The 72089-nt window shown below is 42.8% G+C and overlaps 1 protein-coding gene across 3 annotated transcripts; it reads left to right on the forward strand.

Annotated features, from left to right (window-relative positions):
* The first annotated feature begins 702 nt into the window (after positions 1 to 702).
* adamts9 (ADAM metallopeptidase with thrombospondin type 1 motif, 9) lies at positions 703 to 42388 on the forward strand. 3 transcript variants are annotated; one of them, XM_079265368.1, is made up of 40 exons: positions 703 to 920; positions 1233 to 1624; positions 3164 to 3326; positions 5299 to 5633; positions 6315 to 6398; positions 6504 to 6628; positions 6897 to 6937; positions 7079 to 7184; positions 8239 to 8385; positions 9126 to 9267; positions 9739 to 9843; positions 10738 to 10883; positions 11244 to 11425; positions 11569 to 11705; positions 12555 to 12672; positions 12805 to 12900; positions 13914 to 14080; positions 14330 to 14459; positions 16070 to 16196; positions 16309 to 16519; positions 16645 to 16809; positions 17665 to 17826; positions 19010 to 19129; positions 20471 to 20578; positions 20661 to 20828; positions 22018 to 22266; positions 23432 to 23593; positions 23823 to 23999; positions 30210 to 30380; positions 32384 to 32560; positions 36824 to 36994; positions 37211 to 37405; positions 37685 to 37814; positions 38341 to 38435; positions 38859 to 38953; positions 39107 to 39240; positions 39633 to 39724; positions 40112 to 40216; positions 41345 to 41453; positions 41857 to 42388. In XM_079265368.1, exons 1-39 carry the CDS (start codon positions 824 to 826, stop codon positions 41432 to 41434), a joined length of 5817 nt encoding a protein of 1938 aa, XP_079121494.1. In that variant the 5' UTR covers positions 703 to 823; the 3' UTR covers positions 41435 to 41453; positions 41857 to 42388. The 3 variants fall into 3 exon arrangements, with proteins under 3 accessions (XP_079121494.1, XP_079121495.1, XP_079121496.1); XM_079265369.1 differs by lacking the exons at positions 32384 to 32560; positions 36824 to 36994; positions 37211 to 37405; ... (6 more) ...; positions 41345 to 41453; positions 41857 to 42388 and having other exon boundaries at positions 30210 to 30455; XM_079265370.1 differs by lacking the exons at positions 30210 to 30380; positions 32384 to 32560; positions 36824 to 36994; ... (7 more) ...; positions 41345 to 41453; positions 41857 to 42388 and having other exon boundaries at positions 23823 to 25028.
* The last annotated feature ends 29701 nt before the right edge of the window (positions 42389 to 72089 follow it).

Raw genomic sequence — 72089 nt, forward strand, 5'->3', positions numbered from 1 at the left:
GATGTAATGGTGACACTGTTACTAAACTATCTCAAACTTATTTCTGGCATTTCTGTCCTGTTACTTATCGGATGACATATGCAGTGATGCCAATATATCTGTGATGAGCTCATATGCTTATGTCTAGCCGAAAAAAACATCATGAACAGTTAGCAGAACAAGTTTTGTGTTCTGTCATATAGCTGTGTGTGTATATATGGGGGGGTTCGCATGAATGGGGCAGGAGGCAGACTGGATGCTCCAGTCTTTGATCCTCCACAAAACAAAGGCGCCTACAAAGACAGCACACATTTGCAATTGAATCACCCCACACATGTATGCACTTCATTAAGCCAGTTAATTGAGTTGCTTTATGGTCACTGGGGGCCCTGAGCAAGGCTCCTATAGGCTGGTTTTAACTTCCAATTGGATGCAACAGCCCAAAAAGTATCAAACAATCCAGTCACTGAACATATCACATCATCTATCTATGTGACCACTTTGGTCACTACAGTGTGTAACGGGAGTGGCTTCACTGCAGCACCAGTGTACCTTGGCTGGCTGATCCCGCCCCTATAGCTGGTGCACGGCTTGCAGCTGAGCCCATCGCAGTTGACTGTGTGAGCAGCCCACCCCTCTGCAGTATGCACGTTCGCCAGGGAATGCGCGAAGCGCTCACGTCCCAGCAGTGTACTTCACCGGCCAGAGACCATCTACTAAAGAGTCGAGGATAATAAAATTGGATGTGGCAGGCGGACCGGAGGCGGAAAGCCCGGAGTGACTGGAGGAATACAGTATTACGACAGGAATACAGGCTGCCGCTCTCCTCTGAACGTGGACAATCATGCATGTGCTCTTCTGGGGCTTGGGGTTCCTACTATTCCCTGATTTCTTGAATGTAGTCGCATCTACGGGGAAGTTGCTTTTGAATTCAAGCACAGGTAAAGTATGGCGCTCTGACGAACCCCCGCATTTTCCCTCATGGAGTTACTTTCTAACACTGAGTGCAGAGAATGAATGAGTTTTGAACGAAGCCAAGCACATGACTTGCAGCGCTTTCTAGAGAACTGAAGTTCACTGAATGCCTGCCATTTGCTTGCAATGCTGTAAAAACAACAGATTTTTCCAAAAAAAAAGTCCAATACATTCGATATGTTGATCACGATCTATCTATTAACACATCTGGGCTCTGTGATTTGTACTGATGCTGATCCTTAATTGCGTTGCTTTCCCCCTGCCTTTACTTCCCCCAGTAAAACAGGAGATCGGCTCTTATGAGATTGTAACACCAGTGCGAGTGAATGAAGCTGGTGACAAGTTTCCAACCAGTGTGCACTTTAAGAGGAAAAGACGAAGTTTGGACGAGAGCGCCGGGAATACTACGGATCACTGGGCCTCGCCAAATATCCACTACAGGATATCTGCTTTCGGACAGCATTACCACCTCAACCTCACGCTGGAATCTGGATTTATCGCACCTCTCTACACTGTGGCAGTGCTCGGAGTGCCCCGAGGAGATAACGTAACGGATTTTGCAACAGATGGGGAGGAGGAGGAGGACACGGAGTTCAGGCACTGCTTCTACAAAGGACTTGTAAATGCACAAGCGGAACACGCCGCGGTCATCAGTTTGTGCTCCGGACTGGTGAGTTGTTTTACGCACGGTTAGATTCGTCGTGCATGTGATGACTTTACCACCGGGTGTTTTACTGTTCCACCATGGGTATTTCGAGGCAATTGTTGCCGATACAAGACTTGTAAAGCTGCCTCGCCATTGCCTCAAAAAAAAAGTAAACACATCGCCAGTGCAAACTGTGATGTGCAAATATCGAACGTAAGCATCTCTGTATGTCTGTATTTCGGAAATAATTGAATGTTGCTCATATCCCAGTAACAATGAAATGAAGTTGAAGCTGATTTAAAACTCATTAGGAAAAAGTACTTTGAGCCTGTATGACTTGTTAAGCTTATATTTGTAGTTGTTTATTTCTGGGGCACTCTGCTCTGCATCTTCCATGGCTGTCTCTGGTCTCCCGGTTGTCGGTGACGTCTTTACGCACGCTAGTAGAGCGGGAGTACGGGTGGTACCGACGTCATCATAAATTGGTCCCTCTCCCAGGCATGTGTTTTGGAGTGGAGCAAAAGTACATCCTGCATTCAAACATAAAAGCCACAGTGAAGTCATAGTTATGAGTGAAGATTAAGAAGGGGTCAATTTCCTCCCAAATGACAAATCAAATCAATAAAAAATGCTCTGAGCTTTACATTTATGTATTTCGATATTTATATTTTAGATCCCTGAAGGGACATTTGTTTTAAAACAGGTGATACTGCTGATGGCCATCAGTTCTGTACAATCTAAAATAATGTGAGTTGTTTTCTTGCAAGGGAACTTGGAGGGAGATTCTCTCTTTCCTTGCCAGCTCCCCGGGTCACTCAAAGTGCAGGTCCTAGTGGAGTAATGGAAATAGTGTCTTGCAGTGTCTTTGCTTAAGAACAATCCTCCCTGCTACATGTACAAGCAGGATCATTTCATGGTTTTATACATTTTTGTCATACTTTATTATCAGTGATTACAAATATGAGTTGTGGCAAATGTAATTGCGCAACACTTGCATCAGCTGCCGTGCTCATTCTCCACAGCCGACGACCAACAAGCTCAATGTGCTTGGGTTGGCATGTACCTTATCTGGAACATCATAGACCTCCAAGTTAGGCAGTCACACTAATTGGCCATGTGAAATACATATAACAAGGCTTTCAGCAAGCTTGCCAAGAACACACAATCTCACTGCTTTGCTGATAGGCATCACAGGTCTCACTATTATGCATTTACTCCTGTTTTGAGAACATTCTTACATGCGTGCAAATTCACTTATTTCACCTTTTTATGAAAGCATTGCTTACTTTCTCTAATGAATCGTAAACGAGTCACATTCCACTGTTGCTTGCCATACATACAGTATTTTCTAAGTGAAACATACATTGCAATCCAAGTTTAGTGGCAGCTCGCTGATTTGCAAAAATATCCTTGAACCATATACTCCCCTTGGTCCTCTCTGTAGATTCAGCAAGTTCTCCCCATGTTTGCGTATGTTGTTGCTGTGGAGGAATGAGCGTTTACAGAAAATGGATGGATGGAGACTAACTGGGATGCTTCTTTTTTTTTCCCTCTGCCATCCAGCTTGGCACTTTCAGGTCTCCAGAAGGGGAGCATTTTGTGGAGCCCCTTCACAGCTCTCAAGGAGAACACTATGAAGAGGAACACACAAAACCTCATATTGTATACAGGAAGCGTGCATCCAAGAAACAGACATCTGAGGAGAACTCTGCTTGTGACACTTCAGGTATGGTGTATTACATGATGGGTACTCATGCATGCAATTTACACAGACAAGGTCGTCACAAATTTGCACATTCTAGACAACACAAACACCCTTTAACTGTAATGCCGCTACGCATTAGCGAACAAACATGCATAATGCACAGCTACTGTAGGTGCAACTTGCGTTGATTCAGACCTGGCCAATCAGCTGACTTGAATATCTTCTCCAGTCAACCTTCACGCAGTGTCCCCTCTTTAGTTGACCAGCACACGACTGCTCCTGAGCATGGACCTCCCAAGGGCTGTATGTAAAACAGTGTGTATGTGGCCGGTTCATGTGCTTGCGAGTGTTTTCACCGGATACCTTTCGATTGCAAGTATAAGTTTCCATTTGTTATGTCTGCATGCGCATGCATTATGTGACCCTTTTTAATTGGTTCCCACAGACGTAAGCAGACATAATCATTCCGGTGCCCCCCAAAGTCTCTGCAATCAGTTGTAACAGGAACTGATTATGTAACAGCAACTGAGATTATTGAGCTATTACTGTTGTAGCATGGCACGGTAGAATCACACGTAGCTGATCTGGTGAAAACGAGGGAAAGCTTTGAGTGCGTCTGTTTATTGAGGTCGATTTTTGAAAGGCAAAGATTAAAAAGAAGAAAATGGCTCTGCAGAGCGGGATAACGATAATGATAACAATAATGCTATCTATTGTGATATGACAATACAATATCAGTCTGTCATTTGCACATTTCCTCATGAGTAGACGACAAATAGAAGTGTACGATGCAATTTCAGTGAAAGTGTGGTGTGAATCTGTGTCGGCGGCCATATCGTGTCTTAGCCTGCACGGTGGAGCGCCGACAGCTGCAGCACAGTTGTGAGCAAGCTTTCCAACTCTCGCACAGGAAAAGTCATTTGGAAGTTCACCCTGGTATCATTCTATCTCACATTACTGGCTTCACTTCCTGTTGACTCTTGTACTTCCTCTTCCTCTTTGATAAGAGAGTTGAGCAGACCCGCTGCCTTCAATGTGCAGTGTAAATTGTCCGGTCGGAAAGCCATGCCGCTTGAAACTGTTAAATGATCGAACAAAACTAAAATAAATCTGGAGAGATTTGCTCTTTGTGCTGGACGTCTTTCTGCAGACGTTTGGTTTCACTGTGTATGTAAATGGTTGTGTGTGTGTGTGTGTGTGTGTTCTTGTGCTTTGTATTTTTGGTTCGTTCTCTAATACAATATTTGTGTGATATCTTCGGCTGGAGGAGCATACATTTGACCAAGAGCTATTTTCATCCTTAGACAAAGTTCCATTGTTACCCCAGAAGTGTTGAAGAAGATCACATTTTAGTTTTTGTTTTATTCATGAAATCATGTGCACTGAAAGCCGATCCGCTAATATGATGTGCTGCAGCTCACTGTTATTTAGGTGTTGGTGCATTGCTGGTGGTCCAGAAAGGGGGATCTGCATGTGATGGGAAAACAAAAAAAGACTGGCATTCAGCAGTTTTGTTGCCGTGTCATGATTCAAATCAGAATGAATTCACAACAGCGTTAAGAGTTTTTGCTGCCAAGTTGTTGAACTGTCTTCTTTTGGTGTTTGCACTGCAGTATGCGCTCCCTTTCTTCTTATGGCTGGGTGCCAGGTTTACCTAGTCTGAACTCTTTGCCCTTTTCTCTCCCCTCTTCTGAAAGAGGGAGAGAGAAAAAAAGGCATTCCAGGCAGTGTTCATTTGTCAACCCACTCTTTTGAGCAACAATAAACAAAAGAGAGAAAGAGGCAGCAACATATTTGAACAATACCAACTACCAGACCGCCATTTTACCTCATTTATCTCCACCTTTAAAGACATAAACCAGCACTCCAGCCTAACCGTAAACACATGGAGTCATACCTTGTCTGTTTTTCTGACTGAATGTATTTCCCATTATCCCTCCATCTTTGTATATTCACACATGCTTCATTCCTCCTGGCCTCTCTCTCTCTCTAGGACACAGATATAAGAGACACAAGCTGAAGAAAAGGCCAGTGGCTGGGTTGACCACCGTCTCCAATGCAGCCCCGGTGGTCAGCGCTGGTATATTCAATGACGTGGAGTCACTGAGTGCCGGCCTGGCCAGCGGTGCTTCTTTGCTCAGATCGGAGAGCGGCAGTGCCGGCACCAGACCGTCAAATGATAGCAGCGGCGACTCAGGACCTCACAGGAGATCAAAGCGCTTCCTCTCCTACCCGCGCTTCGTTGAAGTCATGCTGGTGGCCGACAACAAAATGGTGGAGCATCACGGCAGCAACCTGCAGCACTACATACTCACATTAATGTCCATAGTAAGTTCTGCTATGTCTCCATGGCTGCTCGTAGAGAATGTTTGCACGGTGGAGGTGGTTGGCTGGGACACGGAAGTTGTTTATGTGTCTGTATACTGTGCACATGTATGGCCAGAAAGTAGCTACACGTGCGGATATTTGTGTACGAAATGTATGTACCTGTTCGGCAAGTCAGTCAGTCGGCCCTTGGAGGGGGGCCATGGGAGGGGAAAGGGCAGCCTAGGGCAGGGGCAAACATCACTTTCAAACGGTCACGGGGAAGAGAGGGCAGCTTGAGGTAGAGCCTGCCTGACAGTTTGATGAATGTTAAAAATAAGCTCAGGTATGTCACATAGACCGCATACTCTCGGCCACTTCAAATACCAACTTCCGCAGGCGTCTGGGGCCGACAGTCCGCAGGGGGAGGCTGAGTTGACCTATATTCTGTTCTTGGCAAAGCTGGTCTTCTCCACAGGGGCTCAGGCCATTATCAACTTGATCTTCCGATCAAACTAATTTCCCAGTGCTTGCTCGAAACTACAGGAGGGTAGCCCATGATAGAGCTACCAGTAAATGAACATCTCACCTGGGTTAAGTTAATGAGGGTATTGTAACGGTATTAATCCTAATAATAAAACTGGTCATATCTTGAAAATGTTTTTATTGACCGGATTGAGCTGATGTTTTGTCTCCTTTATTCAGGTCTCTTCCATCTACAAAGACCCCAGCATTGGCAATCTGATTAACATTGTGATTGTAAAGTTGGTCATGATAAACAACGAGCTGGTAAGACCGCTAAATTAGTATTAATCTCCAAACACTTACAAGTATATGGTGTACTACTTCTCAAGGAAATGATACCTCTGATTTTTCGTCATTGTATGTTCTCAGGATGGTCCAGTCATTTCATTCAATGCACAGACCACTTTAAAGAACTTCTGCATTTGGCAGCAGAGCCAGAACATCCTGGATGATAACCACCAATCCCATCACGACACTGCCATCCTGATCACCAGGTGCAAAAAAACAAACACGCTATCATATTTATTTGAACAGGTTTTTAGGTCTTTCAAACAACCAAATGCCCCATGAATCAAACAGCATTGTAACAAGTAGAAATCTGCTTCCTCAAAGCCAGAGATCAAATGGGTCCCAGATGCCCGATGAATAGAACTGCTGTTTAAAAATGTACTGAAACAAGGAGGACCCGATCAAGGTTGGGGAATTGTCCGTCTTTTGTACCGTGCCACTGACCTCGACCCATTGTCTGTGTCTTCACCACAGGCAGGACATCTGTAGAGCAAGGGATAAGTGTGACACCTTAGGTGAGTGGTTTAGTTTCGTTTTTTTTTTAATGTGCTGATAGGCTCACGGCCATGAAATCATTTCTACTGTACTTCACGGTGTCGTTGGCTGGCATGACCATGAAGGAAAAACTGAAAACGGAAGTCTGTCTTGTTGTTAAGGACTTGCAGAGTTGGGGACGGTGTGTGATCCATACAGGAGTTGCAGTATCAGCGAGGACAATGGACTCAGCACTGCATTCACCATCGCCCATGAACTTGGCCATGTGTAAGCACAGCGTGTTTCCACTGATTGTTTTCCTCGAGCACTGTCATCCCTCCGAGTTAATGAAAGGTTTGGCTTCAGTAAGATGTTGGTCGAACTTCAAAAGTCTTTCTAGGAATCCACATGCATGCCTTACCAGCAGATGGGGATCAAGGAATCTTGCATATATGGACAACATCTTACAATTGGTGCTTTGGTGTGTTTCTGATCATATCCCCTCATTTTTTGCCTGCCTTTTATTCTGACAAGAAAGAGAAAAAATCGTCTGTAAATTGGATTCCCCGACTTTAAGTCATACCTGCCCTTCAGCAAACTCTGTTGTCAAACGTCCTGAGTCAGCCAGATCTGGGGGGTGGCTGGGTTAGCCTCCTAGAGTGGAGACTGTTACGGACCTTAACGGCCCTCGGCATCTCTAACAAATGCTCCCTCTAACCACGAAACAAAAGGTGGGATTGTTCAATTCCACGTTTATCCGCATCAAGCGGTGACAACATGCTTGTCGACCGCTGAGCCCCAGAGCTCAGTGTTATTTGGTACCTGTCAGGTGGGGAGCTGAGTAGCTCGGAGGGAGGGCTGTGGGCAGTGTGCTGCTGTACCTGGCCACCACCAACGGGGATCATATTTGTTCTCCCTGCAGGAGCTCGATTGCTTCTCTTATACTCACTGTGCCTCTGCCATGTCTGTCGCCCAGTGTTCATATCGTTCGATTTACTGGTTTACTTCCAAACTCCCCACCAGCACGAAATACAAACGCTCTGTGTTATATTCAGCTGCTGCTGTGAATAGGTTCCCCAAAGCCAATATCACTGTGACATCGCTAATATAGAATCCATGTTTACATTTAAAACATGTGTGCGAACAAATGAAAAACACAAAAAAAGTCAAAGTCCCAGTCAGGAGCAACATAGAGACGTTCATCAGCATTAAACTGGCTTTCTTAGCATTTCTCCGAGCCAAACAGTGGTCTTACAGAGCTCTGCATCTGCATGATGTAAAATCAAATATTGTAAAATGTTTTATGATGTTTGAACATGTGTTTCCCTTTTCTCTCTGCCAGGTTCAACATGCCTCATGATGACAGTAACAAGTGTAAGGAAGATGGCGTTAAGATTCAGCAGCATGTGATGGCTCCCACACTCAACTACAACACCAACCCTTGGATGTGGTCCAAGTGTAGCAGGAAGTACATCACAGAGTTCCTTGAGTATGTCATACTCTTTTCTTCAGGATTGTTCCAAACATGCACAGGGATTAGATTCGGTACATGTTGTTTTTCTACTGACTCTGAACTACTCAAACAGGACATGCAAAGTTCTACTTGCGAGAAGAAATTGTTGTATTTTTTTAATTCATTTTTTATTATAAAGCTCTGACCAAATACTCTTTAAAGATACTGTATTTATAAACGGTATCACAGAGATTTCACAACATTTTTACCTGAAACACACACACACACACACACAATATACACAGAGTGCAGTGTATTGCATGCGGTATGGAAGTTTTTTTTCACTTTTGGCAGCAACAGCCAAATTTCTCGACTAAAATGCAAATAAACTGTCATAATATTTCAGGGTTGCTGCAGCCTCTAGTCTCTTCTCTTCCAAAGGCTCCTCAGCTTTCTGAGTAAGACCAGGGAACTCCTAGGAAAGAGTAAATGCGGTTGTGTCTGGCAACTCTCCAAAATCCCTTTCCATACCCCCAACTATTCAAAGTTCTCTCTGCATCCCCAACTCTTGAGATCCCAACCACTTTCTACATATTGACTGAATATGAACAGAAACCATGTCGAGATACTGAGCAAGTTGTGTGTACAGTAGTGGTTCTTTATACAGTATATGTATGTACAAAATGACTGGCTGTACTGAGTGTGTTTTCTGTCTGTTTGTGTCTTTTGTTTTTCCCTTTTTTCTTTTAAGTCATTTCATTTTTATTTCTCAATAGCACAGGATATGGTGAGTGCTTACTCGACGAGCCTGCTTCGAGGCCGTACAGTCTCTCGCAGCAGCTGGCTGGACGGATATACAGTGTCAATAAACAGTGTGAATTGATATTTGGGCAGGGAACGCAGGTGTGCCCTTATATGGTGAGTGGAGTCGGCGTGCAAATATAAACATGTTGCACATGTGGTGTCTCTGAGGGGAAGCCTCTTGTGTTCTGATCATGTGCTGCAGATGTTTGCAGCTGAACTTGAATCATGTTGAGTTGTATTCAACAGTATGCTGATTGCTCTTTCTGAGATACAAGCAAACGAAACCAAACGGGATATCTCACCACTTATGAATTCTGTTAATAACTCCTTAAAACACCAATATGAGGAAAGGTGGAATCAGGCTTGAATCATCACATCAAACCATCCAGATACGATTTATGTGTCTTGTTGAATTTAAAATGAATACCGCAGAAATGTTTCCATAATAGTTGTGACACCCTGAGGCTAAGAAACACCTGGTAAATGAGATGGCTGATGCATTCAACTGGCATGTTTTACAATGTGCGATAAATCTGTTTCTGTGAAGATATTCAAGAATGTATTTTCTGTGTGTGTGTTTCTCAGACCCAGTGTCGGAGGTTGTGGTGCACCAGCCTCGAGGGAGCCCAGCGGGGCTGCAGGACCCAGCACATGCCGTGGGCAGATGGCACCGACTGCTCTCCTGGGAAGGTAAGTGTCGTGTGGAAATGTCAGGAGCAAGATGTAAGAAATTCAACTGCCTTTTTAATCAAGCAAAAGTTTGGGGTGAGCGATGGGATTGACACATTTTTGTATACATATTACGTTGTGGTTTAACACACGTGGTTCTCTTTTATGACGTGACAATCCTCACAGCATTTCCTTTTGTTTTTTCCAGTGACACATGACTATAAAATGGTTGACAGGCGTTTTTTAATTTAGAGTGCAAAATGATAAAAGAAAACATGTTGTCAAACACTTGAAAAAACAAATGTACTTGCCATAGACACACATGTTAACGCTAGTAATTGAACATGACTGGCACGTAAGTAGGTGGCGTGAAGTTGTAAATGATGGAGGACTGTCTTAGTTTTTAATTCGGACTTTCTTACGAACCCCTCGCTTCCTGCCGCTACGGTTGAGAGAACATGAAAGCGACACATTTACGCCAACCTTTCATCCCATGTCATGCAGTACACCAGACTACACACTTAAGATGGAGACTGTTTGTTGCACAGTGTAAGATTATCCTCCTGTTATGAGCTGAGACATATTTATTGACTATGTGCGTGTCGTTTTCTTGTCTTCTGTCCAGCCAGACCCTGCCGTGAAATGTCTCTTTCAGTTCTTGTTCTTTCCATTTGCGTTGCTGTGTAATTCCTCCCAGATCAGCATCAAAGCGCGGGAGAGAAGATAGATGTGTTGCCAGTTCCATGGATGACATTTCATGTGCTCACTCTTGTCTGTCTCTCTCCCTTTTTGACTCTTTCTCTGTCTTGCTCTTATTTTTCCTTCGCTGGTTTACCTCCTCCTCTCCCCCTGCTTCTATTCTTGCTCGCTTAATTCATCCGACTTCTATTTTTTCTCGTTTCTCTCTCATTGCAGCACTGCAAACACGGCGTGTGTACAGCAAAAGAGCATGACGCCATACCTGTGGAGGGGGCTTGGGGAGTATGGAGCCCTTTTGGTACCTGTTCGCGGACATGCGGCGGGGGCATCAAGATCGCCGTGCGCGAATGCAACCGACCCGTGTGAGCACTCCTTCTCTTTGTAGTCACGCATGCCTAGTGGACCTTGTCTCCATCGCAGCTGCCAAAGCCAGTGTTCCATAGATCAATCCTCCTCAAGGGAATTCTTTTCATAGCGTGTGTTCATCAAGAAATGCCCTCTGATGGCAGAGCTTACAGGGTTGTTTGGGATTCGGGCATGATGAGAATGAGTTTGAACCTGAAAACGATGCCAATGGCATCGTCAGGGTATGTGATGGTGAGCAACATGTTGAAAAGGAGAATGGAAAAATGTTTGAATTTGTGGGGGGGGGGGGAAATGCTTACTAAAGCATGAACTTAAAACAAAGATTGGTCCATTCACTTCCTCAATTTTGCTTCCAGGCCCAGGAACGGAGGAATGTATTGTGTGGGTCGCCGAATGAAGTTTCGTTCCTGTAATTCTGAGCCCTGCTCCAAGCAGAAGAAGGACTTCAGGGAGGAGCAATGTGCGGCTTTCGATGGCAGGCACTTCAACATCAACGGTCTACCTCCGAATGTCCGCTGGGTGCCCAAGTACAGCGGAAGTGAGAATACTTTCATTTTTTCAGTCACTGGCATCCTGCTTGCTCTTTTTGTCAACTTTGTTTCACTGGTGCATAATAGACACAATGTAAGTTTGCCATTGACGTATATTAAGTGTTTATCTCTGTCTTGCTTCCTTTGTCAGTTCTGATGAAGGACAGGTGTAAGTTGTTCTGCAGGGTGGCGGGCAGCACAGCCTACTATCAGCTCAGGGACAGGGTCACTGATGGCACGCCGTGCGGACCCGATACCAACGACATCTGTGTCCAGGGCCTGTGCAGGGTGAGGTCCCGAACGCTTAGTAACTTAACAACACTCAGCTGCATGGTACAATGACATATGAACATCTAACACAACTATCGGTGACCATTCTTGCACATTTACCGTATGCAGTGGATATAATTCTTTCCATATCTTTGCAGCAAATATTTTCAAAAAGCATCTCGGTCCTTTGCCGAACCACTGTGTTTATTGCCACCTGTGACAGATAGAGTTTGTCGTTAAAGGCTTGATTACTAACACACCATACACATCAATGTGCTTTTGGAAAGAAGCAGTGGGTTGGTCTGTGTACGCGCTAAACCACACACAGTGTTTGGTTAGATTGTGGTTCAGGAAGTTGCCTTCCTGGCCTTGGCAAGTGGATTTTGATGCTATGGAACATAAGCTCAGCTCTTCATCCTTTTTATAGAAAATCCAAAATGTATCTTGCAAAAACCAAGGACAAGCAGAGCTCATGCCATTTCTAGTGTGGTGTTTGAAAGTACATTTATTACAGATGGGTGTCAGCAATATAGCTATAACTCAATAACTTCATATGTAACTAATTTAAGGGTCACTGGGTTTGATTTGCTCTTTCATGATCAGTATTTCATCAAGAAATAGAGAAACAATGGCCAAGCTGAAGTCTATTAATTATGTTAATATTGTAGTGTTGAACTTTTGCCAATCAACTGGAATTAAAGAGAAAGTTGTCATATGATACCCCTTTATCCTCCATCTGATCTTCTCTCCTGCTCTTCAACCTTCCCCTCTTTTTGTCCCTTTCCTACGAGCACCATTGATATGACTCCTGGCACTTTCTCATTTCATCTTTCATAAATTCCTCCCTTCTTCCTTTTCACTGAGCAGCAAGCGGGCTGTGACCATGTATTGAACTCTAAAGCCAGGAGGGACAAGTGTGGCGTGTGCGGAGGTGACAACTCTTCCTGCAAAACTGTAGCAGGCACCTTCAACATCGTCCACTATGGTGAGCTATAGCCTCTTTTATTACACCATCATTTCACCTCCGGCAAGTTTAAAAGACAGCAGCTCTTGTTATATTGCTTTAAAACATTTTTTACATGTACTTAGTTTGAGTTAATACTTATGCTATTTGCAGGCTATAATGAAGTGGTGCGAATACCCAGTGGTGCTACAAATATAGATGTGCGTCAACACAGCTACTCAGGGAAACCAGAGGATGACAACTACCTCGGTAAGACATCCAACGTTTTCAGCAAAAGAAACCACTTTCGTTGTGTTTCCCACATTTCCATGAATGTTGTCTCCAGCCATTTCTAAAGCAATGTGCGGTTGAACGCCTGCATGTTCAGCTTTTAGTGTAAAGTCGTGTCCTGTAAACCCGTTGGAGTTGGCATATAGCGTGCATGCTAACACGTCAATAAGACAGAACTAGCTTTCTAGCAAGGTCAGTTGGTTTCGTTGGGATTGTTTTGTGTGTGTGTGCGCGTTCGAAGTTGCGTGTTTTCTTTGGTTCTGTAAATGTATGTCTCTCTGTACCTGTTGTCTGTCTGTCAGGATATGGCTGCTTTGTCAGCCATTAACATGTCTTGTTGGCAAGAGCATGCAAATACTGGAGCTCAGATTGCCCTCTGGGCTACCATTCCATTCAGGTCAATTCAGGTGTGTGTGTGTATATGTCAGTGCATATTGCAGTTTTCTTTTATTCCGTGTGTGTGTGTGTGTGTGTATTTATATGTGTTTGTGTATGGGCACATTCATTAAGGGCCCAAAGTGGAGATGATTTTGCCGGAATGAGGGCCGCTCTCCACAGTCATATTAGTGTCATGTGTGAAATGACGAGGAAAGTAAAGGCAGGAAATTAGCTCCATAATCGCATTAGGGTGAATGAGTGCAGCAGACTGGCCATTGAACTGAACAGGATGCCCATGGATGGGACCTCTCCAGGAACAGAGGATTATATTACCCCAATAAGACTTAACTGCTGCCTGCTGCATGTGCCTTACTGTAAATGAAAACGCTAAGCTGCCGCGTCACGTAAAAACACAAGCTGTTGTTTTCTTTACTTTAGCTCGTTAGTGTCACGAGAACCATAATTCTCACAAAACATTTTACATTTCTTCAGTTTCTTCTGCGGTTTTTGTGCCAATCATGCAAAGATAATTCGGTTTTGCCTCAAATGCTGCTCAATCTGGCTCTCTGTCACAGTGGCATCAAGCACAGTAAGTGTTTTTTCTCTCTCTGCAGCCATATCAAATAGCCGTGGAGAGTTCCTGCTTAATGGAGAGTTTGTGGTCAGTATGTTCAAAAGGGAAATCAAAGTAGGAAATGTCGTCATTGAATACAGTGGCTCTGACAATGTCATTGAGAGGATCAACTGCACTGACCGCATCGAGGAGGAGACCATTGTCCAGGTAAATTGTCCTTATCCTGTTATCTTGGTAAGCCATGCAGGAGATGTAGAGCGAAACTGATGTAGAAGCAGTGGCATGAGTACAGTTTATGCAGGAACTTAAACACTTTTACAGGCTTGACCTCCAAAATGATTACTTCTACTTTGGAAGATGTGCACAATCTATGATGATTCACAGATAGATTATGTGATAACATGTAATAATCTTACTGTATTTTAATGCATGTCACATTGCCTGCGTTTTACTCAGGTGCTGTCTGTGGGAAACCTTTACAACCCAGATGTCAGATACTCCTTTAACATCCCAATAGAAGACAAACCTCAGCAGTTCTTCTGGGATGTGTATGGGCCCTGGCAGGAGTGCAGCCGTCTGTGCCAAGGTGAGGGGGAGGCACAAGGGGTTGGCACAGTGAGATGATGGGAGTGGTCAAAGATAAATGGTGTGGTGAGAGTAAAGATGAGATGCAACAAAGAGGGGAGACGTGGGAACCACTAAGCCAGAGGCGTAGGAGAGGTAGAGATTGTCTGGCTAAACTTGACAACTCCATGCTATAGACATATATGTTCGGAGCAAGTGATTAAAGTCAGATTACCTTCTTTGAAATGACCCTGGATGTGTCAAGAGTGTGTCGGCGTGCAGAGGCGGATCGCAGGTAAACTCGAAAACCTGTTATGTGTTATGACTCGAACACTTTGTCTGAGAATTTCTTTCTCCACTTTTTGACACTGCCTTGATTGAACAACCAACGGTAAATTCCAAAGAGAAACCAAGGAGTTCACACAGCTGGAAAAACGGCTAACACGTAATGCCCTCTGCACCTTTTTTGATTTTCCGATTTATCCGGCTTTCCTGGCAGTCTGCAGGCACACAGAGCTCTCATCGCACTGAGCTGCAAAACTTGGTAACATGAGGTACTGATGGAGAATCTATTTCCTGCAGCCACATGAGGTTTAAATCTCTCTCCCCATGCACAGTTGGTGCTCTTTGATTCAGTGCAGCGATGTCAACACAAGAGCCAAGGTGAAGCACACTGCTGCTGGTAGTCGTTGCAACCCTATGATGGTCTGTATTGCACTTGAGCAAGCTGTTGCGACGACTCAGACAGCCACATGCAGGATCATACAGAAGCTGAGGTCAGGCAGTGGAAGGTAGCGGAGTTTTAGTTGAGGATGAAACTATGAAACCCTAGATTGCAACTCTTAGTCATTCCTTTTTGCATATTCCTCTGTGTCTTTCTCATCAAAGAACAACATACAAAGGGGGCAAAATAAGCCTCAATATAAAACAACAAATACTGTTATGAGTGCAGCATTTCCATGTTTGCTTGGTGCTTAAAGGGAAAATTCAGCCCCTTTTAATGTGGATGCCCAATCAGTGTTGATGGTGCAACGAAGCAATACATTCCTCAGTGCCTGCTATATTGACCGAGAAAGATTTGTCTTGCTTGCAGAGCTGTACCTGCTGTACCTGCAGTACCTGCATGTACACCAGGATGCATTAAGTGCAAACCACTGTTGCCCAGCCAAAACATAGTGTAGCCAAGTTGCACCTATACTTATGCGGGTAATGAAATAAAAACACGGAGGCTCCATAGTCCCAACCAGCGTCAACCAAGGCTGCAACAACTCTTAATTATTTTCCACATTGTCGACATTTTATTTACACAATGGAACTTTCTCTCAGCGGCATCGAGCGCGCGGGCCCCCGTGCTGGGGATTTAAGCTGAAGTAGTTTGTAGTTCTTCCTTGCCTCCAGCTACATCACTGGATGCAGGAAGTACAACTGATTTTGCAGCAGGAGAGCTTCGCTTTCTCTGTCTAAACAGCATGCACTTTGGAATTTATTGCCTAAATCGACTACATTCACCATCAACACTGATTGGACATCCACATTAAAAAAAGTGACACATTTCTCTTTTAAGAATTATAAGAGAAACTTTATACATTTTGAATTGACCTGCTGTAAACGTGCGTCATTATTTCGTCACAGGAGAGCGCAAACAGAAGATTCTCTGTAGCAGAGAGTCAGACAGGGTGGTGGTGTCAGACCAGAGGTGTCACGGTACAGCTAGACCCGCTGTCATCACCGAGTCCTGTAACACCGAATGTGAACTCAGGTTTGTATTACCAACCGGCCTTAAGTGGCTTTTATGAACCATTCGATCATTATTTTGTCACTTGTTCATCAACGAATACTGACAAGGATGTTCTCCATCGCCCTTGATGCAGGTGGCATGTGGCTCGTAAGAGCGAGTGCTCAGCTCAGTGCGGCCTGGGATATCGTACCCTGGAAATATACTGTGCCAAAATCAGCCGTGCAGATGGTAAAACCCAGAAGGTTGACGACCGCTACTGTAGCGGCCAGCGCAAGCCTGATGACAAGGAAGGATGCCATGGAGACTGTAACCCGGGTGGCTGGGAGTACTCTCCTTGGTCAGAGGTAAGATTGTCGTAGGAAGCGTGGGGGTTTTGTGTGCGTGAGCATAATCCAGATGTTTGTCAAAGTTTATCATGGGTTGTGTGTGTGTATGTGTTTACGCTAAGTTCAAACGTTTTGTACCGCAGTGCTCCAAAAGCTGTGGTGGGGGCACCCGCCGCCGAGGGGCAGTGTGTCGAAAGGCAGCCGAGGCTGGCGGCGATGACGGCAAATGCAGTCAAAGGGACAAGACGACGGTCCAGCCCTGCAATGAATTCCTCTGTCCACAATGGAAGACTGGCGAGTGGTCTGAGGTCAGTTCAGCTCTTATTCTGTTTGCCCTTAGAAGAAGGTCTGGTCACATTGAGTAGATTGAGGCGATGATGGCATATTAACGGCAGGGTTGATGTTCTCAATCAAATCCTCTGACGAAATAAAAGTGTAAAATCGGCATCTGTGGCTGAGGCTGGACTGGAACAGGCTTGTGTAATCATATCATTCGGCCCAGGTGTAATGATTGGTCTTTTGACCTGCCTGCCTGTGCTTATTCTGCACTCATTGATCTTCAGCTCAGTCTTCCACAAGCTGCTAGCTTGACAGCTGTGAGTATCTTGAGAGGAAGAATGTCATTTGTGAGTTTCTGTCAAGGCATACTGTTTCATAAGGCCTGTGCGTATACATTTGTCGTGAGGAAGAATTCACGGGGTCCATGAAGCTGTGTTCAGTCGATATAAAGAGAAACAGGGTAAATACTGTCGTTTTCAGCCAGCAGTGATTTGGGTCAAATGTAAATTCCCAGTGCTGATTGTGCATGTCTCAGCTTTGGCAGAGTTACTTCCCTCCTTCCACTGTAGTGAGTGTTGGGAAATCACTGATTGCAGGGTAAGATTGTACTTAACCGCTGTACAGTTTACACATTGCAGAGCAAGGAGCTTGCAAAGCTTTGGGTCGCATTCCAGGAAATACAAACACCTACACTGCACTGTTTACACATGCACTGTACTCACACATACATAGACACTCTGGCAATCCTGCGTTCCACACCACCAACTGCTCTTCCTCTGTCATGAACTGAGTTCCAGCAGGCTCAGCGACTGGTAACGACCACTGTCCACTGTTATAAAGTGCATACATATCTAGCTCTACAACTTGAAATATTTTCCTTTCAGTGCCTTGTGACGTGCGGGAAAGGCTATAAGCACCGTCAGACGTGGTGTCAGTTTGGTGAGGATCATTTAGATGACCGCTTTTGTGGCTCATCTAAGCCGGAGTCGGTGCAGACGTGCCAGCAGCAGGAGTGTGCCTCTTGGCAGGTCGGACCTTGGGGACAGGTGAGTGTTAACAGTGGTGTTACTGTTTTTTGTCCAAGGATGTCAAAAGATTGATCATCAAAGATGGTATGTGCTGATGCAGGGCTACAACTGATGGACACATCCAGGGGTATACCTCCTTAATGTGTCACGTTAGATAATTCAATTTGTATTCCAGAACAGGTGATACAGCAGATCACTCTGTTTGGCCTATGATTGTGATTTGTACTGTAAGTCTTAAAGATAAATTCGGTGTTCTTTCCCAAGATTGGCCCATTGACCTCATGAAACATAATAATCTGAATGTGGTACATCTGTGCTCGATATGTTTTTTTTCCAAGGCAATGAAGATGCTATTCCAGATATCCTGATCCACAGTTCATATATAGGTAACATAGAAGTCTAATCAGTTGACGAGAAGCACCACAGAGGCTGACGTTAACTGTTACTGTTGCTTCTCTGGCGAGTTCTCCCCAGATGTAAACCAAGGGGAAGACGTGGATAAGCTAAGCTCATCATATAGCACTGTACCCTTTCTCTCGCCTGTTTAGACACAGAGCACATCCTGCCAAGATAAATATACAGAAGCTACGGTTGATGTGGGTTGGCGCGTACTTCTACAAAAGCGTTATATATGGTAATGCACACAGGGTATAATGTCTGTGTTTGCAGGCTCATTCTCATTTGTGTGTGTGCACATTGAACTGAACACCCAAATATGTGAGATATTTGCGTGCCCCCCCAGCGGAGGATGTGCGCACGTTAAGGTATATTTGAAGTTGTTTAATGGAGCGTTGTCAAATGGTAGTTGAAGGTGCCGCCACACAAGTTTGACCCTGTTTCATTGGAGGCAGTGAGGCAGAAGAGAGTGGGGTAGGACCCTATCTGACTTGGCTACAGTGGAAAAAAGACACGTGCAATGTATATTAGCAAAGGTTCCTTGTGTATTTGATCTTTGAAACTTATCTGGTTGAAACTTGGATTCAAGGATGTTTGTCAGGGAAGTGGAGGGGGGAAATAGTTTTTTTCTTTTATTTGCTTAGCCTGGTTTACGGTTCTTTTTTATTTGTTTGTGTGTGGGAGTGTTTTGCCTCAGTTGAACTGTCAGATCTTTGCTTGCCTTCGTCGTCCATTTCTCCTTTTTCTATTTGGCTCACTCTTGCTAATGTTCCCCCACCCTCTTTTTTTCACTCCTTGAACCCAGTGCACTACCTCATGTGGGCCAGGCTACCAGATGCGAGCTGTGAAGTGTGTAGTTGGCTCTTATGGTGCTGTCATGGATGACACTGATTGTAATGCTGCCACCCGACCCACTGACACCCAGGTAAGGAGGTCATTACCTTCCTTCTTTCCTTGCAGCTTTCTTTTACTTCTCACAACTGCACACAATCTGTTTCTCTTCCTCGCTGTGCGAGCGACAGTTGTTCCACGGTTGAGTGTCAAACTGACTCATACTGTGAGGAGAGAAGGAAGAAAGTCAACACGCACAAACACACACATTTCATTTCCACCTGGTCTCAATAAAGCGATGTTGTCTGATCTAGTCCAGAGGCAAAGACAGAGGGGGAGGTTATACAGGCCTCACTATCCCCAAATAGAGACACACAACTCTCAGACAATATCCCCAGAAGAAAGCCAAATTGTTTCAGGACAGTGTTATTCTTCAGAATACTCGTATCTTCACGATTTAAGTGACATTAAAGTCACTACCCACTGGCAATGCATGCAGAGAAAGAGCTCAGGTTAACATGTGGAATTGCTTTTGTTGTCTAAATCTGTTTGTGCGTCTCTTTAAGTGCTCCCCACGCACAAAAAGACACGGAAACACCAAAAGAAACCTATTTTGAGCTGAATTAGAGTTTTGTTTGGTCAGCGTGGGGCGTAAACCCATGTCAGAGGGCTGAGCATGCAGGCTCAGTATGGGGGCCCCCCCCCCTGTAGTCGCAGCGGCTCTTAATTCCGGTGCCTGGGCCGACAGAGCCAGTGACCCTGAAGCAGTCGCCCAAACTCGTTGTGATTCTAACCAGCCAGCCATGCTTTTTCTGCTTTCACATAAATTGGATACAGGCTGATATATAATAGCATATCATTTATAAAAGCCCTAAAGCGGTAATATAGACACATACACACAAACTCACTTGATCACTCCAAATCATATTTGATCAGTTTATAATTGTAGATTGTGAGTGTGACAGGAAGTGTGCGTAGAGCTACTTTAAGCGCTGCCATGAGGACTGTTTGTCTACGTCAGGAGGAGCAGTGCGGAATGTGGAGCCTGCTCAGGGTCTGTGCAACCTGACTAAGGCCCTCATTCCTGGAGATTTGGGGTCAGAGGGCACCCTGAATACCGCTCCACTATGACCTGTTATGACAGGGATCAGGGCTTTATGCTGAGTGGCTTACTGCCACAATCCATAGTTTTAACTGACAGGGCGGACCCTGTTAATGTTGTTTTGTTAAGGTGAGAGGAAAGGGTTGATGGGAAACACAACTACTCTCAAACGTAGAGCTGAAGGAAGACTGTTAATTCATGACTGTTCCATCCCATGTCAGAGGAGCTATCTCTGATATTCATGGTATTTTGTGGTCGGGGACAGATGTTGTTACAGTATATTCACTTTGTTAATCACTGCATGAATGGGTGTATGTGTCCCCCCTTCCACAGGACTGTGAACTGGCCCAGTGTCCCAGCAGCCACCCTGTTCCCCCAGGGACTAAAGTCCCTTCCCACCAGGCCCACAAAACCCAGTGGAGGTTTGGTTCTTGGACCCAGGTTGGTGGTTCTGTCATAAATCTTCAATTTCGTTCTTTTTGTTGGTTTCCAGCTTCTTAAACCTTTCTCCTCTCCACAACAGTGTAGTGCCAGCTGTGGCAAAGGGACACACATGCGCTACGTGAGTTGTCGTGACAACCAGGGTGGTGTGGCAGAGGAGGCGGCGTGCGCCCACCTACCGAAACCCCCTGCCAGAGAAGTGTGCTCAGTAGTGGCATGTGGACAGTGGAAGGTGCTGGAATGGACAGTGGTAAGAAAACCAACTGTCGTCATTTATTCAGTTCTATCTTATAGTTATAGTTATAGAGTATCTCAAAATCACAATCACATGTTCAATCACAAAACATTTCCTGCCAGATCTGCATATTGTTCCACTGACAAGCAGCCCTGTTGATTAACCTAAATTGTGTGCTGTCATCATTGCCATCCAGATGTTTTTTCCTCCTGTTTCAATGTATTTTTTCAACCACACTGACAATCAGTGTCTGCACACGCTATGTAGATGTTTGTGTGAGCAAAGATGTGGAGACAGGGCGGCAGCTGTAAGTGTGTATCCTAGATAAGGTGTGAGAGAGAGAGAGAGAGAGAGAGAGAGAGAGAGAGAGAGAGAGATGAGAGAGAGAGAGAGAGAGAGAGAGAGAGAGAGAGAGAGAGAGAGAGAGAGAGAGAGAGAGAGAGAGAGAGAGAGAGAGAGAGAGAGAGAGAGAGAGAGAGAGACGGACGTTTCTGGAGCTGGGAGAGAACTAAGGGGCTGCAATGAGGGGATCCTGTCTTCTTTACAGATGTTTCTCATCAGAGTCCGAGAGTGATGCAGTAGAGCCAGACTGTAGGTCTGGAAATAGTTCATCCCCTGGCCAAAATAATATTTCAGAGGCCTAGCCCAGCCACAGTCACACTAGATTTACCAACCCAACGCAAAGTAGCCTTATTCGTCCTGCAGTGATAGAACGCTCCAATATGACAGTTGTGACATTGTTCTTAGAGCATGTACAGCCTACAGGATATTATCCAACATCTCCATTTAGTGTCACATCATTTGCATCGACCTACTGTATGTAAAGCCTTCTTACGTTGTCTAAAATCATGTGAAATCCATAACATTGAGACAGAGCAGTATAAACCTCTGGACAGTGTAATCCCAGGCGAGGTTTTAAAGTAGACAGCTGTTGCATAAGTATAACAGATCACTTTATGCAAGACAGAAAGTGGACTATGCAAGGGAGGAGCGGAGTGAGACGCCATTAGTGCTTGGCAGAAGCTCTGCCTTGTGTTATTTTCCTTAAAAGAAACATATGCGTGCACTTGGGTCTTTTAAGGAGAAACTGCATTGTCAGCCAGAGCCGTGTCCATTCGCTACATGCCATGTTTAACTGGAATGAGAGCCGTGTCGGCATCTCTTTATTCACTGTATGTGTGTGTGTGTGTGTGTGTGTTTTTAGTGCTCAGTTACCTGTGGCCAGGGAAAGACGACGCGGCAGGTACTGTGCGTCACCTACAGTGACCAAGAACTGAATGCTAATGAGTGTGACCCAGACGATCGTCCTTCCACAGAGCAGGACTGTGCTATGTCTCAATGCCCGTCCCGCTCCAGTCAATCCCAACCTTTCCCGTCCTTACCAAATGGCAGCACCAGGAATAACCTGCCCGGCAGCCAATCCCACCAGTGGCGGACTGGACCCTGGGGCGCGGTGAGGCATCTTACACACAGCAGCATTGCATTTCTGGGGGCTGACATCTAAAATGTTGTGCTTCGTCTTGTTCAACCGAACCCTCAGCCGAAACAATCGACGTCCAGAGAAGATTTTAGCAAGTGGGGAAATGAGACATGTAGAAGTCGGGAATCTACCCAGAAGGAATAGTTAGATTTTTTTGGGGAAATGCGTTGATTGACTTTGTTCACTTTTATTATTATTAGTCTAACTTTTAAAAAAAACAAATAAAGTATTTTTTTACTTTTTTTTACTTTTTTTTTTTTTTTTGCTGGCGGATTCGCGGGCCACATAAATTGACGTGGCGGGCCAGGAGTTTGAGACCCCTGCATAACATAGTTTGAATCCTGGCTGAACCCCAAATTGCACCAGAAGCTGTGGCTCTGGTGCATGAATGTGTGTTCACGATTAGTCCTGATGGGCAGCCGGCACCTTGACTAGTAGCCCCTGCCATGTGTGTGTTCGTTTACCATTGCCAATTTCTAATAAGAGTTTGTCAACTGGTTATGTACTCCCTATCATGAGTTTTGTAACCTGATGCAGACTTTTACAAAACCTGACCCTCATGTCGTGAGGTTCAGTTCTTCAGGGCCTGCTCTCTTTTTAAGACAAGGCCTTAGCCATTGTGATGTAACGCCAAAAGATATCGTGATCCAAGAGCCACAGGCTGGCCCCCCAATGGATCGCTTTCTTTCTATTGTTTTTTGTTTTTTTTAAACTGTGTTGGTGATAATCTCCATCCAAAAATAAGTGATTGAAGCTATTTCTGGTGACTCTTCCTGCCTCTGTCCTGAGCATAAAGCAGTAGACACGTTCAGTCATTTGACATGAGATGTAGCTAAGGCCTTTTCTTAATTTTTGTGAGAGTGGGGGCTTTGTGTACCCACAATATATGCCTCGTAGTGCACAATGATTTGTGACGTGTGCTGTTTGCAATTAACAAACTAGCGATTTTTTATGTCGTCAAAGACACATTCATTTAAAGCTTTGCAGCTGGATCTTTCACTTTAGTGTGTGTTTGTATGTCATCATGTCTGAATGAAATGTAAAGAAATCTGCATTATTTAACCTATCGGAATTATTTACACCTCTTTGTGAGAAGCATGTATTTGACAGTGTGCACTCTCCACTCTCTGTGCAACAGTGCTCCAGCACATGTGCAGGAGGTTTCCAGAGGCGCGTAGTAGTGTGCCAGGATGAGAACGGCTACCCTGCCAACAGCTGTGAGGATCGCAGCCGGCCCAATGAGCAACGGTCCTGTGAGTCGGGGCCATGTCCGCAATGGATCTATGGCAACTGGGGAGAGGTAAGACAGACACCACTTTACTACTGTTTACATCATATTACAGTCTCTTTGACAGATACTGGTCTAGTTTAGAGAGAGAACTTGTAAACTGAGGGATGTTCATCTGCGTTTGAATGAATACTTTGACGAACGCAGAAGATGCTTAGTGCGTTTTTTGAAAATGCATTGTCCCCCCCCCCCCCCCCCATACCCATCTGTAAAACACAACCTCTCCTTCTGCTGTCTTCAGTGCACCAAGCCATGTGGAGGTGGGATAAAGACGAGGCTGGTGGTGTGTCAGCGTCCAAACGGCGAGCGCTTCAATGATCTGAGCTGCGAGATCCACGACAAGCCACCAGATCGTGAGCAGTGCAATACTCAGCCGTGCCCGTCTAGCCCCAACTGGAGCACAGACCCATGGAGCTCGGTACGCTCGTAAAAAAAACACTCTATACCTTGTTTTTCAACTTCTCATGTTTTTTTTTCAAATACCTGTAGTCTTACTCTTTCAAAAAAAAACGGTCTTAAAAGAGGCTTTGGTGCTTTCTGCCCTGGAGAAATTACACTCCTGCTTCTTTACTTTTAACCTCCTCCACTTCCTGCTCCCTCTCTGGTGCCTGCGATTGGTCAACGTTTCCTCGAGACATTTGGAAAGTTCATTTCTGCTGTGCTTTAAATGGCAAAGATTTGCTCACGAGCAACATGCCAAAAAAGTACTGTCAAAATACTTCAGTGACAGCTGTGACCACAAGAACATTCTTTGTCAGTCCCAGTTACCATAAACTGTTGTTGAGCCTTGTATTAGTATTTGAAAAGTTCAGGATCACTTTGTATCACAATCAAAGATAGTTTTGTAAGATATTGTTTTTAAAGATAATTTATTAAGATTTTTTTTTCCTTTTTATCTTTTGTATATAGCATTAACGTTTAAAGGTGATTTATTTTGTGTCTTAGCTCTTTGTATTCGCACATTTAGCCAATCTTTGTTCATATGCAAATACTGATGAATGTTTTTGTATGTCAGGAATATACAGTACGATGCCTTGTTCTTTTATTATCCAAAGAATGGCCCATAATATCCAAATATGTGGTGCTACACAATGTAGTCTGTGTGCTGTTATGAACTGTAAAAGCACCACCTTACATAGGACTGTATTTGGGCTGTGTACTATATATATACATCGTTGTACTATATACATCTTTGAAATGGCTATTGTATCAAGAATTCAATTTGTCTCAAGGCACATGTGTTTTTTTTTAGAGAAGTTACTAATCTTATTTAGACACTTTATTTTACAGTTTATGTATTAACCCTACAAACAAACAGTGGCGTTGCCCCAAAACAACATTAACGCAGGAATATGGTGACTCAAAAGTTCCTGAAACGTCCAGTATCAGTAGTAAACACCAGCAAACAGCAGCTGTACTAGCACTGTGAAATAAAATGTCTCACTGAGTTTGTGGTAATTAGTACTAATAGCCATTGTATTCCAGTTTGGCAGAGGGTTTTGACCCAGTTTTCTTACTGTGGCCAAAACAATAGGTTTAAAGCTCTCTGCTCCAAAAGTGCTTGATATGAGTGTATTTATATTGTGTTAGTTCATGTTTTCTTTGTACAGTAAGTACTAGGAGTTGCTAAATATGCTATGCTCAACAATACCTCATTTGGAACAGAACACGACTCAACTAGCCATTAAACTAACCTACACTACAGCGGTGCTTTGGCCAAACAAGGGAGATATAAGATATCGAAAATGAACCATCATATTTTTGGTCGGTTAGGTGTTTATTGTGGCACATTGCTTTTTGATGCTGCCTTTTTCTGTACTTTTTATTTCTTTCCATGAGCAGGTAGTGGATTGATTAAAGTGTATCACAGATTTGATGAAATAATGTTGAATTGTTCGAATGTCAACCTGCTCAACCGTTTAAGGCAGGGCTCTCAAACTCATTTTCACTCCGAGCCACATCAGCATCATGGTCGCCCACAAAGGCCCGGTTGTAAATGTAACTACTCGTAACATATTGTTAAATAACTGTCTGCATTCACAGTTTAAAGTAGTCTTCAATGTGCTCACAATACATTTCCATGTTAAATGTACAGTAACCAGCCAAAGATATGCTTCTAACTGTTTAAGTATCTCATAATTTGACTTTCTATTTCATAATTTTGACTTTCAATCTCATTTTTTTGACTTTCAATCTCATCTTTTTGACTTTCAATCTCATAATTTTAATTTTCAATCTCATAATTTTGACTGTCAATCTCATCTTTTTGACTTTCTATCTCATAAATTTGACTTTCTATCTCAGAATTATGACTTTCTATCATAGTTATGACTTTCTATCTAATAACTTCGACTTTCTATCTCATAATTTCGACTATGGAGATATTTTTATTATTATTAGTCTAACTTAAAAAAATAAAAAAAAGTTTATTTTATTTTTTTTTAACTTTTTTTTTTTTTTTGCTGGCGGATTCGCGGGCCACATAAAATGACGTGGGCCGGGAGTTTGAGACCCCTGTTTTAAGGGAATGAGCTGATAAAATGTTGTACTTTGAACATGTGATACCTGTGACCACAGGGGAAGTATATCGTTTTTTGTATCCAGCGCTCTCACTCGGAGCCAACCTAATGTGTCTACCTCAGTCTCTGTTATGATTGCCCCCCTGCCGTATCTTTCTCTCCCTTGCACTGGAGGGATTTTGGCTGGCTAAGATTAAGCATGAGTTGTTGCGACTACCCAGTGCAGTTAATGGTCCTAAACACAGATCCAGGGTGTCTCCCACCTTGTAACACTCAACTGTCCTGTTGAGGACAGTGAAAACTGATCCAGAATCTGTGGTTAGGGGCAACTTTTGCCTGCAGCCCGCCCAGTTGACTCCTCCTGGTCATAAATGTCTGTGCTGGCATCACACCTCATTTGAAGGGCCTGTTAACGCAACAGTACCTTTTTTTTCCCTTTACTACACATAATCTACTAATGACAACTATCGCTTGTAATGACTCCCATGTGTGTGATTGTAAGGTAGCATATAATCAAATCTAGGTTGAATCAGTGAACGTAAACACGGTATAAACACAGCACATCCTATCATTGCTCTTCGGTTTCACTGTTCTGCCTGAGCAGTTTGACTCCTTTGTGGTCATTCCTCTTGGTGCATATAGCAGTACAGATCAAACATCGTATCAACAGGCTCTTGAAATAAGCATATTGTATGTCTCTTATTCACAAATGGCAGTATTAGTTTGTGTTTCAAGAAGATTTCTGTATATTTATGTAATTACTTGTATTTATTGTTACTTCATATAATGTTATGTCAATATTTAATTTTTTTTTATGGATTTGTTGGATTTCTGTTCATTTCCAGAAAAGGTTACGATTAAAGTGAAATAGAGGTACTATCAAAGGCTTTTTTCATTCTTATTTTCGCAATATATTTTGGTAACGGCGACCGCGACATACAGCGTAATAATGTACCATTACAGTAGGTTCGCGGGAACAATATATGAAATTAGGAAACAAGTGGGTAACTACCTGGATAACTATTCTACCATTGAGACCTACCATGTGACCTACTGAGCAACAAACCTGGATGTTTGCGGCGGAACATGGAAGTGTTGAGTTCTGTAGCATTTTATCAATCGGCCGTGATTTATTTAAGAATTACCTTATAGCACAAACTACATATTTGGGTCATTTCATGAGTTTCAGTGTCAACGCGTCTTTTCTAACAGCAAACTAACTTCAAACTATTTACACTTGCGTCCAAAACTGATCAGCCCTAATGCCAGTACCACAGGCAAATCAATTCTGTACTTTTATAAATTCCCAGATCGTTAGCTCCTGATTTGTCTTAACTTTACATCTTGTTCACTTGCATCTACGTGTTTGTAACCATATGTACTGTACTGGTACACGGCACAAAATGTACGCTGTCGATTTGAAACAATTGCGCTGTATGTTGTGGGCCGTAATCTAAAGCGTTATCAACATTGTTTCCCCGTGCAGTGAGCAGGTCACTGCAAACAAAGAATAACTTGCAACTCCGTGGCAACTTACACAGGCTGGTTGTCCAAAAAAGAAAAAAACTGAAGCAAGTACCAACCACGAACAACATTCACTACGCCAATAGCGTTGCTGCTTGCAACGTTGTAGTCCTGCTGCCAAGCCCTGTAGTGAAGTATTTAACTCAAGATTAACAACTCCTGCTTTATGGTAATTTTACTGTGTTTGTGGATAAGAAGGCTTCCGAAATTATTTCGTGTTTTACCTTTTGACTTCAGCAAAAAGATTCAAAAAGACAGGCCTGGCAAATAGCCTGTCAAGCAGCCCTCCCGGCCAGTCTGTTCAACAGGGTGTCTTTCATGAATGAAAACGCACAAATCACTGAGCAATATCCTTGTTATTTGAAGTGGTCAGGGCCTCTGCTGACCGCTTTTATCTGTGTCAGGAGTTCAAAGCCCTTTCCTTCAAAGGTAAATCTTTGTCCAATGTGTGACAGTGCCTTAGTTTACCGCCCATTTAACTTACTGTGTTCATTCACTCTTAATGCCGACCCCGACTTTTTCTGGGACGCCTGGTGACGTGTGCTTCACTATGAAGTTGCCAGTGCCCTTTGCCCCTCTGTCAGGCCCCTCTGCTCTGGCCTAATGCAAGTTGATGACGGTGTACCAATATGGGGGCCAGTGACAGTGACTCGAATGAGGGGAGCCGTCAGCAAGACAATGCAGTGGGGAATTGGTGGGTCATGGGTCATGTTTGATCTGGGGAGGGGCCCCTTCCCATTCATCCCATCAGCACAGACTTCTTGGAAACTGCTTTGATCCCAGGGGGGGGGGAAAAACAACAGAACAGAGTTGAATAGGATTCCCAAAAACTATGCTGACATTATTTAGGGGGCGTTTCCTTTCAGGTTGCGCTTACCGATGCTTTGCTTGTCTGGATTCTTATATCTAGAAAGGCATGATTTAAAATATGCATTTTGTCTGTGTATTGTAATTATTGCCCTTTGACCTGTGTTGGGAAGGCAGTTCAAACTGATCTGACTGGTGTTTGACACTTTAAAATCCACGTAGCATTATGGGGAATGCATTTATATATCACGGACAAAGCACTTGGTTCATCGCGTTGGCATGAGGACAGGAGGAGGCAGGGATCGAACTACCAACCCTGTGATTAATGGAGCACCTGCTCTACCTCCTGCAAATATAACTGATGCAAATAAAATTGTTTATATTGTGTATTTATTGTATGATGAAGCAGGAAATATTCATGTATGTGTGAGCAGTGACATTTGTATTAGGGAACTGCTCTGGATAGTTACAGGAACCCGGAGCCTTTGTGGGAAATCATGTACTGATACACATGCTGTGTTAATTTGACCCCTTTGTTCAGATTCTAAAGGAATTCTGAGGGCATTTTAGCACATTACAACAGCAGGAAAGCCCTCGTTAAAAAAAAAGTATAGAAAACTCTGTGAGGAATGACTTGATGTTTGAACATAACAGTCTGGAAGACTGCCTTAGATGGTAAATGCTTTCCTTTAATGACTTGAACCTTTCCTGGGAAGCTGATTCTCCTCTGATGACCCACTTACTCTCCATGGTTCATCTTACGCAAATGTGTGAACTTATTGTGTTCATGTCAGGCGATCACATTAAAAATACGAACTCTGTTGTCAGTGGTGGTATTGATAATGGGAGAACTGTCAGTGACTTGTTACATCAATCATGAAGTTTTCTACTCGTGTGCTATGATTCATCATGGGGAGTGCTATTCCAAAGACACATAACCAACGCAGTCAGTCATTTTATTTGAAATTGAGTCACAACAATACAGTAAAAAAACAGTAAAAGTCACACAATTGATTTGACTCATTTTCTTTATTTCTTGGCATAAAAACAAACAATACTTTTTTCATCTTTTTTGATTGACATCACCAACAACGTGAGTAATTCCAATAATCTAGCACATTCCAAAATGGGAATAAGCACTTTATTAGCCCCTCCTTTCGTGAGCCTTCCTCCCCCTGAATGAGGTGAGAGGTCGCAGCATGTTCCTGTCTCCTCCAGTCCCTTGCTGGTCAGGACAGCGCCACATGCTGCGCCGCATACTCGCTCAGCCTGTCGCTTCCCATCCATCCTCGCATGCAACGCCCCCTGTGATTACCCGAGCACAGTCCAGCCCTTCTCCACTCCCTCTTGCAACGTTACTGTGGGTGTGTCTGCGACTGCCCGTCACACCGAGTTAAACTCCCAGTAACTCTGTGAACCCGGAGGTGAAACAAACTTCTGCCGGGGTGACTGGGCCCGCTTTGCCATTGGACTAGTTAACCACGTGGAACTCTCGTATCACTTTTTTTTGTTTTGTTCAAAAAACATCCAAAAGGGGATTTTCCCATTTAATAAATACTTGGCTTGCATATATTTATAGCTGTGCCGTCATCTACTTTTTGTATCGTGCAGATTCTGATTCAATTAAGTCAGACATCCAACCAATTATATGCATTATGAATCCCATTCATGCTTTTTGCCAACCAAATACATTTCATTGCTTTTGCAGTTTAAACTTTTAACACAAAACATACCTTTTGATTTCAATTTCACTTGTTCTTTCCTCTGACATCTTGCAGTGCTCCGCCTCCTGTGGAAGAGGGTTCAAGTCGCGTAAGGTGGGCTGTGCGACCGGGTCAGGCCGCCTTGTCCCAGAGGAAAACTGCAAGCATCTGTCCTCCAAACCCAGCAAGCAGAGGCGCTGCAGACATGGCCGATGTCCCAAGTGGAAGACTGGCAACTGGGGAGAGGTTAGGACTCTTTGACCCCGCTATAAAACACTCCTCTACCACTCTTGTTCTCACGCTGCCACACATGTAAGCTCTCTCTTTCCACTTTAATGCTTACCAGCTTGCTGCAGATGTGTGAAAACATCTGCAGCAAACCCGACTGGGTTTATGCAGCATGCCAGGCCACTAAGTAAGGCAGGGTGCTTTTACACATCACATGGTGGTTTGCACCGCAGGCCTGGGGCGGCTGCTGACGAGAGGTTTCGAGGTATGGCTGCGACTTTACCGTAAGTGTGACAGCAGTGGGGATGTGCACTCCTCTCCTTGATCTAAGCTTAATTTATGTTCACACAAGCCAATGTCAATCTACCCTTCTCATCTCTATATTTTCTCTTCTTACTAACCCTTTTATCCTCCCTCTAACTGTTGCTCTTTCTCCCGCTGATCACGTTTCGGATCGCTTTTTTCTCTCTTTCACATTTTTCCTCTATGTTTCCCGAATGGGAACCACATGTTCGTCTTTTCTTTGAATGCCCTACTAAAGATGCCAGACACACTCACAACCTGCATTGTTGTGAGTGTCCATTTCCTCTCTTTTTCCTCGCTGTCTTTTCTCATGTCCTCTTTTTCTGAACTCACGCCAGTGGCCAAGAGTCCAAGCACAGAGCCACATCTGAGCTTTTCAGAGCGGATGTGCGTCGGCTCTAAACAGCTGTGGAGCAGGACACATACCAGGAGAGATTAATACTCCACACAGGCTCCAAGTAAAGCATGGTTACCCATGATGCAGCAGGCTGCCTCGTGGTTGAAATGCTGAAACGGCATGGCAGACAATACACAATGAAATATGTATATTTGTGTCACATATGAAATGACATCTTAATGTGTCTGTATTTGTATAGATGGATGTAGAAAAACAGGAACCTCAGCTCGATCATCGGGCATATGTTCATCACTTCCTGCTCCCTTAACCTGCAAAAATAGGATCACTTGTGATGCTGCTCTCAGTCTAACTCATTTACAAATGCACAGAAACTCAAACATTGTGTCAGTCATACTCTTTGCGTTGTTGTACCCCAAAGAAAACTTCTCTTCAAAGCTACACAAGTTATCACTTATTATGTATATATTATGCCATTCATTAGCTTCACAACAACATCAGTGCAGCGCAGGTTGCTCGGAATCATCTGTTGAAAAGAGACAAAAAGATAGTTCCTGTTTAATATTACCTTCAAACGCATGGAAACAAGGTTTTAAGCTGAAAAAGGAAAATGTATGCATTGTTTATACCGTATGATTTGTTTGGTCATCTGGGTTAATGGAATAGACAGAAAACAAAACTGATTCTCAAGCTTTGTTTTTTTTCTTTATGTATTATAGTACATATATAAACATCGACTTTCCAAGTTCCAACTTGAATTACTTCACATTTCTGTCAAAAACAACATCAGTTAATACAAACCATATACCTTAAATATGAACATGGGGGCATTGTTGCAGCTATTTAATCATTACATGCTATTTCCCTGATAGTACTCTTTAATACGCCAAGCCCTGTGTGTAAGGCATTGTGTCGTTCAATTAAGAGTTGGAATGCCACTGTCTCATTCTTTGTTTAGAAAATAAAAGACATTTAAATTACATCTTTCAACATCTAATTCAGTATTGGCCACTTCTATACAGAATGTGCATTTGAGGAGTCCTAAAAAAACAATAAAAGGGTGAAGGAACACAAAGTGACAACGAACACAAATCAATAGCCACAATAAACTCAAATATATTGCCTTCCATAAATGCTGTTGTCAATCTTAATACAAAATAAAACAAGTATCCATTAGCTGGCAAACAAATGAGAAATAACCTGCCACTAATTAGTGGAGCTCACGAGGCTTAATGGATATCGCGATATAGTCATCCTATTACAGGACTATAAGTCGATTATTTGATATGCAGTGAAACAATAAACTGAGTAGTAAAGGTTTATATATGCACGTTTTCAAAGCACTTATCTGTCCTCCGTTCAGTGTTCAGCGTCGTGTGGCGACGGCATCCAGCAGCGGGAGGTGCTCTGCCCGGTCGGAGAGCGACGGAGCCCGCTAGAGACCGGCTGTTCCAAGCGCTCCCGACCGGCGTCCAGCCAGAGCTGCCGGGTCGCTGACTGCCCCTCTCGGTACCGGTGGAGAGAAGGAGCCTGGCAGACGGTAAGCTGCACCGTGCTGAAGAGCAACCTGTGCGCTGAAGAAAGTAGTTTCACCACTCCGTCTCCACCGGGCGAGGATGAATCTGCTCGGTCATGTCTCAAGTGTGAGTCGGCTGCTTTCAGTCAGGAGGCACTGAGCTGTCACGAGGGGAGGAGGGGAGCTGCTGCACGGCCCTTGTGAAAATCAGATGATCGTTTTTTTTCCAAGACAGCCGAAGCCTCGGTGTAAAATTGTTAATTCCTGACTTAATGCTGATTGGCTAGTTCGCTTTTATAGATGAAGTTGGGAAGTCTGAAAAGTGAATGTAAGCAGGCAGGGGCGGACTGGGGGAAAAAAGTGGCCCGGGAGTTTACTGTCAGACCGGCCCACTTAATGCATCGCACGTATCGATGTCAGTGGCCTACTTGGAAAAATACCCATACACTTAACATTATTTTCGATGATTACAAAGAAATTACATCATATATGTTTTTTTTTATAACATTTGGATCCACCAATTTGCCTGGATGGACACATTGAATAAAATAATACTCCAAGGTAGTAGTTTGCTCGATGAATATGCTGAACTTTGGGCTAGTATCAGATGGTTATACGTATAACTACAGAGCCTTAAGGAATGAATGTCAGCAGAGAAAGACCACACAATAAAGAAACTGGAATCAGAGGGTAGAATTAGTTTGAACTATATTGAAATGAACAGAACATACGATGGGGTGTGAACATCAGTGGTATCAGTAGTGTTGCATGCTGGGTGTGTGATTGTGTGTGTGTGTGTGTGTGTGTGTAGGGGTGTTGAAGGTGCATAACAAAACAATAAGTTAAGTAACAGAACCTAAACTAACTCTGCCAGCCCAGGTGCATTATAGTCACATAGTAATAAAAAACAATATCAGTATACTCATGTGTTATTATTACCTCACTACACGAGTAGTTTTTGCAGCAGCTCACTCTTTTCTGCAACACCGTCTATGATTTTCTCACTGTCCAGCATCTGCAAAACATCTGTCTGAGTAGCCATCAACATAAAAGCCTCCAGGTGCTGTTGAGAGCTGGTTAACTTAAACATTATTTGACATAAATTATTAGAAATGATAAGATTGCCCTCTTTACAACTACCACCATGGATAGCTTGCTCATCGATTGTAAGCAAGTAACTACGGCTAACATGTTAAATTAGATAATCTCGATGATGCGAACAGCGCCAGCTTGCTTATTTGACCAGATCATAACGGTCTCAATTTTGGACATTTATCATTTATCTAGCTAACGTTAGCTAGGCTAGCTTGTAGCCGAACACTACCTCATCTGTGAAAAGCAAGCTAACATTGGCCAAGTCAATGCCACAACTTACCATCATAACACTGTCACCAGTCGGTGGTTTCCCAAATAAGTCAGAGATTTTTAAATATTTTGATGCACCTTCCTCCAGATATCTCTTCTTTTTCTCCCTGAGCTTTTCAGCTCCACCTTTAAAGGATTTACGTTTTGGTACCGGTGCCATGCTGCTAGCTCGCACTCAAAACGGCTTGTCTCTGAGCGAGTGACGCAAGCTGCAGATACATGAATCCGTGACGGGACGCTACGTCAATAACTGACAACGCATGGTCAAATCAACGTAATTAACACAATGACAGCCACATAGTCATAAGAACCAGTCACATATATTCATATGACAACAAAGCACATCAATCCAGCAGACCTGCAGCGGATCCACGCATTCCACCACACAAGAGCACGAGCCATCAAATATTATTCATAAAAACGTTACTGCAGATGTAAAAAAACAAACGCAGTTTGTCACTTACCAAATTCTTTGTTGACAAAGAATTTAATCCCAGTACATCGTTTCAGTTCCAGTAAGAAGTCCTTCTCGATTCATGGACGCCGTGACAGTCGAGCCGCCCCTGTATTTCGCCGGTCTACAGCGGCCATTCGCACCTGCGCGGCCCCGCCCCGACCGTCGCCCGGCACGAGCGCACGGCGCAGACCGCGGTTATGGAGAAAAGTTTTTAAAAGCACCGTAGTGTCCAGCCGTGCTATGGCGTCTCAGATCGCGAGGAGTAGTATAATGTCAGTCTATACTGTTGATACAGTTTTCACTGATTATTGACTTTCGGTATTAGAGTCAATTGAACGTGTTCTGTGAAGCATATAATATAGTCGGGGCCGGCGATGTCAGAGACCGGCCCAAACCCCGTCGGCCTACCGGGGATTCCCCCGGTATCCCCGATGGCCAGTCCGCCCCTGTAAGCAGGGACAGTAAATGCACACCTGTTATCTGAACATCAACTCGCTTCTACATGCTGCCACTTAAAGATTTGTTTAAAGGTCCTTTAAGAGAACCTACTCGGTCAGTGTCGTATTATGAGTGATGTGTACACATGGACACACACTACTTTCTGCCAAAGTTGCAACCGATTCTGTTCGTCCCTATGAGAGATTGGTCTGTATTTTAATTTTAATTTTATTTTATCACTTTTTTTTAAAGAAAAATCCGGCTTTACACCGGTTAAAAGGGGGCGGTTCTCAGTTGAAAATAAGTGATGTGGCATACAGCTGTGCAGGACTCAGGATTTAGCTGTTTGAATCAAAATGTGATGACAGATTTGGGGTTGTTTGCTTATTTATTTTTTTATTTAACTTTTATTAGCAGTACCTAAATATTTCTCTCTGCCAACTTTAGATTGTATGATTATTCAGTCATGACAATTGTATGTTGTTGAGATAAAACCACATTTACAAGGGACTTAAAAGTACAAAGTACAAACTTATATTCAAGCACAATTGAATATTAATTTAGAAAAAGTGTATAATGGTGCTATCTATCTTTTATCTGCTCTCAACTCAAAGTTAAGGAGTCTTGTAGCTTGATATAAGTTGCAGTCTCGGCAATAATTAATGGGTGCATACCTGCTGATCAACATTCAGCAATTTTCTGTAGGATAGAGGACAGATCCTTGTTGTGATTGTTAGGCAGCTGCAGCAGGAGTTCCTTCTTGTGTTCAAGTGATGCTGAATGTAGGTCACTGAGCAGCATGAAGTGTGTCCTCGGAAAGGAGAGTCTAATTAATCTGGGGAAGTGTTTGGAGCTCTAGGGTCACTTTCTCATGGATCATGCAATCATTTTTGTTTTTACAACCAGAGGAGTGAAAAGAAAGCATATTTAAGGCATTTCAGCACTGGCTTCACTTTTCAGACCCAGAGGTTGCCGCCTGAGTCAATCTCCTCAAATAGCTTTTTTCTATAGACCTAGAATTAAATATTTGTTGTTACATCTTTGTCTACCGTTGATACAACTAAAACATACTGAAACTCAGGCAGCCGTCGTGCAGGGTAAGTTTCATTTGTGCATAGCACAGCAGCACAGCTCACAATAGTTCCAGGTATTTAAGTTGTTTGACATTGAAGATATTAAGAGTGATGAAGACCAGCTGCAGTCGGCTGCACCACAGTGTTTCTGACGCAAGTGGAAGCCTCTCTAAAATGCTTCATTCTCAACTTACGTCTCTTGCCGAGGTTGATTTGATCGGTCATACTCTCATGGTGCTACTCTTTACTTGTATTATTTAGTTCTCATGTAAACATGTGCAGTGGCAACCACCAGTCAGGAAGATGTCCGCTGCGCTGTGTGTGGCTGCTTGTTGTGCCTGTTGCCGCTCCTGCTTGCCCTGGCTCTATTTCAACTCAAGTTTCATCTGTAAAACATCGAGATAGTGGGTGTCTGGGTCTTAGTCAACAACTCATTCATTGGTCAGAAGCATCGACCGTATTGTGATATTCTTCTCTTTTGGGGCGCAGTGTGCAGTCGCTTACTGCTACTAAATTTTGGCTCTGACCTTTCCTCAGACGCATTGTTGGCATGGACTGTAAACTGTTCCGGGAGTTAGAAGTTGTGAAATCTCTTATTGGGACTTGTCCATGTCCTCAGCTCAGGTTTTTCTGCTCACCAGCGCTGTGTTTTCCTCCCAGCTGTTATCTACTGTTTTGACATCTTCACGCTGTAGTTCCATGTGGTGAAGGCACTGCTTCATGAGAAGACGCAGATCTCAAACTGTTCATCCTTGCTCTTCCTTTGCATTGATACCTATGTTGATGATTTTTCAGAATCCCTACTTTAAAATCTTGTCGTTGCCCATGCAGCCTCCTGTTTGCTGCTGGATAGATGTGCATACAGTAATTAGGTCCACTTTAATCAAAAGAAAAACTCTTTTTTACGACCACTAATTTTCGTAAAAGGCCAGTGTCTTCTTGTGTCCATTACAGTGCAGTAAGTCGTGTGGAGAAGGCCACCGACGACGGGCCTTGCTGTGTGTAGACCACAACCAGCAGGCGGTCCATGAGATGTACTGTGTGAACCAGATCAGACCTCCAGACATGGAGAGCTGTAACACGCATGCCTGTGAATTGATCTGGATCACAGGGGAATGGACTGAGGTGAGGGCCAAATCAGCAATGACGTTGTCCCACTAAAGGCTGTGAGATCTTAATTGTAATCAGTCAGTTTTCTCTGAATAGGAAATACTTTACTCTTCAAAAAGACCATTCATGTGAATCACCTAATCCAGTGGTGCGGAAATGACAGAAATCACCCATGTTTCCTGTGTGGAGTGCTGTTATTGTTTCATGCCGGTGATTTATTCTCTCCTCCAGTGCTCAGCCAGCTGTGGACAGGGCTACCGCCGGCGTCTGATCTCCTGCAGTGAGGTGCATGTGGAGAATGACAACTATGAATATGGCCATCAGTCTTTGTCTAACTGCCCCGGGACCCCCCCTGAGAGCTACATGCCTTGTAATTTGGACCCGTGCCCGCTGCCACAGGAGTGGAGGGTTGGAATCTGGGGAGCGGTGAGCGAGTCCATGGTTCTTAATGTTGTCCAGTCATTTATCAGTGTGTTGTCAAGGCGGTGCATGCATGTTTGTGGTCTTAGTTTCCTAAAATATAACCATCACAAAATAGATGAATGTCACAATATTAAATGCAAATCAAACAGGTCTTCTCTATGTATATGTGACTAATGTAACCTTTTTTTTTTATTGGGGCCACTTTGAAGATAGAACTGCTGGCATGACTGTCATCCACAAGTTTTGTTTTCACACTGTCATGGTTATCCTCCTGCCCTCCAGTGTTCACCGAGCTGTGGTGATGGAGTGATGGAGAGGACGGTGCAGTGCGTGTCGGCAGATGGTCAGCAAAGAAACAGGTGTTCTCAAGACGCCATGCCAGAGGCTAGGGAAGTCTGCAGAAACCCAAGCTGTGAGTACTGCGAGGCTAACGGGCTGCTTGAATGCACCCAGTGTTCGGTATGGCTTGTCTTGTCATCTCAGAGATTTGGCCTTCAGTGAAGTTATGTTATGTTTATTTTATTTGATGTGGACATCACAGTAGCATTAGAATTGTAACATACATTTATGCACAAAGCCCAGATGCACTGTGTTAAGTGTTTGTAGCGAAATGCTAATTTACGACACCTGTCCACAGGAGGCTTTTTAAAGAAGTTAAAATAGAAAATAAAGAAGTTAAGTATTTATGTGTCCGAGGCAATCATCACAGATTCACTGTATTTACTTCACTTTGGTAAGATGAGGCATCACAGAGTGAGTTTATTTTCGTTTTCTTTGATTTGATGCTGTGATTTACCACATTTGACTTAACGTCTGAAATCTGTGTTTGCATGCTTGCACACGTGTGCATAAAGCCTGATTTCTTGTCATGTCTTAATTATTTTCCAGCATAATACACTCTTATACCTGTTTATTTCTACTTCTTTTGTGTCTCCAAGGCCATTTGCCTTCCAGCTGCCAAGCCGTCCAAAGCATGAGCGGCCCGCTCCCGGACAGCGAACACCTTCTCAATATTCAAGGAAAGGCACTCAAGGTGAGATGATATGATCTTTTTGATACAGCAGGTTTTATTCATGAGGGGAGGGGTACAATTGACATTCTGATTACATTTTGCTGTCCTGTTGTGACTGTGTATGTACAAGGTTGCAAAAAGATGCAGCATATTTCATAACACACAGTTTAAGAGGGAATTCTTTGACCGCTTTCAAAATGACTTTGAATGAATAGGTCGTCTGTAGGGATTGTCAGCACTGTAACATCTTCTATTCTAATCTTTTTCCTCACCTCCTCACCAACATTATTGTTTTTCCATTCCTAATCTGCACTTCTTCTCTGCTTTTCTATTGTTTCTTGACCATCCTGCCACCTCCGCCCCTTTCCTTCACCCTTGGTTCCCTACTTCTCCTCCCTCTGGATACCACCTCTCCTTTTCCTCCTCCGCCCTTTTCCTCCTCAGGTCTACTGTGCAGGAATGCAGACAGCGACTCCACAGGAGTACATCACCTTGACGACGGGTGAAGGGGATAATTTCTCAGAGATCTTTGGCTTCAGGTAAACAGCTAACAGGATAACAATGGGAATAGCCTATTTCATTACAAACTCCAGCTGACTCCTGGCAGTGTTTTCTTTTGTCTGTAGAATGAAGAAATTCCATGGAAGTGTTAAGTTGAGCTACGGTATTTTGTGTGTGTTTGTGTTTCCCAGACTCAATGACCCCACCCAGTGTCCAGCCAATGACTCCAAAAGAGAGGATTGTGATTGTCGGAGAGACTACACCGCCGCTGGCATCACCACCTTCTCCAAAGTCCGCCTGGACCTCAGCAAGATGGACATCGTCAGTGAGTGGCTCTCGCACACACACACACACACACACACACACACACACACACACACCCATACAACAGCATCCTGTGCCGCCGTTAACTCTGCATTACTCTCAAATAAGAACTTCCTTTGCCATTTAATTATGTCCATGCTCACGAGGGTTAATGGGCTCAAGATGTCACAATTACAAGGCTTGAGGGAATTAAATGGGACTGCTCTAAGTAGACGAAATTATACTGATATTTCCATTAGGCTGACCCCAAAACTAAGGCTGGATTTAGACCAGTTAAATAACACGAGAACTATGTCAGATGTAAGCTCTCATTATAAAAGTTCACCTGAACTTCCTGTAGCAGTATTTGTCACATCATACTTGATTAACTTGTTGGTTTATCTTGTCACTCAGCTACAGATTGGCAGTTTGCTGTCACCCTTGAGGGCAAGAGTGTTCCATTTGCTACAGCTGGAGACTGCTACAGTGCCGCACGTTGTCCACAGGTGAGAACAACAGCGGCTGTTAAATAAATGACTTCAACCTTTGTCACTGCAGACTGTAGACTTAGTCACAGTCGGTAATGTAACTAATAACATTAGTGATGGCTCAGGTCTTTTTAAGTGTCCCAGTAAGCCATTCCATTGAGCTATCCTGCTCTGGAACAGACTTAAATGCTTTGCCGTCATTATTCCCTGTCGTCTTTTTGTTTCAGATCGTGCCTCTAGTTTTGGAATATGCTCCATGAAAATGTCCCAAATTATCATTAATTGATAAAAAAAAAAGTTTATATTTTTGTCCATCTCCGTTCTCATGTATTCTTTGACATTGCTATGATACATTTCTATGGGATAACTTATTTATATATTCTCTTTCTCCGTCTCTTCTTTCAGGGGCGGTTCAGGATCAACCTCTCAGGAACAGGTTTAAAGGTGGCTGAGGACTCCTCGTGGATCTCCCAGGGCAACTATGTAGTGGCTGATATACGAAAATCACAGGTACTGGCAACACGTTACATATGTACATGTCCATATTCTGTGAAAACTCCCCAAATTACAGCAAACTTCAAATAAGTGGTCTTATAGAATTTGAGTACGCCCTTAAAAAATGTGAAAGAAAATGAATAACTCTCATGATAGTCCCTCATTCATTCATGATGATCGACACATATATATATGATCGATATATATTCGGTGAGGTCCTGGTCAGCTTGTTAAAATAGTTACATAGTACCATACATTGTTCTGCAACTATTTTACATTCACTGCCTCATCCTCTCTGTTGAGTTACCTCTTACTCCATCCCTCCCTCCGCTGTTTTTGCTCTCTGCATGTCCTCCTGGCTTCAGAGCTATTGGTGGGCATACTCCCAAGTGGGTTCTGTATTCACAGCTCCACTTCTCCCCATAACCTCGCTGAGAAAGCACCCTTATTGGGCAGCTGCTCTCTCAAGTGGCCCCCCCCACACTCCTCTTTTGAAATGGAGATCAAGAAGGAGAGTGCATTTTGGTGAGGTGAAAACAGGAGGCAGTTGTGATGCCAAAAACGTGTTCACAGTCCGATACACCCATAGTCAGCGGGCCCACTGTGTGCACTAGAGGCAGTTTAAATAAAGCCAGGTTGTGAGAGTGGGACGTGGAGAGCACTCCAGAGGAAATCAGTCAAACCACTCACTGCACGCTGTGGCTTTCATGTCGTGGGATCGTGCTTTTGTCGGACTCGTCTGATGCAATTTCCTTTTTGTTTCTCGATGTTTGGACGAAACCGTCCCATTACGCTGCATGTGATTACCCAATGCAATCAATCCTGGGCACAACATGCCTGGTGGGCCTCGGTTTGTGCGCCTTTTTGAAAAGAGAAAGCTAATAGTAGAGCCACCAAAAGAACCCGGCCGCAAAAACCTTTCAAAGCAATGTTTTTTTGTTTTACACTGACAGTTCAGATCGGTGATAGGGGAGAGCGCTTCATCAAAACGTTTCTTCAACACAGGACAGAGAGATGCTGCAAGCAAGCTGTGATCCTGAAAAAAGTTCTCATATGTATATTTTGTATACGTTTTTCTCATGTTCTTCATCAGTATGATTATATCACAGCAGATAGCTGATGTTATTCCTCCTGTGTTCACAGGATGGCAGCAGCGTGTCAGGAATGTGCGGAGGCTACTGCGGTAAATGCACACCGTCCTCAAGCTCCAGTCTGCCTGTGACAGTGGAGTAGATCTGATGCCATCAAACAGGTCTGGGATGCATTTTTCACATGACAACAATACTTTTCAATTGTACGAGGCACAATCTGTAATCCAAATAACGACAAGGCCACCAAAATCCAAAACACTTGAGATGAACCTGCTGTAACACCCAAACTGATGAGGCCTTATTAGATGTACACAACTCCTCAACTAAACTACAATAGCATTTGTGTTATTAATGTTTTTAATGCTCATAAGGGGTGATCTACACCAGTCATGCTTGTAAAACAAAGGAATAAACCAGGCTTATATTTTCAGTCAACTGAATATCAAGCATTTCATATTACAGAACTGGAGTCTATGTTTCTGTTCAGTGAATACACATCTTCCCTTGTGCGTTTAATGAGTTACTAACTGAGTGTTAATGTAGCTGGCATGTGTTTTTTCTCAGCATCTATTCCCATTCATCCTCGCCATTCCTCTTCATACTCATTGTGTCAAGACGTCCCTCCTCTTTGGTGCTACCGGTTAAACCCTCCACGACCTCACATGCGTGTATAATAGTGTAAATGAATCTGGTGTAAGTATTGTACATAGCAGGTTAGAAATGTCTTATTTATTGTACTCTCTCCATTTATTGTTGTGTTGTAACATCATTTGTTTTGTTGTCAGAAGCGAACACCACACCGTTGCCATTTATTCAATGTTTTGCCAGAATGTGCCTTCCAATGGATATTTGCCATTTGTACTCTGTGGTACTGACACTACTCCACACTGCCTGTGTTACAGCCATGTGTTTCTTTTTAGACCAGTTTATCAAGTTGAGGCATTCTAATAATGTTAATGTTGTTGTGGTCACTGGACCTGTTCATATTCAGGGAGGTGTCTCCCATCAGTGGGTCATTTCTAAAACCGCTACCCTTTCAGGCAACATATATGTTGGACACATGCGCAGGTGCGAAGTGTAACTGGAGTCCACTTGTACAGCATGTGCCGTTGAGCAGCACCTTTAGAGGCTTTTTTTTTCTTCCCAGGAACAAATTCAGACAACCTAGAAGAAAATACTCTAAACTGTGTGTATGGTAGATATGCAGGGTGCATACCTGATGTACAACTGATTAAGACGGCATAAATGATGCTATTTTAGTGCCTTACTGTACGTGATAATGTGCACACATCAGACAAAGGGAATTTCAGTGTTAATCTGCCTCTATACATGAAATTATTGCTAAAGACACAGGGAAGTAAACATTTAGTGTCTTGCTGACAGTTTTTGTGAATGTCAGAATGTAGTTCAGTCCATAGAGTTCTCAGGTGTCCATAAATGAAGGGATTATTATGATATTCAAGTGTATTTATCTTGTTTTTTTCACATTTGCCACGTGTTTATCAAGTAACTGAAAATGTATCATTGAAGCTTGACGAAGTAAAGTGTCATTATATATGCTTTATTTTATATGCCAATATTTATTTTACCTTTTCGTTATGTGAATGTATATAGGCTTTGACTATGAATTACCATTCAGTATTGCCAAAAACTGAACCGTCTGGCAACACATTTTCTGTTTTGTGAAGACATTTATTCATGTCATATCTGCATAAATTGTATGAGCATAGTTTGGTGGTGCCATATGAAAAGCATGATTTATGTATGAGATCAGATAAGCAATGCATAAGAAGGAGATAAAATGCCTGATACATGCCGCGCCTGCCTGTCTGCTTCTCGCACTAATATATCGTTTTTACTCCACTTTGTCCTTGATGCTTCTCCCAACTTCAACATTGAATGTAAAAATCCTGAACGCACAATAGTCGGATGAATGCTTGGATCGTAAAATTCTCGCTCCATTGTGCTTCTTCTTCATTATACGATTACACACCTTCTCTCACCATAACAGTCTGGCTTGTGACCTGACAGGTGTGTTTTATGGATCTAATGTAGTCTCTGTCTGTATGCATATCAGTGAATTATCAGGCCATCTACCAGATGTCAACACTGGTCTTTCCAAATAATTATAATCCATTGCTGAGCAGATTTCACGATACAAAAACGCAAACAGGGAATGACCTTTTACTTCCACCCCTCATAAAAACACCCTTGCTGAACTCTGTAAATGCAGCTGTTTTTCTTCTGCAGTCTGTTGTGGTCTGACCAGTAGCTTATAGTTATTAAAGTTAGAAAACTTGAGGTCGATGTTGATGAAACAGATGTTACTGAGTCAGTTCACTGACTTTGGTATTTGACTGCTGTTCAACAAAAGTCACTTGGTTCAGATTTGTCGATACAATATTGGTTTGATTGAATGTAACTTCATAATCATGATCACCGAGTGGGGAATAAAATCCTACAATTGACTGCGGGGGGGGGGCAGAATGAATATGCATTCAGTTGCTCTGGTTGACTAATTTACACACGCTCACATTACATAGGATTCATGTTGTTTTGGTATTCTCAGATGAGGAGCCATCACTTCATTTGGTGATTGGTAAGAGAGGGAGGCGCGAGCTTTCAACAGCTGCAGAGGCCTTTTCTAAACTTAACGTGATTCGGGGGTTAGTTTGCAGGAGAACTCTCTGTGCTTCCCTTTCTTTTTCTTACTCCCACATGAAAGCTGTGAGACGGCTCTTTATAGAACAGCTTGATGACAGCAGTGTGTCAACAGGTTTGTATTACATGAGATATTTCTGATAAAGAAACAACAGAATTCTTCCAGATGTAGCCAAATGTAATCCAAAGAGCTCTGCCTCCCCGCTCATCGATAGCTGCATCACCATTGAACGTGATGGTGAATTCCTCCATTCAGGCTGAATGCGGGTTTGGCTTGTAGCTGCAGAGACTGTATCACTCCAAGTTTTCAGCTGCATATCTGATCAAAACAGAAAGTGGCACCTGTGCTTACTCTGTTCATGGGAACTCAGGTGAACCATAGTTTGGAAGATGTATTCATGTTTTCCATTACAAGAAATAATGTGTCACGCTCTTTGGTAAAGAATCTGATACATCGAATTATTTGTGCAGATACTGATGCTGCCTCAGAGGGTGAGTTAGTGCACTATGTCTCCTATTGGAATCATAAGCACCTTATGATCAGTGATCGTCAAACAGAAAAGAACACGTAAAATAGCAACAGATGCAAAAAAAAGATGTCATTATTACGATTTACTATCTCACAATTACAAGACAAGATCAGGTTCTAATAACTTCAAGCACGTTTTCTCTGAATTAGAAGATATTTTCTCCTAATTATGAGATCGTAAATCATAATTATGAGATAAGGCCTCTATTTCTTTTTAAATGAAGGCATTGAGTATTCCGTGAGTACATTTTACAAAGATTCAAATCTTTATAGCCTTTATTTTCTTTTGTACACAGACACTTATTAAGAGCTTGAAATATTTGAATACATGTACAAATATATATTTCAACACATATCCACACAGTAGAGTCTATAGTGGAATCCACTCTTAGCTGTAGATTAGGTAGCAGATCCATTGTTTTTATGAGAGCGTTGCTTCACCTCAGAGTTCTTGTTGGTAATCTTAAATGGCCTGTCGTTTTTCCTCTGCTCCTCTGGGTCCCGTACAGTGATCTGATATTGCATATCTGTAAAAAAGATAGAGTGGGGTGGGTGGGGACGGAGACCAGTGGACATCTGACACCAGTGTTGACAACAATAGCTCAGCAAACTGAGACAGGAGATCCCAGATGAATACCCAACACACACAGAAATACTCATAGAAACGACTCCCTCCCTGTGTATTTCCATATCTGTATTCTGATGAGTACAGTGTGCACTTACAGTGCAAGTCTCCCAGACCTTCCCACAAGGATTAGAGCAGTGACCTAAGCAGCTGTAGGCTTCAGGCTGTTCCCAACACTTCTGAACGTCATGTCTGCCACCTTGCAAGCAGCCGCTTATTGAAGCCAAATCAGCCCTGACAGACTTCTGCAGGTCTAAAGTTCACTGGCAAGATATTTGAGATAAAGCGAGGCAAAATGCACGGCATCAGAAATCCCAGATTATGAAGACTGTTGTTTTCCACAATGACAGCAGGATGAAAAAAAAGCCCAATATCCGCTACGCTGACACTCACTGCATCCTGGTGACTGTACAACCAAAAAAGGAGATTTTGCTCCTAATAGCATTCAAGCTGTTTTTGATTCTGCCAACAGTGCTTCGGCTCTTAACTTAAGACTTAATGAGGGCAGTTTTAAAGTCATGAGTCCCCGGGATCGGATCCCACTACCATCCTTATCATCATCATTCCTCAAGGTAATCTAGGAGGCTTTGAACTGAGGCTCAGTAGAACAGTAAGCCTCAGGCCCACATGCACACACTAAAAATGTGGAGGCCCAGATACAGTATGTCTATCTGAATGTAGAATGACTGCATTTGTCTTCTGTTCATTCCTCTCTTTTTCTATCTCATTGGACTCTAGACTGCTGACAAGGATGTTTTCTTACTTCATCCACCAGTGTCTCAGGGTTCCCGGTCTGTCCTTCAGAACTCGCTGCTTCTCTGTCCAAATTCAATTCAGTACAGAATCATTTTAACACAGCAACACCTGCCGCTGCCTTTCTGTTTTTCTTCCTCCCCAAAAAATGAGAAAGAACATAAAAGAGCAAGGAAGAGAGCAGCACTTTCCTTGTGCCTTTGATGGATTGACTGAAATAGGCATTTGGAAATATTCTACTAACACTTCTAATACTAATACATCCTCTCTCATATGATGAGAGTCAATCAAAGATAAGCATTATGTTAGAAAATATTCATATTAAAGAAGCGCATAAATGTGGAATACAGTGAATTATTTTCATGGAAGAGCAATTTTGATCATTTACACAAGAAATAAATTGCTGACTTCCAAACCATCTCACCACAAGACCCATTCAGTAGCTCTTCGTGAGCTTCCATCGTTTCACATTGGTTTTCAATGGTCAGTGAATTGGAGTTGAAGTTAGTCATGTTAAGCTGATCATGTTGGTTTCAAAGCAGCTCAAGATGTTCATGTAAACAATGCAACACATGACTACTTGCATGTGGAGCAGTGAATGCTCAATCTTCTCTGGATGTGTAAACAGGGCACTGTTTACAGTTTGCCAATTCATAAGGCAATACGATGTCAACGTTGCGTTTATCGCTTGTTTCTAGGCCCCAGTGGCTTAAAAATCAGTTATTGTGGATTTGTTGTTTAGAAGTATGATACAATCGAAAGCTCCAGCACAGATGCTGAATAGACCTTGTGGTGAGACTGTTGGCACTGTGGAGACACCTTTGCATTACCACCTGTCTGTGTTCCAGGGTTTACAGTCATTAAACTCTTTATTTCAAGCTTTGAATTGATGTGATTGTTGACTAGAAACACTTCTGTCTCAGCAGAATAAATGGAAAGTACTAAAAAAAAAACACTTTTACATCAGGGACAACAGAATATTCTTTCCTCTTGTTTCCACTCACAATTTAGAGACAGTCCTGCCAATACTCTCCTGTATCTACCCTCAGAACATCTCTTAATTCAGAGTTATTCAGACAGTCATTTCTAACCTCTATTCATCTCAAAAGTGTCTGACAGTGTTGACTCTCTCCAGCAAGTGCCTACTGTTCATCACCAGAGAAGAGGCTTCAGCGGCACAGCCTCGGTGTGAGAGCGCTCTGACTCACAGGCATTCTTCCACCAAGATGTGCGAATATATATTATCATTTCTAGACATCTTTTGCTCAAGGCTCTGCTCTTTTATGCAGCTCTCTAAAGTTTAGGCATCCACAATACTGTGGGGTGAATGCCATGAATTGTTGTGGATGGATTTCTTTCTATTGGACACAAACATTTTTTTGCTTTTTAAATGGAGCGGCACTGAGATTGCATGTATGCTGAAGCTCCCTATGAAACCTCGACTTCTGATACACTTTCCTGCTTTAATTATTTTTTGGAGGATTCATTTTTTGAGAAACAAAGCAGTTGTAAATAGCGCTGAGTGGGTCCTAAAAATAATCCCAAAACAAATCCCAAATCCTCTTTATTTGTCATACACAATATAACGTGTCGTGCAATTTCGTTTGTGCCTAGCTACTGAAAGCAACTACAAAAACTAGACCAATATCGTAAGACTACAGTGTACTAGAATACAATATCATACAAAAGAAACAATCCCACAATCTAACAGTACATGTGTATGAATGAAACAGTGAATAGATGATTGAAGGTTGCATTGTGTTATACTGTGACGCAGTATTCTTTGAATATATTCATCTTTTTCCAACTGAATCTTTTGGCACAATGAAACTTGCCTCGTTGCCTTGGAACTCAGAATGAATAATAAGAAACTGATTCTATGAAAATAGGGCGTTTGAAAGCATAAAACATGTATTTCCTCAATAATTACAAGGTTTGCTGTTTGCCTTGAGATCTTCTCAGGCTGGACGTCAGTACTCGCCCACACTGCCATTTACCACTTGCATCACTGCTTTCGTACAAAGTTTAATTATACTGTGTCGTGTTTTTTTTCTTCTCAAAAGTAATTTTCTAGTTCTCTATTGGCCGTGAGGAAACAGGGTGGAGCTGCAATCCGGAACAGCTCCATGCATTAATGCAGGAGGTTAATAGGATAGGACCGCAGCATCGACTTGGTGCGTTTGGAACAGTCGTGGGGGCATTTTAACAACTCCGCACTCCAGTTTCCTCGGTGCGCCATTTGTTGTCGCCCATAGCCGACTGTGCCTTCACTGACCTGTGATCAGCCTGTCATGTTCAGTCGCAGAGGGAGAGATTCCAGCAGATCGGTAGGTATGCAAAACCAAGTCAATTAAAGGTTTGGTGGTTTCCATTAGCGCAGGTCTCCATCTGCTTTAATTAATAATTGGGAAAAAAAAACCTCGCATGAGTCTTGTTTTTGTTTGATGTGAAGTTGTCTCTGTTTCCTGCTCTGTCCGGTTGCTAAGGGCATAAGTTACATCTGTTTTGAAAGTCTTAACAACAACACAGCGTGAAACACGATGACAAAGACATGTTCTCTCTCTTGCTTTGTTGAATATAGGACGATGCGTTGCGTAACACATTTGTATTTAACTGATGAGGAGCCAAAATGTTTTATTGCTGTAGGTGTAACTGTAATTAATGCAGGTGACTTGAAGAACTCCATTTAATAAATTCGTTCAGTTATCTCATAATACGGTTTCTTGTGGTGCAGGTGAAGTAACTCCTACAGGTACTCACCAACTTAGCTGAAGACAGTCTGACATTTAGAGCCACAGTGTTCTTGTGTAAATTGACAAAGCAAGAGCCAACTATGACCCGTCGTCTCCTGTTCCTGTTTCTCCAAAGTTGAACCCTGCAGATGAGCCGCAGAGAGGACAGCCCTGCATCACCTGTGGAGAGCAGTGTCCTGGCTTTGCCCTGCACAAATGGAGGTAACGGGATCGCTTCGCTGCACATCGATGGCCACACAGTCGGTTTCCTTTCCGCTGTGCACATGCTTCCATGCCAAAGATGGGAGTGCATTTGATATCAAAGCACTCTTGCGGACCGGTGTGCATTTGTAGTCAGCTGAGGCGTTTGTCAAATAAATTAGTGCACAATGAGGATTATTTGCTGCTCTGCAATAGTGACATGTAACCAGCTGCAAAGTAACCATTCTGCATTTCTAAAAAAACAAACGTATGGTTTTTCTTTTTTAAGTAGTAGCATTTAAGAGGAGCCCTTTCAGATCTCTTGTACTCTGAATAGAATCAGCCATCCATACACTGTGAAGAAACCATTGTTCAGCCCTGTGTGCTCTAAGATAATAGTTTTCACTGTAGAGACCATTCATGCAGCAGGGAGGGTTCAAGCCTGCTGCCTTCTACAGTCACCCTGTCAAAACCGGGAGGACGTACATTTTCATATGCTGCGAAAAGAACGGTATACACACTTCTTATTACAATGAGAAGTGATCCTGCTATGAAGTGTGGGTGGTTTGGGTCAGTGTGTGACTAATGTGTGCCACTCCGTCTTAGGAATGCAGTACAAATAGCATCACATATGTTGGAGGAGAGCACTGAACATTGTTAGTTTATTGGTATCAGCTGATTCTGATGAACACCAATCACTCAGTAACAAAGTCCCTCTGTGAGAAGTCCTGACTTCAGAGAGATGTTCTGAGCTCGGTGTCTGTGTGCCGTTTAGTGGCCGCTGACGCTGAGTTTGCGGAATGAACAAAACTCAAAGGCACATTATGTTCCCATTACAAATCCTACATTGTAATTGTGGGACACAGTAAGCTGCTTGACTTGGTCCACTGAGGATTACTTGGGGAGGAGGGGTCAAAAATGATTAGATCATAAACTCTGAATGAATAGCATACAACTACAGTATTTTGGCAAAAGAAAGGTCAGCCAGTTTATGTGAAGTTTACATGGCAGCCATGAATTCTGAAGGCATTTTCTCTCTTACTGGAAACCCACAATAGAATGGGAGGGTCTGAATCATAAAGACCATTCTGCCTCTTTTGCTTTAAAGTAAACTATTACAGGGGCAACAGCGGGCCCAGGAATGCAGCTTTTATTTGCCTCTCACAATAAAAAGTAAACTTTTTCCCCTCCGACAGACTGGAATAAAACGTCAGTGGACACAGACTAAAGGAGCCCGAAGGACAGTTTTATAGCTCCGACAAGGCTTTGTTCCTGCATCGAAGAATGTCCTGTCTTTTCTCTCAAGGAAAAATAAATGTGTTTTCATGCTAATTTCGCAAGATCTGGTCCTGTAGTAATGTGGTGGACTTTAAGTGACCCTGAGGTTATAGATGGGGAGATGAAGGAGATAGGTGTGCACATGCTGCCTCCTCTGGTCATGTACCGGATGCTGTTTATCTGCAGTATCAAAAAGATTTGGATTTCTAATGTAAATACAATAATATGCATAACTACCTGATGGTATGAAAGTTATTTACTGTCACACAGGCCCAGAACGTACACGCTAGTTGGCCGTTGTCCTAGTCTTTGTGATGTGTTCATGTGCAAGACAAAGACAAAGGAAAAGGCGGCGTGAGGCGACGCAACAGAGTGTCTGTGCCTTAAGAACAGCCTCGAAGCGCTGGGAGCAATGTTCCCTCTAATTTTTCATGTGTCTGGGCATACACACAAGCTACCTGAGCACACTGAGGACCACTGTGAGCAACATCAGATGTGCACGCTGTGGCCACACACCAGTATCACACCTGTTCAAAACCTTGGATCATAGCAAGTTACATGGCTTATTAAAAGAATCAAATTACAGCAGCAATTTTCACTAGTTTACTTTTAATATAAGTGATTTGACAAACTTTAAAGGAAAAAGACAAAAATCTTGTTGTTCATGAGATGTGTAGTATGTTTTATGTGAGAGTCCTGCTTTGGCCATGGGAAGAGTCTTGCTTTGGCCTGTGTGAGGTCCTGTTGTGGCCTGTGTGAGGGTCCTGTTCTGGAAGAAATGATACATATACACCTTTCAGACATAACATTTTGTTCACATTAAAACATTCACATTTTGCACAATGACGTGTGCTGTAGCTTGTGTGATACAGTGTAAATTCCTGTAACTCTGTCTGTAAAATATGTAATTACTCAGTTTTTTATTATCATTTCTACTCCCCATAAATTATCTAGTAGTAACATAATTTAATGATTAATATCCAGTGGTGTATAAAGTACTCAAAAGCTATACTTGAGTAAAAGTAAAGATACCTTACTGGAAAACTACTCAAGTAAAAGTAAAAAGTCACCTCTTAGAATACTACTTGAGTAAAAGTCTTAAAGTATCTGATATTTATTGTACTTAAGTACAAAAGTACTTAAGTATCAAAAGTAATTTTCTGATATTAAATGTACATCATAACCTGAACATTAAATGAACATCATAACCTGTTCATTGAAAGTAAAAGTACAAGTAAATGCTGTTAATAAAAAAGCAAAGGGTTAGAATTGTGAGAATTATGAAGTTTATTCTTTTAAGTGCTGTGGCACCATGACCAAGGACATGGAGCTGTGTTGAACATAATTGGGTTGGCTGTGATCCATCCAGGAGCAACAATGTTAAACATAATATATTGTACATAAGTATACTTTTGCATCTACTATGAACTTATCATCATAATTCTCCGTAAAGCAATATGACACTATGAAGGAGTTGTAACAGTGCGTTTATAAGTCTGCTCATTAGACTAGAGGATATAGAGGACAAATGCATAATATTATGTTCAGCAAAACATATCCACTTGATGCATCAGGTCAGTGGTTTGAGAAAGGACGCCTGCCTTGTAAACTCCTATGGGCCTGATTTGAATACAAAGGTTTTGCTCAAGCTGAATCTGCAATTGGGCGACTGCTACCATCATAACTCCATCTGATCATCCACAACATGACTCAAATATCAAAACATGATCAATACTAAAGTAACAACACAGTCATTACTTGAAACTGAAACATGTCCTGTTCATCTTCAAAAGAAGTTGGTTTTCAAAATTGCGAGAATTCCGTCTCGCTCATCATGGGCTGAAGACTAGTCCTGCGATGCTAAATATCCTTTCACAGGCCGCTGAGGCAGGTAGAGGTGTGTTCAGCGTCACACACAGCTTGCACACTGCTGCGAAGAATTCCCCGAATGCTGCGCTCTCTCGGCTCCCGTCAATCCTATGGTGTGGTGGCTAGCTATAGCTAACGTTAGCCAACTAGTGCTGCACAACTGTCAACACTTCCTCAGCTCACTAACTCGCTAGCGATCCACTGGTGTTGGTCTTCGTCACCACCGTCGTTTGTTGCGGGAGTAGCAGGTGCTTCCATTTCTGCTTCCATCATGAAATCAGTCATCGTAGAGTGGAATTATACTCAGGTAGTCGCCCGCTAGCTTATAGCATGTAGCATCCTGGGAATCACTGGGAATCAAACACCGCGGCTTTGAGAGCACTTGTTTGCAATTGTGCATTAACGTGACTGACCAATGATTTAACTTGCTGCTAGGACCACTGATTCAACAAACCTGCTTGCTTGCAGTCTGTGTTCCACCACAGTCCCCGACGCTGCTCTCATGATTCATTTTGTTTCTAAAGATAGATTTGATTTTGTAGCGAGTAACGAAGGTTTCAGGGGAAATGTATCGGAGTAAAAGTATCAGTTTTCTTTGCAAAATGTAGTGAAGTAAAAGTAAAAGTAAACATAAATATAAGTAGTAAAGTAAAGTACAGATACCCAAAAAAACTACTTAAGTACAGTAACGAAGTATTTCTACTTCGTTACTATACACCACTGTTAATATCCATAAGTAAAAAATCTTAATAAATGTCACTAGAATATGCACAAATCTGACTTAAATTTTACCTTATTTTTCACGTCTGTCCTTCTCACTTCTCCAATGGTTGTACACTTTGTCCAGGTTGATGGCTTCGTCTGCTTCTTGCTTTGACTTTATGTCGCTGCCCGTTCCTTTCGCCATGATAAGGGGTTAGCATTTGCGTCTCGTAACTCCGCCGCACTGTTGATAGCTAGCTAACCTGCACGGCGCGAATGGGCAGGGCAATGTGTCAATGCTATGATTGGCTGCGTAGCGTAAGTGAACCGAATCGTATCATTGGCTGGACACCTGTCACTCACTGAGTTACGTTGCAAAATAGTACAGAAAACAAAATTATTATTATTATTATTATTGGTTTAATTGATTAGATAAGATTAGGACTAATATTAGATATTAATTAATACGTTTATGTTGAATTTTATTTTATGCGCTGCATAGATTTTCTTGTGCGCTGAGAATGTGCGAGCAGTGCGCGATTGCTCAAGCGCGCAGCTTAGAGGGAACATTGGCTGGGAGCATATCTGTAGACTCTTAGTCTGGTTGAATAATGACGTCTGATGAAAATGTGTCATCCTGGGGTTGAAACTCGACTTTTAGCTGACGAGACCACAATTTACCAACATTCACATCTCAACTACCCAAAATAGAATGCCAGCTGCTGACCATGAGTAAATATAGTTCTCATAGTTGGAAATCATTAAAAGTTCAAAGAGACAATAAATGACCACAAAGCAACCAAAGCAACATCAGAAACAGGCTAAACAACTGTACAGTCTTTGTCTGGAGCCTATGTAGGAGAGGTGTTTGGGTTTTCTGCTTTCTGTGCCCAGGGATCCATTGTCGAAAATTTCACCCATGTCTGTTGAGAAATAGAAAAAAAACCCCTGTTAAAAACAAAACTAATAAAAACCAGCATAATTCTTTAAATAAAGTATTATTTTGAAAACAATTGTGTTGAAAATGTGCAACTGAGTGAAAATTGTCGTGTGTGAGTGTATTTTAGCTGCACACTTGAGGTGTCTACCCAAAGTTACAGACTTTGCTCCATAATCACAAATGATCATTTTACCAACTTTAAAAAATGCATCTGCTTATGGTGCTCTGCTTCACTACACTGTCCTAACGTTCTCCACACTTTTAACATGTGTTATTCTTAGAATTCACTAAAATATTGATGATTCTCTAAATATTCAATCGATAAATATACAGTACAAGCACTGCTTTTTTTTCTCTTTTCTTCTCATTCTTCTTCTTCCTCTACTCTTCCGTACTGCCTCTGTATAAGAGGTTCCCACTAAGCTAAACTCCTGGGGGGGGGGGGGGGGGGTGGGTTCAGCCTGGTCTTTTATAGTAAGTTGACTGAGTGTGTTGAGGCATTTCCTCATTAAGAGTCAAGAGAGGAGCCAGTTTAGTGTTGGGTATTTAAAATCACCCGGGCCTACCAAAACATTACCGTCAAGAATTCGCTGGCGGTGTTATTTGACTCAAGTGTGAATGTTGAACACAGTGGCCCGTGTCCGCAAACTTAGTAGTACAAACAGTTCTTTCCCAGTGACTTACAGGTTCACACTTGATGGATCTGGATGGCTCTCAACTTGTGGAGGCGCGACATTCAAAGTCCTAGTCGAAGACTCAGGATGACGTTCTTCTCCCAGCATCCCTTGACATCTCTCTGGATGAGGTGGCGGAAATGGCAGTGTAAAAGGACACCCAGGCTGCTCTGCCCACCCTGCTGTGGGTAAAAGAAATACAATGAACGGATGAAAGAAGAGCTTCTGTTACCTGGCTGCTTGTGTGTCAGTGTGTAGCTCAGTAAGCTGAGTGGGCTGCTCTGGGCAGGTTGAGCATGCGAGGAGATTCTCCTTGCACAGCATGCTCCCTCTGAATTAATAATGCCTGCCTACGGCTCGATTGATTTTCCTTGTGCTAATGAGACTCATTACCAGGCCTTTTAGCATGTGCTCTGAGTGTAAATGCTACCCGATCGGCCCGATCATATGACCCTCTTCTGCACGGTGCCGGTGTGTTTTAGAGCTGCATCTAATGTGCGCTTAAAAGGTTACACTTGACCCGTCGGTAGAGTTGGGTCAGTCCAGACATGAATCCGACTACAAAGGAGGATTTATGGCATGAGATCTTTGCCATTTGCTATTCCTTCATTTCCTTTGGCCAGCAGCACAACATAAAACTTAATTTAAAGCACCAGGTTTTGTTCAGGTTGCCAGAGCTGACTGCTGGACAAAGCCTGTCCTTGTCTCCAACAGGGCCTTAGCTGAAACTTTAGCTGGCTAAAAGCAGCAGTGAGGGAGGAGAAAAAGAAAAGCGGAGAAAAGATGCTTGCAGTAGAACAAGAGCGACCGAGGTTGAGTTTTAACCCGGCCCTGAATGCCTTGCTGACGTCTGTCCCCTCGGTAACCCAGTCCGATCTGCATAACACAAGCCGGCGCCGCTATTCACTATGTTAACAAGACTGCTTGGCAAATAAAAGTGTCAGGGCGCACAGGCATATGAAAGGGCTCTGGCCACTTCGGCAAAGAAGAAGAAGACCTCGGTGTGAAGTGAGGGGGAGCGAGAGAAAAAGAAGCCATTGGTGGTCTGTGCCACACAATAGATGCTATGCTGATTTATCACTTCAGCTAGTTTAGTCGAGATAGTTTCCAGAGTTGAAAAAACTCTCCCTACCCTTCTGTCTTATTTCCCTCTCTGGGCTTGTTTTGGAGCAGCAGCAGCATCTGTGATGGCACTCGTATGGGTCAGGAGGCAAATGACTGGGCTTTATATTGTATAAACGGTGTGTTTTGTCTTCGTCATTAGGAGGAAATTCATTCTGAAGGGGTTATATTTTGACAGGTCTGCGGGGTCACGTGATGTATTACTGATGTTCACAGATAATGCAAACCCAGAGAGCTGTGAAGCCCTGATATAAATCATAGTTTGACCTTTGGGTTCTCGGACAGTTATTCTCCTGGTCTTCTTTCTGCTGCTGCCCCCCCCCCCCCCTCCTGTTTACCATTTCACCTTGTTTTTTCCCCCTCATATCATTCCATCTACACAAAAAGCAGCAAATGTGATTTAACTGTAATGGTACAGACTCTGTGCAGATTATGCATGGCAGTCACGCAGACAAAGATGGTCTACGCATGCAGCTGGCTGAGATCCCGGGGGGTTCTCAGGGGGGGGCCTGTCGATCAGCTGCTGAATTCCAATGAAATCCCAGCATCAAAATTCAAGAGCCAGGCTGACACAAAAACATGAACAAAGGTCAAATCTAGAGAGGGCACCACAGCTGAATTCCAACAGTATTCCTCATTTCCTCCCTCCCGGTGGTTGAGATTGACTGGGGGTTTAATCATGAGCACAGGTAAAGACAATGCGTTCTAAGCAAGCACGCAATCCTAAGATATTGATCTGTTATTTTGAATGCACACGTTGTTTCACTACCGTCGGCAAGAGAGTGCACTGATTCCTTGATGTGATGTTATTCGGTTTTCTGAATGTATTCTCAAGCGTTGATAATGACACTGTTATTTGTTGCCTTTTCAGTGCTCGTGCGCCTTCCTTCTGTTCGATTCGGTGCGACAGAGCGCCATTGTGTTGGCTGTTTTATTGGCTGGCTGTGTATTTGTCGACCCGATCGGGAGAGAGGAAATGATCCCTCTCATCTGGTTCAGATACAGCCTGTAATTATACACATGTGACACCTCTGGAGCAGATGCTGGAGCTGGAGACACAGAGAGCGTGCGTGTTTGAGGCTTTTAACTAACTTCATGTCTGAAACAAAGATGTATGTGTCAGCAGTGAGCTACAGGGCGTGACAGTGGATCGTGCCATCTCATCCACCAGGTGGGCTCCTGACGTGTAACGGGAGATCCAGCGAGGTGTTGGGTTGCTCTATGCTTGTAGTAATTGCTTTTGTAACTTTTTTATGGCTCCTGTATTATTAGTATTGCATGATTATTATGTTTGATTGAAACAATGTGTGTTTTCATTTTGTCATTTAAGCTCCGGTCATACGAAGTGTAACAATAACAGGAGTGCAATGCTGTTGAGCAGTCAGTGGAATGTAGTTCCATTTCCTTTAGATTTGTCTTGGCTGTCTGTGGAAGACACTGTGCTTGTTTTGTCCCTGAACAGCGGCGCCACATGAGGTTAAAGAGATGCCAAAGTGAAGGCCGTGTTCTCACCTTGCTATCTCGTATGTTGACTGTACCCTCGCCGCTGTGACTTTTCCTTTTTATATTAAAGCTGAGCGATTTAAAGGTCAGTTTGTCCGCTCAATAATTATCCCTGTCATGACTATGGCAGAGATGTGCTGTTTCTTCTGCTGTATATTTGTCCGTTGTCTCTCCATCATCATATTTGTCTTGTTTGTAGACTAGATTTATAAACTGTGTAAACGAGGAGTTATGATATTTATAGTGAAGCATCGTGAAGGGAGGAGCTGTTATTTTGATGTGAAATTAAATATTCTCTGTTTGACTTTTGAGATTGCAATCCGCGAATCCAACTGCCTTTCTATCTCTGAGTGGTAATATTGATTTACATAATTGAAAAAAAGCAAGCTGGTTTAAAGAAGCTCTTGTGTTCAGTTCTCAGCTGTTTTTCCTCTCTGGTGGTGAAGTGCACTAAACTGACCAGCAGGAGGCAAACATGTCAAACTGTGCCTCACTGAACTCCAATGGTCACTTTGGTTGCAGCCAAGTCACTCTGTTGTCCCCCACATGAGACCGGTTACACACGAGACCAGACATTTCATTTACTTTGATTCCATTTTGGTGGGGTGAGGTAGTGTTTTTAGGTGCTGTCCAAACAAAAACTAAGGAGTACAGCATATGATGCAAAAGAAGAGAAATGCCAACTAAATACATGAAGAATGAGCTGTATTGGCATACATGAAGGTTAATTCATCCTCTCTTTAAATACTGTGGTGGCAACAGGGCTACTGACTTATTCAACAGAACAGCATTGAAGGATGAACCGTACCAATAAGCCACCACATCATAAGACTCTTCAGCTATCTAATCAGCCAAAAGACTCGAATAAGCAGCCACATAATAATCCACGATCAAATATACAAAAAACCCTTCATTTGCACAAAGTGCGTTGCTGTACTTCAGCAGCTTTGAATAATTTACTGTGTTATCTAATCAGATCCAACAGACTCTTTCATATCGTCTTAATAGAGCTTTATTGTATCGGACAGCTGTGTCAGTCTGGGTAATGTTTGCTGGCAAATCCTGCAATAAAGCCAGTAGCTTTACTCTGATCCGCAGCTCCAGTATTTTCCTTGCTTCTCTTATCAAGGTCATCTCTAACAGGTGCTCATGCATTGGGATTAAGACTGATAGGCATCAGAAAAGTCCTTTTAGTCCCTCACAGAAGATGGCGTGTGTATGTGTGTGTGTGTCTGTGAATGTATATTTTAAGCATTATATGCTCTTTTTATATATATATATATATATATATATATATATATATATATATATATATATTTAATCTCTCTCTTTTACAGACTATGTCTGTTATGTCTTAAAACCCTTCAAACTGCTATTAAAAACTGAACTGGTGCAACTCAAAGCATGTATGCAGGACAATATCGGTGTTCCCACAGTAAACCAGGGGGAAAGTAACACTGTTCCTGGTAAAATTATTTAAAAAAAGGTGTGCTACCTTACAAATGCCTGTCGGAGGAACATATAACTGAACTTCGGTGTCAAAACTCTCCGTCTGAATTGAAACACTATTTTGCACAACTGTGATGCGCTCTGCAGCTGCGCTAAATGAACACAACTTGGTTGCAACCTTGAACCGCTTGTAGAGTTTTCATTCTTCTCACATTAGCAAACCCCTGTTTTTCACCCTGACCTGTGCGCTACCGATACTAATTCACTCCGATTTTAGCCCCGGTGCTGATCCATGCCTTATTGGAGGCTTAGCGTGCTAAGCTGCCTTTGAACTAACTGTCTCCGGAAATAAAGGGAGGCAGGCTCACTGCCGTCATATGCACAGCAAGTTAGCATTTACTGTGCTCAGGCCTACAATTTAGACTCGCCGACCCCAGTAGAGAATCACTCGTCATCCTGATGCTGTTAGTTACTTTGGCTGGTGAAATGTTCAGCTTTTGACTTCAGCAAACTGATATCATTGCTGTCTAAAGCTTGTCTTTGTGCTTTGAACAAAAGCCAATTTTCCATTAATTGTATAGTTCAGGCATTCATTTACTGTATGTTACTTAAACTATTTGGTGCAAGCAATGGCTACTAACACTCTACACTCTCTTTTTCTGTTTTTCTGATGTGACTTTGCATTCGCGTCCATGTTGTGTGAGCTCCATCCATGGTCTCCCAAGGTCTCAGGAGTCTTAACAATATTAAGGGTCCATAGCCATGCAAGCGGATCTGCAGAGCAGTGCTTTGAGGATTTTGGACTGCCGTTTTGATGGCTGGAGTTCAGCATTTTCAACTTTGCTATTTTGTTTTTTTGCAACCAGAGGTGACACAGAAGTATCACCGAACGCTGAATAAGACCCTTTTAGGCCACCAAATGTGACAATTAACTTTCATGAACTGAAAACACTGTCGCAAGCTTGAAGTTTTAAGACGAAAACGTGGACAACTCCCAGACTGGACGACATTGTGGTAGCTACCTGTCGATCACAAGGTAGCCATGCCCCAAAGCAAACCCTTTATTGTCTATTTTTCTCCAAATGAGTCCATCATTTACTTAAAGAACATCATTCTATATTGAAGAAGCCTTGAAACGTTGCAAACATTAAGTCATGTTCACAATGTTTAATGTAATAAATCAACTGAGAAGTAGGGTCATTTTCTCATAGACTTCTATGCAATTATACTTTATTTTTGCAACCAGAGGAGTCGCCCCCTGCTGGCCATCAGAAGGAATGGCACTTCCGCATTGGCTTCAGACCCGTGGGTTGCCGCCTGGTTTCCATCAAATGTCATGGCAATCCATCCAATAGAGGTTGAGATATTTTAAAACAACAGAAAATTCCACCTGCTTGTGGCGCAAGAGGAAAAGTCAGGGGATTATCTAGGAACCAGGATGCATCAAGTAGCTGATATTTTTTTTTCTCTCCAGTGCTACTAGCTCTTCATCCATGAGGGCTCGTCTTTCTTCCTCCCTGCTTCCATCCATCCATCCATCCATACACCGTCTCATCTATCCAGTTTAAGCAGTGCACCACTTCAAAGACCCCTTTGATTCTCTTCCCCATCTTGTTTTATCCCCCCCCCCCTCTCTGTCCAGCCACCTGTTCCCTGTGTGCGTAGAAGTGAAAATCCTTGGTCAGAGGCGTACCAGCAGTGTGGTTTGAACACACAGTCCTTGATGGATTTCATGTGTTTGGAAGACCTCCTTATAGTGCCCGGCTTTATGTTTATGATTGTAGCAGCCAATAGAGGTCAGCGTTGCACAACAGCATAGTAGTTATCCCAGTTGTCATCCTTGTATTCTGTGATTCATAGCTGAACTGGAATATGCGATTGTCAAAATGCCCAGGAATGAATGAACAACAAATGGTCAGAGATCATTACTTTGTTTATGAAGTCAACCTCGTAAGTTAGCGACATGCTGACAGTTTCTCTTTGACTTCTCCATTACGTTAATGACTTGTCCTATTTTCATTACAGACCCAAACTCCCAGTGGAACCCAAAGCCCCATTTGTCCAAACTGCAAGAGGAGCTTGATGACTCTGCAGTGTTAAATTGTTTGATTGGTTTATTGATTCTGTGAGACGACTGACTATTGGTTGGCCTAAGTGGCACATTGACCTGTGAGAACTGATAGTTGCTGTCTAATATTGAAGAAAGGGCCCAGACAGCCACTCCATCAAACAGCAGGATAAAATGCAAGGCTTATTTGCTGTATTGATCAAAGACCAAATGTGTCAGCTGGTGTGTTGAATGCTATTTCAGTTTGCTACGTTGCACCTGCTTGTCTTTTTTTGCCCAATTTAACTCTTAAAGCGAACATTGCACATCATCGCAGCTTTGACCTTTTATATATTCCTCTTATCCATCATCTCTTTCTCTTCCTTCCTCCCCCTGTCGGTCCGTCTGCCTGTCTCTGTTTGTGATTTGTCGTCATCTGAGGAGTGGGCGAGGTGTCGTCTTAGTTCTGCTCACAGCTCTGCATGAGTCAAAGCTGTATCTAATAGGCTGGATGAGCTGTGATGCTGTTCCTGCTTCTGTTCAGCTTGTTCACGAACACTTTTTCTTAGTTGTGTATTGTATGTGTGTGTGTGTGTATATATTAATAGCTGAGAGCCTCTTAAGTGAATGCTGCAGTCCATGGATGAGAGAGTAGGCTGGCTTCCATTGCCAAGCTGTACAGGTATCTATCAACTGATCTGGGTGCAGAGAGAATGGAGGTGGGCAGAAAGGAGATGAAAAAAAGCTCTGAAGCATGGCCAGCTTCCTGTGATAAAGGCCTGAAGTAACAAACTCCTTCACTGAGACATCAGGTCAGCGCATACACAAACCAGGAAGGGAGACCACTGTAATGACTGTGGTTGTGCTGGGTGATGTTGAAGTGTGCGTCTGAAACAATTCATACAAGTTTTTTGCCGGATATCAATGTTGGTCAGTCAGGAGAAATGGATTGCCATTTAATTTCGTACAGATAGCGTTTCAGTAGATTGGCACACATTTTAGAATCTATAGTCCTAATAACTTTGGTGATCCCTTAACTTTTCCTGTAGTCCCAACATAAGGTTGCATTTTGAAATGATCAGTTAAATGTCTTTTTGATGGATTGCCATGAAACAAACATTTATATTACCTGAAGGATCAATTGTAATAACTTTGGTGATCCCTTATCCTTTGGTCGTGTCTAGATGGGAACCCTTGATTTGCAAAAGTCTCGCGAGAGGGTTGAGGTTTGCCGTTAACCTCAAATGGTTAAGGTTAGGACAGGTCGTCAGAAAGCAAGTCGCGCAAGAGTTTTTGCATGTTTGCACAAATCCAGGGTGACTAGACACAACCATAACCATCAAGTAAAAATTCAAATTTTTCAAAAAAGGATTTGTGATAAAAAAACATCAGCATCAGCTGTACTTTGTCTTTGGTGCTAATTATTAGCAAATGTGAGCGAGCTAACACCCTAAACGTAGGTGAACATGATAAACATTATACGTGTTAAACATCCGCATGCTAACTTTTTTTACTGTGAGCATGTTAGCATGCTATCATTAGCATTTAGCTCCAAGTCAGCTCAGATGATTTGTAGGTCCAGCTCTACTTTTTGCAGCTTCTCCTTTTAAAGTTTTTATTTTATTTATTTTTTTTAAGTCTGCGCTAATGCAGTTCAGATTGAAGAGATGGCTGGATGGATGACACGTGTACCAGGGTTGAACTCAAACACACAAATCACCTTCACATGGTGCATGCTTTAGCTAGTTCAGACAGGAGGATTTAAAATACCATGACATGTACTTTTAAGGCCTGTGGTTTGCAAGGAGACAGCGTAGGCACAGACATTGAGTCATTTTGGATTAAGATGGATGGAAATGAGAGCCAGTAATGCAGACACCTGACAAAGGTACCTCAGAAATCAGATAGAAGCCGTCATCACCCTTATTGCACAGAATCATGTCTCTGTTGCTTCAACTTAAAAACCACTTAGAGCTCTTCTCTCTCTCTCTCTCTCTCCTCTTTCTTCATCATTCATCCGGCCAAGTTTATTTGTGCAGGTTGACCGGTTGCCAAGGCGATGAGTGTGCTATAAGTTTGCTGCTGCCTTGACAACAGACCAGACAAGTACTGCATTATCAGAATGACAATAGGAGCAGAACAAATAAGGGCCGCCGGAGTGAACACGCCTACGAGAGAAAGAGAGAACTGAGAAAGAAAAAGGCGGCTTTTTGCTCACTTGACTTCGCTGAGCGTTTTCTCTCCTTGTGGTCCGTAATACAGAGTAGCAAAGGGCTGTGGAGACAGAGTTCACACCCAAGTGGAATTAAAATAGCTTTTTAAGGTTATTGACTGTGTTCCAATGAAATGTGTGAGTATTCCATGGTCTGAAAGTTCTTTCAAAAACGTTTCCACCCCAGTTAAGAATGCAATTATGTCGGAAACACTGCAAGCCTTTTTTCTGATAAGTGTCAAGTTTGATTTTGTTGAGTATCGAAGGATCAGATTTCAGTTGCTTCAGCCCAAATAAAGTTCAGTATCGGACTTGAAGCGCACATCATAACCTGGATTTGATACATTTGTCCAAGTTATTTAAAGTGCTCTATTTTATAGTGCTCATTTGTTACATTGTTTTATTGCTGTCCTCAATCAAATACATGCGCCAGTCAGCATTGAAGTCTAGTGCTTCGTTGGATATCACATTGTTGGCATTTCTGCCAGTTCAGCCACATTTGATTGACTTCCCCTTGTGAAACATAAAGCAGACGCACACATCAAAAGAATAAAAAACAGATGTTTGTGGAGTGCAATACTTGGATAGATGTGTAGAGAAAGTCCGTGATTCACTGAGTAGTGCTCGAGCTGTGGAGGTATGCCTTCCATTCGTGAAGTCTGACAATCTTGTGAAACCAGAGAGCTGAGTAACTCACCAGCAAGGTATAGCCTTTCATTGTAAACCCCCCCCCCCCTCGTGATTTATTTCTCAACCTGATACTCTTGTAGTTATGGCGAGCAGACAGACTGTAACAATTCTTGAATTTGATGTTGAAAGAGCTCAAATTAGCTTTGACGATAGTTATGATGCCAAACCCTGGAAACAGGCAGAGTTAGAGTTGGAAAAACTAAAGGTGCACCTGGAAATATAATCAAAATAGGTTGGATGCAGTTTCACCTTTTGACTTGGTCCAGTTCATCAGAGGATGATTGACATGAACAGTGTGACTGTATCACACATTTATCTCAGGAGCTGATATAACGTCAGCAATGTGCGATCACACTTTCTGTGCTCTCTGCAGCGTCCCAAGCTGTCGCATCTGCCGTCTCATCGGTCACGTAGCAGCCCTGCATGCAAACCTGTGTTTTCCTGTCCGGCCATGACTGTGAATGTGACTTTGGTTAAGTGCCAGCGCGGCTGTAAAGTCCAGAGGCAGAAAGCAGCTGAAATGAGCCGATCTGTTGAATCAAAAGTCTGTTGTATGCATGTCAGAGGTCAGCTTTTAACCAGCAAATCCCCTTTTGTGCCGTCTAATCCTCCTCCCTGGGGTTTTCCCGCACCACAGGGCTCATCTCGGACCAACCAAACCGCAGACGGACAGGCGTGATGGTTCCTGATAGCCTTCACAAGCTCCAAGATATACAAGTAGTCATATTTCCAACAAAGATCGTTTGGCCTGCAGGTGTGTAGCAGAACTGCGGCTCCAACTCCAATAAGCAAGTGCTCCATCGACATGTGATCATGTCAGTGGATTGATATTTTACAAAAATGTGTCTATTGTACTGAACACAAGCGACACATTCATTTTAGAGATTAATCTGCATTGGGGTCTGTCCGGAGGCGTACACATTTTGATATTAAAATAATACAGCAGGTTTTGGAAGACCAACTCTTTATGATTTTAACCATCATTTGATACAAAAAAGCAGTACCTTTAACAAATGCTAAGCAAAAGTAGCTATCCTGTGTCAGTGGTTCCTAATTTGTGTGCTGTGGATTTACAGATTACACAAAGGGAAATAATAATAATATAATAATATTTATGCAATATTTCAGGTGTGATTACAAAGCTTGCAGCGCGGGTAATCATGGTGGAATAATGTGTGAACAATCCAAAGACTGAATAACGGCATTAATATGTTTTCCAGTTCTACCCATTCTGCCAAGAAAGCCTATGCTTGACCATGCAAAAGAATAGACATTGAGGTTGTCATTTTATCTTTTATAGATTATGTGGCACAAGGCTAGATCCCAAGTGAGCAACTGCCCTGAGGCGCCATCTCTTTATTCATTGCCCATTTGTACAGCACTTTACAGCACGATAGATGAGACCTGCTTTCTACTGTTCCTATTATTACTCATCTTTTCTTCCCATTTCTGTGTCAAAATGTAGTTTAAGACTATAATTATTTTGGTTTCTATTGTGCTCACATGCTGCATTTGCCTCAATATGGTCTCAAACTAATTGACACACAGAAAACCAGGTAGTGTCCCAGCATGAGTTGTTTTCTCTGGGCAAATACTGAAGTTTCCATGTAAAGTCTGCTGTGTTCCCTGGACTTGATAGGAATTCTGAGGCGACTGCACACTATTCAACGAGGTCTGGTGGTGTGTGGAGGGCTGGTCCAACACATATGCTCCAACAGAGAGTTGGCAGTTTAGGCCAGTAAAGCTGACTGGACTTGCTTAGTCAGGGAGGCTTGTGATCTGCACTGTGTGTCTCTGCATTCTTTAACAGTGAGCTTAGCTTTCCCTCAATTCAACCCTCTCTGTAAAATGATGTGGCCTGGAGCGTACACAGTCCACATTACACACATGCACTCATTATTTCCCCCACAGACCGAATCGCTCATTTGGTGTGGAGATCAAAGACTCCAATATTTATAAGAGGTCTTGGGGTGCAATTTGTTTCCTCGTTTGATTCCGACGAGACCATTCTCCGTCTGCCCTTTTATTTATCTGTGTTTATTTATTTATCTGTTTTAAACCAAACCTCTTCTTCCTCATTACAGCTGCTTTAATGTCCTCGCCGAGCAGAAACTTAATAGATATATAATGAACGCCGTGCGAGCAGATTTGGAGTGAAATGTAAATTGTTTGCCTGCAGCTCTGGTGATGAAACGGGAGGAAGAGGGATTGGAGAACCCGCAGTGGATGGAAAGTCCTGTCTCCTGTCATGTGGGAACACAGAGATCACACTGCCTCAGCTTGTGGCCTGTATATTTTGTTATGGCACATCTTCCCATCTGGTCGGCTTATGAGACTCTTGGCTTTGTTTGTTTGTTCGTCTCCTAATGTATTTTAATACCGTTTTCATCTTCGATGCCCTTTTATAAGCCAGTGTTTGATCAACATCTGTCGCGGTCGTGCGTAATGACGCCCCAGTTCCTTCAAACCAGTCAGATGGAGCCTCTTGTCTGTGATTGACACATGAGAGTAAATGTCTCATAGTGTGTGTGTGTGTGTGTGTGTGTGTGTGTGTGTGTGTGTGTGTGTGTGTGTGTGTGTGTGTGTGTGTGTGTGTGTGTGTGTGTGTGTGTGTGTGTGTGTGTGTGTGTGTGTGCAGGGGATGTGGAGACAAATAGTAAATGTTTTGCCTCACTCTCCTGCTTTCTAAATTGATATTGGCGTCCTCACACAGGTGGCGTACGGAGTGTGTGAGACATGTGGGAGGTTACTGGTCTGGGCCGGCGTGTGTGACAGCAGGTGTTAAATGCTGGAGACTCTTTGTGTAACTAAGGGATGTCCTGAGGCAGCTGTGACAAAACCTTTGTGTGGGTGTGTGTGTACGCTGCCACACGTGCCTGCCCGTGCTTGGTGGCATACAAAGAATAGCCTCCGCAGGGTTTGAACCTGTAATATTTAACAGCTTGACACCTGAGCCAGAAAGCGTGCCTCAGCTTTTTTCCTCATTGTCAGATGGTGTTCAGCCCAAATATCCAATCTCATGTTCCAAATTGACTTGCAAGATGGGACGGATGGCAGCGGGACTCCAAGCATGTATGCGTTGTTTGAATGGTCTTTTGTTAGGCCCGACACACTGACCTTTTTTTTCTCTCTACATCGAGACCTTGTTATTATCGGGTTTGTAATCCCTACATCAGTTCTTCTTGAGGCTCCTCCCCTTCTTTCTGTGTTTTTGACATTTAAATTCAACTTTCTCGCAATAAGCTGGCTCACAACTGATGTTACTGTCCAAACTCTGAGTGTGTGACAGTTCATTTATATGAAAGACGAGAGTGGATCAGAGATTGATAATGATTGCAGTAATTTGGAATTTAATGTCAAGAGTAACAATTTAAACATGCTTCTATTGTAGGATTTTGCACATATTAAATGTATATTTGTTATTGTCAACAAATGAGTAAAAAAGCAAGTTATAGGGGTTTCAGGCTAACTATTCCCCTTGTGTCCTATCTTGCTCTAAGGCTCCAGCTTTGACTTCGATTGAGTTGTCCTCATTGGGTTAGCCTCGGAGCTAATGGTGCATATTATTAGCACAGAGACTTTATTCTGTCTCGTCTGATTAATGATGTGGGACAACAGAAGGGAGAGTGAATGGGTCCGCTTCTCAAACTCAATAGACCTACACTGGACTGTCACTGAGACATGCACACACACGCATTCACACAAGTCATTTGTTCTTGCCTCACTGCCTGCCTGCTTGATGCAATTTTTGGCTACTTGACACCTGTGTACTCCAGCAGGTTATAATGTGGAAAGAATGATAGAGTGTGTGTGTGAATCTGTGTCCTGCCAACAGTCTGAGAGACCTAGAGTCGTACCCATGGCTACGGCTGTACATATAGACATCTAATCCTGAGAAGTCTGCCTGTACTGAATTGTAAATTCACCCCAGAGGGGACAGAATCATAATGTTGGTCGACATCGAGCTTTACGAGTCTCTGTGGAAGCGACTGTGATGACTGCCTGACAGCTGCGAAGCATCCACAGAGCACTCTATGTATTTGGCAGGGCTCCCGGAGCGTGAGCGTGCTTGGCCCAAAAAGTGTACAGTCGTGGTTGCACAACGGAGAAGAAACATCAATGCCTACACACGCTCATGTCGAGCATCACTTGTTTTGTAAGGAGATTCTCACATTGCTGTTGCTTGGAAGTGTCAGTATAGTTGCACAATACCTGTGGAGCAATTCACGAGAACATCTGTCAAACCATAAGACTTTGTAGGACATGTAGGACATGTAGGCATGCAGTTAATGTCCAAAATAAATATTCTCATCTTGTGACCTTTCAGTTTCATCTTTTCTATCCTTTGCGGGTTCCAACCTCCAGTTTGATGTTAGGAGCTGGTAGGAACTGATACCATGTGTTTGTATGAAGCATAGCTAACCCAGTCTTACTGCAGGTAAAGCTACTTTACGTTTTATTTAGTCAGTAAAATATTAGACGGTAAAACTCAGAACAAGTAATGATGGCTTTCATAACACTGCTTTAGTACAATGTTAGTTTATGTGTTTGTTTAACTGTAGAAGTTGACTGAGTCATACTAATCCTCTGGAAGCCATCTGTTGTTTGACCTCCTCCTTATCGACACACAACCAGCCTCCACAGGTCCTGTGTGTGTGTGTGTGTGTGTGTGTGTGTGTGTGTGTGTGTGTGTGTGTGTGTGTGTGTGTGTGTGTGTGTGTGTGTGTGTGTGTGTGTGTCCGTCCATGCCCAATAATCTGGTGTTTTTGTTTGTGTGTGCAGACCATGACTGTCAGTCAGCCATCTTGGACCAGACGAGGGAGGGTGGGGGTGTCATTAGCTAAGGCCGAGCATAGGCCATGTTTCGGGTTAATAGGGTCGTGCTCCTGCCAAATGTGCACATGTGGGACCTATTTTAGTCCAGAAGTTAGCCTGGCAGAAGGGGGGCGGCTAGTTTTGGGGTTACCTAGCTAAGTGGGCATCCGTCATGATCATATTTCAGAGTGCTTTCGTTCGTTGATGCAGGGCTAGTGTCTGAGTCATTACGATTCAGGAAGCTGATTGAAATTCAGCCCATGAATCTGAAAAAACAGTATGAAGAATAATGAACAACTGGCATTGAGCGATGAATAGCTCCTTCGGGTTTCACCCAAGTGTATTGAATGAAAAGGTATCCAACTCCTCTTTCATTAAGATCCACATCTGTCTGTGTAGATTTTATTGTCTCATTGCTCTGTAGTGGAGTTGAAGCGTGGTGAAATTTAGTGCATTTTGGGATTCAAACAATCCTGACCAACAGCAGGAGTCTATAATTCTGGCTATCTCACACGATTTACTGCTCTGTAGTTGAATGCATACATTATGTCTTTTGATAACACACAACGCTAAGAATAACTGCATGGTTTGCTGCAGAAAACGGCAATAGTTCAACATTATATAAATATGCATGTTTGCTTTGTTGCCCAGAGTCAGATCAGTGTCTGTATACTAAATACGAAGCTACCACCAGCAGGTGTTTAGCTTAGCTTCACATGAAGACTGAAGATTGTGCACAGTATCAATGCTTTGAATGCCCCTGTGGTGAGCCAAGCTGCAGCGGTTGACGGTACAGACCGATATTCATCTTGTCCTCTAACTCTCAGCAGGAAGGTGAACGAGTATTTCACAAAATGTTGAACTGCTCTTTTAAAGGAAAACTTGATTAAATGAGTGGAGACACATATCGACTGTATGTAAGATGTGGACGTAGTCATCGCGACGTTACCCATTGGTTTGTGGACTGCCGTTTTGAAGCATCAAGTTTGACAATTTGGCCGTCGCCATCTTGGATTACGGCCGTCGCCATGTTGGCTTTTTGCAACCAATGGACGGAACTTACCATATTTGGAATGCAGAGGAGTGACGTAGATGCATCGTATACGGCTCTGGCAGCAGCAGTGACCTGTCAATCCCACTCAGCCCAGACCAAAGGTTACAGGACTGTTCTGCAAAGGATCTTTCACGAACTCACACAGCACAAAGTGTTTCAGCTGTTTTACAAAACTTTTCAGAGAATGGGCAGATTTCATTTGTTTGGGATTTTATGCCACTCCTCCCCAGCTGTGTAGGGAAGTGCCTCGACTTTACCTTTTTAGTTTGGGTTGTTTCATGTTAGCATCACTAGGCCCTGTATTCAGGCCATGTTGGTGGCTTGTGGTGGCCCCAAATCTTAATCCTGAAATTTGTTATTTGTCCTTCATCTGTGTTTATATAGAATATATATTCCGATATGCCCAACAAGATCATTGATAACATGATCACACCTACAAACTGATCCTACTTTCAGTAATTTCGGTCTGAGGAAAGACGCATCAGTTTATTTTGAGTGTGTATATATTGTTTCTTTTGAAAGAAAAGCTCTGGTGGGGTGTGATCGTCGGCCAATAACGGACACTGAATCACACCAAAACCTCTGGCCAGTGGGCGCACAACTTGAGACCTTTTTAAACTTATTTTTATGTTCTGGGTTGCAATACGATCTTGATTTCAAGCGCTCTAAAAAAAGTCTTTAGGTACTCTGCTTTTAATAAAGATTGAGGCAAACACTCTAAATGAGACATGTTTTGTTCGTCATCATGCTGATAAATGTGATTTCTTCAGTTCAAGCCGGTGTATTTTTACACCCACTCTGCTGCTGCTGTTCTCTCGCTTTCCACTCTTGCGTCATGGCAGCTTGTTCTTCAACTATTCTCAGTGATATTTCTGAAGTTTGTTTTTTGTGGCATGAGTCATCCCATTTCACTGCAATTGTGTCTCGAAATAGGTTTGAATTGCGACAGCATCAATTTATTCCTTTTGGGAGACAGGTTCTTAGCACCTTAATGGAAAAGGTTCAAGCAGGATTGTGTCAGTGTGGACACTTGCATAAAACAAGGTCCTGTCCTGAGCTCCTGTTTGGGATGTGTACTGTTTGCTGTCGACAGCTTCTCTTTCGCAAGTTGTTCTCTTTACGTCCTCTAAGTAATAGATTTATTTCGTCAATGAGCGGACACGGCTGGAGTAAAACTCTAAAATAGCTGTAGACAACTTAACACAACAGTTTCAAAGACAGAGGGGAACGTGAAGACGTATTGTCCTTTCCATTTTTGCAACACTACACAGAACATCCGGCCTTGACACAACAGCAATACAGTCCTGGCAGGTACACTTCCTTTCTGCATTGTTTAAATCCCACAGCTGGAGAAGCATCCAAGGCCAGTCCTGCTCAACACACCAGACTTGTCAATGATTTGTGTGGTGTCTAATTTGTTCTCCATATGGTGCATACACACACATACATATTGGCTAATACTCCATACACACCGACTAACACGTTCACATACACACAGCTATCCCCTCCCGACTTTTATTCCATCTCTCTTCTTCCAAACTGCAAAAATAAACTGGGCCGCATGTGCCCTACATCGGTCTGGTACAATGCAGTTTCTAAAGAAAGGTGCAGGTTGGCTGTACCCATCAACTAGCATTAATCTGCTGGATTGGATTTAATGAGCCACATGGGCTTCATCTGCCATTTGGGCCTGCCTGTAGCTCTGTGCAGTGTACAGTTCCCTGGTCAAAGTAAGGGACTTGGAGTGCTCGAGATGTAGGAGGGAAACAAGACATGGTTTCTGTGCTCTCTGCCAAAACCATCCCGTGTGTTGGCTTTATTAGAGAAAATTATACAAATTAGAAAGTTTTTTTTAGTGTGACTTTGCAACGAGTAAATGATCAAAGGACACCACACGAGTTCCAGGATCCTTCACAAAGTGTCTTTGCCACTAGGAACCGTCCAAAATGATGATAAAAGCTGACAGCAGAGTTTCCACATAAGAGCTATTTACAAAGCTGCTGAGAACAACTTGTATTGACAGAGAGAGAGAAGTCCTGAGCTAAGAGAAGGGGCGTCTTTTACCCTGTTACTATATGGATGACATCGTGTTTCTAAATCAATTTGTTCACTGTGTCACCAATGATAGGTGAATGTTCAGTTAAGTAATCATTTAGTCATAGGAGTGTAAAAAGGAACTAGATTAGCATTTCATTAAATTCTAATTGATAGAAATGTAAAAGTGCCCTTAGTTTTTAAATTTTGTTCATTTTATTTAATTACAAATATTTTAACTCGATTAAAAAAAAACTAAATAATAATTTGATTTAAATGAAATTTGTATTTTTGGAAAGATAGCTCTAATAAATTGAGATATATAAAAAAGGTTGATTTTAAATCAAAATTAGCTGAGATACAATATGTAATTAATACAAATATACTTAATTCAAATAGGTAAATACATTCAGATGTAAATACTAAGGCTAAAAGTAGAACAGTACATTCAATTATATTTCATTTTTATTAATCTATTGATTATTTGATTTAATTTATCTACTTTTGTCACAATATTAATATATTAACATGTCTGAAATCACTTCCTCTTAACTCATTCACTAATCCCTAGACTCCATAGATTATAGTGAGCAGGAAATTGCTTAAATTGAGATTCCAGACATTTACGGCTCATCATCATTTTGGTGTGTACAGTCACACAAAGGTAATTTTCTTGTCTATTACATATAAAATGTTTGCATAATCAGGGTTCATTTTGTAAACTCTGTAAAGCTCCTTCAGAGCTCTACAGAAGACATTACACAACTGTCTTCGCCGGTTGAGTCGTGCTCTACACACTCTAAAAAAAAAAAAGTTGAGTATACTTAAAAAGGTTAAGCAACCAGCTGCAAAGGCTTTTTTGAGTATGCTCAACTAAGTTGTGTCAACTTAGGATAAGAAGTTAACT

The sequence above is a fragment of the Melanostigma gelatinosum genome, assembly GCF_949748355.1.
Source record: "Melanostigma gelatinosum genome assembly, chromosome: 3".
Classification (NCBI taxonomy): Eukaryota; Metazoa; Chordata; class Actinopteri; order Perciformes; family Zoarcidae; genus Melanostigma; species Melanostigma gelatinosum.

Excerpts from the sequence above, each read along its gene's own strand:
- adamts9 (XM_079265368.1), top strand. The coding sequence starts at position 824 with ATGCATGTGCTCTTCTGGGGCTTGGGGTTCCTACTATTCCCTGATTTC. Across the intron at positions 11,706-12,554 it reads GTGTCCAGGGCCTGTGCAGG|CAAGCGGGCTGTGACCATGT; the intron begins GTGAGGTCCCGA and ends TTCACTGAGCAG. Across the intron at positions 30,381-32,383 it reads AGACTGGCAACTGGGGAGAG|TGTTCAGCGTCGTGTGGCGA; the intron begins GTTAGGACTCTT and ends TCCTCCGTTCAG.